Below are 72,089 nucleotides of genomic sequence, written 5' to 3' on the forward strand. Positions count from 1 at the left end.
ATTTCCCCTGAGGTTATTGGTTGGTTCAACTTTTGCCTGTACTCTTCTCTAACTAGGGGTATTTTCTCTTTATCTAAGTATTTGTCTATATCTAAACCCTTGATCTTTCCCCCTTTGTACAATTCTGTAAAAAATTCCCGAAATGCCTTTTGAATCTCCTCCTGTTGAAACACCTCCTTCCCTCTATAACTCAATTTGGTTACATTTCGAATTTTCCTTTTTTTCCTAATCTGATAAGCTAACCATCTACCTGGTTTATTTGCGTTACAAAAAGTGTTGTGTTTTGCATATAATAAACTAGTGGCTACCTGGTCAGAGATCAACATATCAAATTGGAATTTTAATATGGTGATTGCTTCCTTAACCTTTGTATCGCCTGGATTCAATGTTAACTCCAACTCTTTCCCTTTAATTTCCTCTTCCAATTCTTTTCGTTTTTGCCCTTGTTTATGTCTATGTATTTTGTTTATATTCATCAGTATTCCTCTCATATACGCTTTGCTTGCATCCCATACAAATTCCATAGATGTACCCTTATTCATATTCAGAACAAAGTATTCAGATAACAATTTTTTACAATCATTAATGTACTTTTCATATCAGAATAAGTTTTCATTCAGCCTCCAAGACCTTCTTGCCTGCACTACCCTTCCCAATTCCATCCAAACTGGGTTATGATCCGAAAGGACCCTCGCCGCAATCTTTGTCTTCTTCACCCTAGAAAGTAAATCATTAGTGATTAGTATAAAATCAATCCTTGAGAGGGATTGATGTCTATCAGAAAAAAAGGTGAAGTCATATTCCTCTGCGTTTCTTTCTCGTCAAACATCTCTCAATTCGAAGTTGTCCATCATGTCAAAAAAAGGTTTGGATAACTTAGCTCGGATTTTAGTATTTGGGTGAGAGGTCTTCTTATCTCTTTTAGTGTCAATCACGCCGTTCCAGTCACCCAATAGTATACAAGACTTAAAGTCCCACTGTACTAATTTAGCATGAAGATTTCTATAGAATCCGTCTTGCTGTTGATTAGGAGGATAAATTCCCAAAAGTAATGTCTTTTTCCCTTCTAAGATTAAGTCTAGCGCGATATATCTTCCAAAGGGATCTGCTTCAATTAGTTCAGCCTTAATGTCTTTTCTTAAGTATACAACTATACCATTTTTCTTTTCCGTAGCAGAGGTCACAAAATGTTGACCAAGTTTGGGGTTAAACAAATATTTTTGATCAGTTGATTTGATATGAGTTTCTTGCAGACAAATTATATCATTCTTGAACTGTTTGAGATAGTGAAATATTTTCTTTCTCTTCTGTGGAGAGTTCAGTCCATTGACATTCCATGTCAAAATCTTAGTTGTCATTTTTGGTTGCCTGAAGCTTTTTTAGAGCCTCCTGCATGGCCTGTTTAACCTTTGGCCTAGCTCCTCCCATGGCTTCTGAGCTTGTTGCTGTAACTCCTTGATCAATGGCCGGTGATTGTTGAGGTTGTTGCATTGTAGCTTGTTTTCCATTTGTCTGGTAGTCATACGGCTAGGTCTTTGTTCCATGACCCCTTGCCCTTCCGGGAGGAGGAAATGGTGCGTTTTGTCTGGTAGTTGTGTGGTTTGCAGATGGAGCGCAGGAGTTCATGGCTTCCATGACAGCCATGGGCTTGACCCAAGTAATCCGGGGCCCAACTCACTCGGCAGGTCACATGCTCGACCTCGTATTTCTCTCGGAGCAGTGGAGTTGTGACCTTGGTCTGAGGGGTAGTGAGATCTTACCTCTGTCATGGTCGGACCACTACCTACTGAGGCTTGACTTTCAGAGACCAAACCCCCACTGTAGGGAGGAGGAATCGACCAGGTGGTTCTGCCCCAGGCGACTTATGGACCAGTCGGGTTTTCAGACGGAGCTTGGGGTTATTCCTGATACTCTCGCCCGCAGTCTGGCGGAGACTCTGGTTGCTGCTTGGAATTCAGCAGCGACAGAGGCTCTTAACCGGATTGCGCCTTTACGGCCGATCTGAGGCAGTGGATCCAGGAGGGCCCCTTGGTTTACTGAGGAACTCCGGGAGATGAAGCGCCGAAAGAGACGCCTAGAGCACCGATGGAGATCCAGTAAGTCCGAGTCGGACCGAGCACTTTTAACATCTAGCATCAGAGTCTACATCCGGGCAATTAGGACGTCAAAAAGAACACACATTGCCTCTCTGATTGCTTCCGCTGAGTCACGCCCAGCCGCCTTGTTCAGGATAACCCGTTCCCTCCTAAATAGGAGGGATATGAGCGATCCTTTGCAGGGCAGAGCTGAGGACTACGTCCAATTCCTCGCGGATAAAGTTGCTCGGTTTCGGGCGGACCTGGACTCCAATCCCGCAGAACCAGCTGAGGCACCAAGGGATAATCTGGTAGGACATCACTGGATTGATTTTCAAGCTGTTACCCCTGAGGACGTGGACAAGGCCATGAGAGCTGTAAGTGCCTCCACATGTGTACTGGACCCGTGCCCCTCCTGGCTGGTTGTTAACAGCAGGGAGGTGACATGGGGCTGGATCCAGGCGGTTGTTGCCGCCTCCCTTTGGGAGGGGGTCTTTCCCCCCCACATTAAAGGCGGCGGTGGTGAGACCCCTCCTGAAGAAATCATCTTTGGATCCAGCCGTCCTAAACAACTATCGTCCAGTCTCCAACCTCCCCTTTGTGGGGAAGGTTGTTGAGAAGGTGGTGGCCTTTCAGCTCCAGCGGTCCTTGGAGGAAACCAGTTATCTAGATCCCTTCCAGTCGGGCTTCAGGCCTGGCTACAGCACGGAAACCGCTTTGGTCGCATTGATCGATGATCTCTGGAGAGCCAGGGATGGAGGTCATGCCTCCATCCTAGTACTCCTTGACCTCTCTGCGGCTTTCGATACCATTGGCCATGGTATCCTTCTGCGACGACTGCGGAAGGTGGGGGTGGGAGGCACTGTTTTGCAGTGGTTCTCCTCTTACCTCTCGGACAGATCGCAGTCGGTGTTAGTCGGAGGGCAGAGATCGACCCCTAGGCCCCTAACGTATGGGGTGCCGCAGGGTTCGGTCCTGTCCCCCCTCCTCTTTAATATCTACATGAAACCGCTGGGTGAGATCATTCGACGGCACGGGATAAAATACCACCAGTATGCAGACGATACACAGCTGTATCTGTCCGCCCCGTGCCAACTCAATGAAGCGATGGACTTGATGAGCCAGGGCCTCGAGGCTGTTAGTGGCTGCTGTGCTTCCCTCCTACTAATTGGCCAAGTGCTCCATCTCTCAGGCTGGGGGGTCAAATAGTATGCCCCTCAGATAGGGTCCACAACTTGGGAGTCCTCCTGGACCCTCAGCTGACTTTTGAACACCATTTGTCAGCTGTGACCAGGGGGGCATTTGCCCAGGTTTGCCTGGTGCACCAGTTGCGTCCCTACCTGAACCGGGAGGCTCTCACAACAGTCACTCGTGCCCTTGTGACCTCTAGGCTGGAGTACTGCAACGTGCTCTACATGGGGCTGCCCTTGAAGAGTATTCGGCGACTTCAGCTTGTCCAGAATGCAGCCGCGCGAGCGATCGTGGGTGCGCCTCGATTCACCCACGTAACACCTATCCTCCACGAGCTGCACTGGCTGCCTGTTGATCTCCGGGTACGCTTCAAGGTGCTAGTTGTCACCTACAAAGCTCTTCATGGTATTGGATCTGGGTACTTGAGAGACTGCCTACTGCCAATTACCTCCACTAGACCAATAAGATCCCACAGACTAGGCCTCCTCCGAATTCCATCAGCCGGCCAGTGTCGACTGGCGACTACCTGGAGGAGGGCCTTCTCTGTGGCTGCTCCGACCCTCTGGAACGAACTCCCCATGGAGATTCGTACCCTCACCACCCTCCAGGCCTTCCGCATAGCCCTTAAAACCTGGCTGTTCCGACAGGCCTGGGGCTAAAGACTTGCAGCCCCACTTCGAATGGTATGATTGTTGTGCTTTTTAATTGTGTATGGTTTTTATGTTTTGTAACTTGTCTGTTTTTCCCCTCCCTTGAGTTGTGAGCCGCCCTGAGTCCCTTTCAGGGAAAAGGGCGGCATACAAATAAAGCAAAATGAAATGAAATGAAAAAATGTTTGCTGTCTATCTTGTCCTTCTCGTGGTCTTTCTCCAGATCCAGATGATTCAGGGTGTCCCACCTTCACAATCTTGTGATAGAAATCTCGAGCTTTCCATACAGAGTTGAGACGATATCTTTGCTTGTCAAATGTAATTATAATACCAAATGGCACATCCCATCTATACTGTATCTGACAGTTTCTGAGTTCTTCCACTATAAAGGCATAGTCTCTCCTGCCTCTTAGCATTTGAGGTGGTATTTCTTTCAAGACAATCAAATCCTGACCGCCAATTTGAAGCCTGGTGTTATAGGACTCTTGTAATATCATGTTTCTGAGCTCTCTTGTGGTGAAGTATATGACTACATCTCGGGGGAGTTGCTTCTGCTTTGCCACCCAAGAGTTAACACGATAAATTTTATCAATCTGCCAGTCAAAGTTGGACCCCGGTCTTCCCGCCAGACGGTCAAAAGCCTCTGAAAAAATCGGTTTCAAGTCCTCCTGTTTATCCTCACACAACCCCCTGACTCTTAATGCGAGCTCCATCTGCCTGTACTGTATCATAATAATTTGTTTTTCAGCGTTTTCAACTTTTTGTTGCACCACCTCTGTTTTGGATGTCAAATTGGTATTAGCTTCATTAAGAACCTCTAGGTTATCTTCAATTCCAGAAACATGTTCTGTCAATACAGTTACAAGTTCCAGCATATCATCATTTATTTTGGCAATCCTAGTATCAAGTTTATCATATAAGTCCGCCTTAAACTCTTTTATCTCGTTCTTTATCTCCTCTCTGAATTCTCTAAAAGTTTCTAAATTTTGCTCTCTAAATTCTCTAAAAGTTTCCAAAAAAAGTTCTTTCGTTAGCAAATCTCCAGTAGGGGGCATAGAGGGTGGAAGCTGCAACTTTGTGCCAGGTATGGGGGATGTGCTTCTAGGAGGAAGTTTCGGCCCAAGATTTAATTTTGATGCCATTATGTCTTATCTTCAAGCAATTAATCAAACTCTATTGGCCCACGGTGCAGCTTACGAGAAGAAAAGTATTAAGTCACCCCTTTGTTAGTTCTTTAGGATTTTTCAAAAAGTTTCAGAAAAGGGCATTGTAACAAAGCAGCTCAGCATATTCAGCACCATTTTGGACTTCTCTATATCAAAAATATATATTAGCAAAGTTGATAAGAGGAAAGTCTTGTAAACTCTTCAGAGAAGTGAAACTAATTAATAAGATACTGCTAGCTGACTGTTCCTCCCTTTTTGCAGAAAGTTTGCAGAAGGTTTCAAAAGATTAGCATTGTAACGAAACAGTTCAGCATATTCACCTCTGTTTGGAATGTCTCTATATTAGCAAAGAGTCTTTTAAAACTTTTAAAAGTTGATAAGAAAAAAGTCTTGTAAGCTCTTCAGAGAAGTGAAACTAATTAGTAAGAAACTGCTGGCTGGCTGTTCCTTTGATCTTTTTTATCACTGTTCTTTGCAGAAGAATTAGGAACGTGGCATTGTTACGGAGAATGCACAATCGCCATTTTAGGAGTTTATTTTTTAAGAAAAAAAAACCAAGTGCACGAAGGAAGCTCTTGTAAAAAATGAAGCTAGGATTATTTTTTTAAAAAAAAAGCAGATAAGGTTCTCAGATACGGACTCTGCTTGTATTAATTTCAGATAAATAGTTCAAATATTGTCCTAAGTGGAGGTGTTTTACTTTGAGCCGTAATAAAAACAGCTAGGGATTTCCGGCACGGAGATATGATTCAGCCTCGGCTGGCCCCCCTTCTATTCTCAGCAAAAAAAGCTGCAAACTTCAAAGGAAAATCTCTTACCAGCTGGATCTCTCTCTTGCTCTTCTTTGCCTGAAGAATGAGGTATCTACCAGATGTCTAGGCAGATAACGTGACCAGAAACCCGGGGGCAGCTCTATTAAGCTACCACCATCAGCAAGGTCCCGCCCAGGAAGTCCTTACATTATTGATGTTTTCTTTCATACTTTTGGATTTCTAATTTCTGTTTCCATTAGTTAGCAATTGCTAAAACAAATCCCACATGAAAAAGTATTCAAAGCCTTCTTGATTTTAATTGTAAATTTATTTATTCCTGCACATTGTAATATTTATTCATTTTCATATCTCTGTTTTTCCACTGTTGTGCAAACACAATTGCAGCAGCTGCTAACATGTCTAAAATTAAATATATATTGTACTCCCTTTCAAATATTCAATAAAATATTTCTGGTTTTAATTCCATATCTTGCTTTACCATTGCTTCTAACCACTAACTTCTGAATAGCTACTTGGACCAACCTAAGTGGTGTGCAGAAGACCAGCAAACCAGTGATCCTTCCTCTATAAGTAGCTGTCTTTATTGCTGGGTGTGCTCTGTGCTGGGTTCATCCTTGAGATAGTAAAGTCTTGCTTTCTGTGTCTCTCCTTTGTGCAGGTTATTGGAGCAAGGTGGTGAGGTGGTGGTGAAGAAGATGGAAAAAGGACAGTAATTTTCCTTTTCTATTATTTTGTGTGCTTGTTTCATCCTAATGCAGTGCATGCAATTAAAGTCTTGTTTTCTGTCTCTCTAGTTTGTGCAGGTTATTGGAGCAAGGTGGTGAGGTGGTGGTGCAGAAGATCAGCAAAGCAGTAATCTTCCCTCTGTAAGTAGCTGTCTTTATTGTTTTGTGTGCTGGTTTCATCCCAATGATGGCAATGAAAGAGTTCATTTCTGTGTCTCTTCTTTGTGCAGCCCATTCATTGGAGTCAGTGATACTGAAGACTGGCAAGAACAGTCATCTTCCTGCTGTAAGTAGCTCTTTTATTGTTTTTGTACTTACTTTAATGTTATTGTAGTTCATCCATTGGGGCAAAGAATTCAGTGACATCGTCTTGGCCACTCCCACACAGCCACATGGGTGGCAGGCCACTCCCGCAAAGGAATCCACACCCACAGAGTAGGTTCCAAAAATTTTTGAAACCCTGCATGGATGCAGCTAACCAGTTCGGTCTAGCAATGGTTTTAAATGATCCTCAGCTGCTGTTCTCTTGGGTGGACAATTGTATTAGCAAGGCAAATGAGAACAGGAATCCATAGGAAGTCCAAGACTAATTTTATCAAGAATAGCAAAAATAAAAGAATCTTGCAAGTGTGATAGTGCTGTATCTCCTCCCCTTCCTATACTCATATGAATGGGGCCTATTGTGACCTGCCAGCCAACAGTGAGCAGTGAAAAAAAATTGAAATAATATATGTTACTAAGCTTTTTTTTCCAGGAGAAATTTCCACTCCTTTGATCTCAAAGACATCATTAAGTACAGTCCCAATTTCATTGGTCTCCCTTGGGTCTTTAAGAAAGAATGACAAATCTATGTGAATATGGGCACCTGAATCATTTAAAATGCTAAGAATGGATGCACATTAGGACAGAGTTCTCCATCCCAAACCTGAATTTGGTTTATAGTTTCGATACCATGATTATCCTCTTACGATACAATAGCAAAAGGTACAGCAAACTCTAGTCTACTGTTCACCTCCTACCTAGTGCCCAGAGCACTTTCAGTTGGATAGTTGTCAGAATAGCAGTACTGAATACATTCAGCTGGAGAACAAAAGTCTTGAGACTTGAGAAATTTGCCAGAAGCAAATCCTTGTGAGCCTTGCTTGACAGTAATCTTTTCCATGACTCATCCTTTCTCACCATACAAACACTTGTAATTTTCCTTCAAGCAGAGTGTTGTAAATATTACCTTATTCTGAGATAATGAAATGGAATTTTACCAACACTTAGTTCCCGTTCCCATTGAGAGACCTTTAATTTAAGAGATGGGGGATGGATTTCTTGTAACCTTTGAGGTCAGAGATTAGGTTTTGGAGAAAGTTGCGGTCAAGAATTTGCCTAAATAAATAGGGTCAACATTCTAGTTTACAGAGCTTTTTAGTCTGCTTCTGTATCACTTTTATTTCATAAGCAACAAGAAATTATGTTGAGAAAAAAGTCAATCTTCTCAGCAATCCTTTTTTTACTGGTAGTACAAGGTAAGGCAATGTATTATAACACTCAACTTGGGACATTATTGGAATTATTAACTATGCTTTTTACAGATTGTTTCCTAAGTCTTTTTTTTATTTCCATTTCATTCTATACAATCACATGTTTACTGTGCAACCGAGGCATATAACATGTTTAGAATGTTTAGAATGTTTATTATAATTTATAGTTTATAGGCCGCCCTTTTCCCTGAGGGGACTCAGGGCGGCTTACAAAACACGGGGAAGGGGGTAAAAAGACAAAAAAACATAAGACAATACATAATATTAAAAATAGAGCACAACATTCATTCATCATTCGGGAGGGGACAAACTAACATTGGGTGATAAACACAGCCCTCACTTTTATAGAAAATGCCCCCTACAATACAAACCCAATATACCGCCTTAGCCCACCATACACCCTCTTTCATCCCCCTCCAACTTTCATTCTTCCTTCTCTCATACCCCTCTACACCTACTTCCCCTCCCCCTCTATCTAACCCTAACCCTATCACTCCCTCTCCATTCCCTCCCTTCCTTCTCCTCTTCCTCTCTCTCACCCTCTCTACTCTCCTTCTTCTTTCACTCAACTCCTACCTTCGGTATCTATTACCTTCCAATATATTTGGTTTGTTCTGTTTTGACACTAACATTAAAAAACCACAGTATACAAGTGCAATCATGCTTTAAAATTTAACACATATTATATTTCCCCCCTCCCCCTAGATCCCCACCTCCCTTCCCTCCCCCTGACTTCCCAGAGCCCATACATGGTATAACTTTTTGACAATCACAGTCTAAAATATCTCTACATTGAACTCAGCTTCTTGCTGTTACCCAAATTTTTAACAGTTTAAGTTATTACTGATTTTAAGCATAAGCTATCTGGAGTTTCTTAGTCCCGTATTTGCTTTGTATATAATCAATCCATTTTTTCCAGTCTCGTTTATACCTCTCGTTTGAATGTTCTTTAAGATATGCTGAAATTTTTGCCATTTCGGCTAAGTTTGTAACCTTCAAAGTCCATTCTTGAATTGTAGGCAGGTCTTTCTTCTTCCAGTATTGCGCCACCAAGAGTCTTGCTGCCGTTATTAAGTACAGAACCAAATTAATCTCTACTGCTACAAAGTCAATACATATACCTAGTAAAAACAGCTGGGGAGTGAATTTTATCCTTTTTTTGAAGATATTTTGCAGGATCCACCAAATTTTTATCCAAAATGCCTTAACATTACGACATGTCCACCATATATGAAAATACGTAGCATCAAAAGAACCACATCTTCAACATTTAGGCCCTCCAGTGGACATTGTTAGTATTTCTTTTTGGACATATACTTTTCTGGACCATTTACAGCTTTCTATTGGACTCCCACTAGACTTTATTAATTAACTTTGCGCAATTTATAATTTCTTTCTTTTCTTTCATCTTTTTCTTCTCCCTTTGCATGGGTTATATATGAGGTACGCATGAGATGAATGAATGTCCCACTTTTATGACCATATTGTTGTAAATTTTGTGTTTTTTAACTTTCACGTGGGGACTGTTTGGGGGAGTGTTTGAGTATGTATGATTCGGAGGACCTGCCGGGAGTTGCGGGGGCTATGGGGGTGGCTGAGGGGACCAGAGACACGGGAGAGGGTCGGGGTATTGCGGTCGTAACAGGGAGGGGCAGATACGGCGGGGACTTTAGGGCAGGCCATTACCGGGGAAGGAGGGTTCGCTACATTGCAGAGATCCCTCCTTCCGGCCCTAGGAGTCCCACTCCAAGACCAGATGGCGGAAGTAGTCAGGACCCTGGTCTCAGGCTGTTGTCGCTAAATGCCAGGTCTGTTGTTCATAAAGCTCCTCTCGTCCGGGACTTAATTTTAGACGAGAGGGCAGACCTGGCATGTATTACTGAAACCTGGCTGGGCCCAGAGGGAGGAGTCCGCCTTGTAGAGCTGTGCCCAGAAGGATTTCAGGTGCTGCATCAGCCGAGAGCCCAGGGAAGGGGTGGAGGTGTGGCCGCCGTTATCCGGGAGTCGTTAGTTCCTCGTAGGGTCCCTGCTCCGGAGATTGTCGGGTGTGAGTCTTTGCTGTTAAAGTTGGACCTCAAGGGTCAAGTGGGTCTGCTGCTAACGTACCTGCCTCCCAACAGCGTTGCAGCAGCCCTCCCCTCGCTCCTCGAGTCGGTAGCCGAGCTGGCAATTGAGTTCCCTAGGTTGATGGTCCTGGGGGACTTCAATTTGCCGTCGCTCGGTGAAAACTCTGATGGGGCGCAGGAGTTCATGGCCTCCATGACAGCCATGGGCTTGACCCAAGTAATTCGAGGCCCAACCCACTCAGCGGGACACATGCTTGACCTTGTATTTCTCTCGGAGCAGTGGATTTGTGATCTTGGTCTGAGGGGGAGCGACATCATACCCCTGTCGTGGTCAGACCACTGCCTACTGAGGCTCGACTTCCGGAGGCCAAACCCCCACTGTAGGGAGGAGGAACCGACCAGGTGGTTCCGCCCCAGGCGCCTTATGGAGCCGTCAAGGTTCCAGACAGAGCTTGGGGTTATTCCTGACACTCTCGCCCACAGTCCGGTGGAGACTCTGGCTGCTGCGTGGCACTCGGCAGCGTCGGAGGCCCTCGACCGGATTGCGCCACTGCGGCTCCTCCGAGGCAGCGGATCCCGGAGACCCCCTTGGTTTACCGAGGAACTCCGGGAGATGAAGCGCCGGAGGAGATGCCTAGAGCACCGTTGGAGGTCCAATAAGTCCGAATCGAACCGAGCAATGGTAACCACCTGCACCAGGGAATACACCAGAGCACTTAGGGCAGCAAAAAGAGCGCACATAGCCACCCTGGTTGCATCCGCTGAGTCCCGTCCAGCCGCCCTGTTTAGGATAACCCGCTCCCTATTGAACAAAAGGGAGGCGGGGGAACCCTTGCAGGGCAAGGCTGAAGAGTATGCCCAATTCTTAGCGGACAAAATTGCTCGGTTTCGGTCGGACTTGGACTCCACCCCCGCAGTTCCAGCCGAGGCACAAGGGGACCAAGTAGAACAGCTCTGGGTTGAGTTTCAGGACGTTACCCCCGGGGATGTGGACAAGGCCATGAGAGCTGTAAGTACCTCCACCTGTGTTCTGGATCCGTGTCCCTCATGGCTGGTTACGAACTGCAGTGAGGTGACACGAGGCTGGATCCAGGCGGTCGCGACCGCCTCCCTTCGGGAGGGGAACTTCCCCACCGCACTGAAAGCGGCGGTGGTGAGACCCCTCCTGAAGAAACCATCTTTGGATCCAGCTGTTCTTAATAGCTATCGTCCTGTCTCCAACCTTCCCTTCTTGGGGAAGGTTGTTGAGAAGGTGGTGGCCTTTCAGCTCCAACGGTCCTTGGAGGAAGCAAACTACCTAGACCCCTTCCAGTCAGGCTTCAGACCCGGTTACAGCACAGAAACCGCTTTGGTCGCATTGATTGATGATCTCTGGAGAGCCAGAGATGAAGGACATTCCTCCATCCTGGTCCTCCTTGACCTCTCAGCGGCTTTCGATACCATCGACCATGGTATCCTTCTGCGACGACTGCGGGGGGTGGGAGTGGGAGGCACCGTGCTACGGTGGTTCTCCTCCTACCTCTCGGACAGGTCGCAGTCGGTGTTAGTGGGGGGGCAGAGATCGTCCCCTAGGCCCCTAAATTATGGGGTGCCTCAGGGCTCGGTCTTATCCCCCCTACTATTCAACATCTACATGAAACCGCTGGGAGAGATCATCCGCAGGCACGGGATTAGATACCATCAATATGCGGACGATACTCAATTGTATCTGTCCGCCCCGTGCCAACTCAATGAAGCGGCAGATGTGATGAGCCGGGGTCTTGAGGCCGTTATGGACTGGATGAGGGTTAACAAGCTTGTGCTCAACCCAGAAAAGACCGAGTGGCTGTTGTGTTTTCCTCCCAAAGATTTGACTACTATTCCAACACTCAGGCTGGGGGGTCAAATTTTGCACCCCTCAGAGAGGGTTCGCAACTTGGGAGTCCTCCTGGATCCACAGCTGTCATTTGACCACCACCTAACGGCTGTGACCAGGGGGGCATTCGCCCAGGTTCGCCTGGTGCGCCAGTTGCGACCCTACCTGAATCGGGAGGCTCTCACAACAGTCACTCGGGCCCTTGTGATCTCTAGGCTGGAATACTGCAATGTGCTCTACATGGGGCTGCCCTTGAAGAGCATCCGGCGGCTTCAGCTAGTGCAGAACGCAGCCGCGCGAGTGATCGCGGGTGCACCTCGATTCACCCGCATAACACCCATCCTCCGCGAGCTGCGCTGGCTGCCTGTCGATCTCCGGATGCGCTTCAAGGTGCTATTAATCACCCATAAAGCCCTACATGGCAGTGGATCTGGATACTTGAGAGACCGCCTTCTGCCAATTACCTCCCTGCGACCAATAAGATCCCATAGACTAGGCCTCCTCCGTATCCCATCGGCCAGCCAGTGTCGGCTGGCAACCACAAGGAGGAGGGCCTTCTCAGCAGTAGCCCCGGCCCTTTGGAACGAGCTCCCCGTGGAGATTCGTACCCTCTCCACCGTCCAAGCCTTCCGCATAGCCTTGAAGAACTGGCTCGCCCGTCAGGCCTGGGGATAAGGATAGTTACCCCTCCCGAATGATGAATGTATGTTGCCTACTATTTTATTATATGTCTTCTATCTTGATGTTTGTGTTCCCCCCTTCCCAGTTTTATGTGAGCCGCCCTGAGTCCCCTCAGGGAAAAGGGCGGCCTACAAATTCTAATAAAACTATAAACTATAAACTGAACATTTGAATACATAGAAGCAAGCTTTTTGGGATCTAAGTGCCATCTATAAAACATCTTATAAAAATCTTCTCTCAAATTTTGTGCTTGTGTAAATTTTACATTTCTTACCCATATTTTTTCCCATGTGTCCAGCATTATAGGTTCTTCAATATTCTGAGCCCATTTTATCATACAGTCTTTAACCATTTCGGTTTCTGAATCCATCTGTATTAATACATTATATATCCTCTTTATGTGCATTAAACTTTGATCTCTTATTTGTTTAAACAAGTTATCCTCAGCTATTACAAAACCTATTTTTTGGTCTATTTTCCACCTGGCCTGTAATTGGCCATACTGAAACCACGTTTGAACTACCTTCTCTTTTTTAAGTACCTCTAAGGATTTTAATTGCAACACCCCTCTTTCTATAATAAGGAGTTGTCTATAAGTGGTTCTATCATGTTTTTGTTCTATATTCATATTTTCAATTGCATGTCTAGGAATTGCCCACATGGGCAATTTGTCATTTAGTTTATGTTGATATTTTTTCCAAACCCGCAATAAGGCATTTCTTAAAATATGATTTTTGAAATTCTTATCCAGTTTTTTGTTAAATAACAAGTAAACATGCCAACCATATACCAAATCATGTCCCTCAATATTCAATATTCTGTCATTGGTTAAATGGATCCAATCACTAATTGCAGATAATGCCACTGCATCATAATATAATTTTAAATTTGGTAATTTCAATCCTCCTCTTTCACGTACATCTTGCATTATTTTCATCTTTACCCTCGGCTTCTTTCCTGCCCATACAAATTTGTTGATACCCTTCTGCCATTCTAAAAGATTCACATCTCTTTTGAGTATTGGTAACATTTGAAACAAAAATAAAAATTTTGGTAAAATATTCATTTTCACTGCCGCTATCCTTCCCAGCAAAGATAAATGCAGTTTCTCCCACCTTTTCATCTCCGTTTGTATACTATGCCAGAGTGGTTCATAATTATGCTTGTATAATTTCCCATTTGAAGTTAAAATATTAACTCCAAGATATTTAACTTTTTTAACAACCTCACATCCTAACATCACTCCCAATTCTTCCTTCTGTTTGGTATTCATATTCATTGTTAATATTTTGGTTTTTCCTAAATTGATTTTAAATCCAGAGACTTGACCATATTGATTAATCGTATTCATTAAAACCTTACTGGATTCCTGCGGTTGTTTCAATATTATAACCAAGTCGTCCGCAAAGGCGCGGACTCTGTATTCTTGCTGTCTAATCTTGATCCCTTTTAAAGCATCCAAGCCCCGTATCTTATTCAACAATACTTCCAAAGTTATAATAAACAATAGTGGGGACAAAGGACAACCCTGTCTTGTACCTTTTTCTATTTGAAAGGAATCTGTTAAACTTCCATTGACTATAATTTGGGCTTTTTGCTGCTGATATATTGCACCAATTGACCTTAAAAAGCCATCTCCTATCTGCATTTTTTGCAGTATCTTCAACAAGAATTGCCAATTGACTCGATCAAAGGCTTTCTCAACATCCAAAAATATGAATGCGGCAGGGATTTGATTATTCTTTCCCAAGTATTCTAGAGCATTAATAATTAACCTGACATTGCTCTTCATCTGTCTACCCTGTATAAAACCTGTTTGGTCAGTATGTATCAGTTGTTGGATAACCACCATTAACCTATTTGCTAATATTTTAGTAAAAAATTTATAATCTACATTAAGTAATGAAATAGGTCTATAATTTTTCGGCTGAGTAAGATCTTGGTCAACTTTGGGTATCAACGATATGAACGCTGTCTTCCATGAAGGGGGCACTTTACCTTCCGATTGAATTTTATTAAATAATTCTCTAAGAGGTTCTACCATTTCTAACTGTAAGTTTTTATAGTAAACAGCTGTTAAGCCATCTGTACCTGGTGCTTTCCCTAGCTTTAATTGTTTGATTACCTGCAGGATTTCCCCAGAGGTTATTGGTTGGTTCAACCTATACCTATGTTCTTCGCTAACTAGGGGGATTTTCTCTTTAAGTATTTATTTATGTCTAAGTCCCTAATTTTGTCCCCTTTATACAACTCTGTAAAAAATTCTCGAAATGCCTTTTGGATCTCTTCCTGTTGAAACACTTCCTTCCCTCTGTAACACAATTTGGATACATTTCGAATTTTCCTTTTTTTCCTAATCTGATAAGCCAACCACCTACCGGGTTTATTTGCATTGCAGAAAGTATTATGTTTGGCATATAATAAACTGGTGGCTACCTGGTCAGAGATCAGCATATCAAATTGAGATTTTAATATGGAAATTGCTTCTTTAGTCTTTGTATCACCTGGGTTCAGTATTAATTCCTGCTCTTTCCCTTTAATTTCCTCTTCCAATTCTTTACGTTTTTGCCCTTGTTTATGTCTATGTATTTTGTTTATATTTATCAATACTCCTCTCATATAGGCTTTGCTTGCATCCCATACATATTCCATAGGTGTACCCTTATTCATGTTAAAAACAAAGTATTCAGATAACAATTTTTCACAATCATTAACATACTTTTCATATCTGAATAAATTTTCATTCAGCCTCCAGGACCTTCTTGCCTGAACTACCCTTCCCAGCTCCATCCAAACTGGGTTATGATCCGAAAGGACTCTGGCCGTAATCTTTGTCTTCTTCACCCTAGAAAGTAAATCATTAGTAATTAATATAAAGTCGATCCTTGAAAAAGATTGATGTCTGTCGGAAAAGAAGGTAAAGTCATATTCTTCTGCATGCCTTTCATGCCAAACGTCTCGCAGTTCAAAGTCGTCCATCATGTCAAAAAAGGATTTGGGTAACTTAGCTCGGAATTTAGTATTCGGGCGAGATGTCTTCTTATCTCTTTTGGTGTCAATCACGCCATTCCAATCACCCAATAGTATGCACGACTTAAAGTCCCACTGTACTAATTTAGCATGGAGATTTCTATAAAATCCATCTTGTTGTTGATTAGGAGCATAGATTCCCAAAAGCAATGTCTTTTTCCCTTCTAAGATTAAATCTAATGCGATATATCTTCCAAAGGGATCTGCTTCAATTAGCTCGGCTTTAATGTCTTTCCTTAAGTATACTACTATACCATTTTTTTTTTCCTTAGCAGAGGTCACAAAATGTTGACCAAGTTTGGGATTGAACAGATATTTTTGATCAGTTATTTTGATATGAGTTTCCTGCAAACAAATTATGTCGTTCTTAGATTGTTTAAGATAATGAAATATTTTCTTTCTCTTCTGTGGAGAGTTCAGTCCATTAACATTCCATGTCAAAATCTTAGTTGTCATTTTTGGTTGCCTGAAGCTTTTTTAGAGCCTCCCGCATGGCCTGTCTCACCTTGGGTCTAGCTCCTCCCACAGCTTCTGAGCTTGTTGCTGTAGCTCCTTGGTCAATGGCCGATGATTGTAGAGATTGTTGCGTTGTGGCTTGTTTTTCTGTTTGTCTGGTGGTCATATGGTTAGATCTTTGTTCCTTAACCCCTTGCCCTTCCGGAAGGGGGAGATGATACGTTTTGTCTGGTGATTGTGTAGTTTGCTGTTTCTCTTGTCCTGCTCGTGGTTTTTCTCCATATCCCGATGGTTCAGGGTGCCCCACTTTCAAAATCTTATGATAGAAATCTCAAGCTTTCCATACAGAGTTGAGACGATATCTTTGCTTATCAAATGTAACTATAATGCCAAATGGGGCATCCCATCTGTACTGTATCTGGCGCTTTCTGAGCTCTTCCACCAAAAAAGCATAATCTCTTCTGGCTCTTAGCATTTGAGGTGGTATCTCTTTCAAAACCATCAAATCCTGTCCGCCAATTTGAAGCTTGGTATTGTAGGACTCTTGTAATATCTTATTTCTAGATTCTCTTGTAACAAAATATATTACCACGTCTCGGGGGAGTTGCTTTTGTTTTGCCGCCCAGGAATTGACGCGAAAAATTTTATCAATTTGCCAATCAAAATTGGATCCCGGACTTCCCACCAGACAGTCAAAGGCCTCAGAAAACATCTGCTTTAAGTTCTCCTGTCTCTCTTCGCGCAGCCCCCTAACTCTTAATGCAAGTTCCATCTGGTTATACTGTATCATAATCATTTGTTTTTCAGCATTTTCAACTTTTCGTTCCACCTCTTCGGTTTTAGATGTCAAATTAGTTTTAGCTTCATTGATAATTTCTAAGTTCTCTGCCATTCCAGAAATATATTCTGTCAGTACGTTTACAATTCCCATCATATCATCATTCATTTTGGTAATCTTGGTATCAAATTTATCATATGAGACTTTTATCTCATTGCTTATCTCTTTCCTTATTTCATCTCTGAACTCTCTGAGAGCTTCCAAATTCTGTTCCCTTGATTCTCTAAACATTTCCAACAAAAATTCTTTTGTTAATACATCTCCACTAGGGGGCATAGAAGGTGGGGGCTGCGACTTTGTGCCAGGTATGGGAGAGGCAGATTTAGGAAGTAATTTCACAGGGTTCAATTTAGAAGCCATAATATCTTTGCTTCAAGCACAATCAAACCACTATGCCGAGAAGAGAAAAGAAAAAAAAATTCTCCCTTTTTTGCCAAGAATTTTACGGAGGATTTCAAAGGGCTGGCATTACGCCAAAACAGTTCAGCAAAACAAAACAAAAAACAGAGAAAAGCCCTGTTTGGAATGTCTCTATGTCAACAAAGAGCCTTTGAGAACTTTTAATTAGATAAGGGAGAGTCTTCAAAGGGAATGAGGCTAATTAGATCATGAAAGGCTGCCAAAATATACCATCATTGCAAATACAAAAGCTGGAGAATCGCCATCTTGAAAACTTTTTAACACTGAAGCTTGAGTTTTCCTAAAAAAACAGACGTAAAGTTCTCAAATATGAGCTCTGCTTGTATTAATTTCATTAAAAAAAATAATTTCGATAATTTGTCCTAAGAGGGGGTTCTTCGCCTTGTGCCGTTAATACAGCAGAGAAATCTGGCCGGAGATGACTCAGCTTAACCCCCCCCCTCGTTTGCAGCAGAAAAAAAAAAGCTGCAAACTGCAAGGAAAAGTTCTTACCGGCTGGCCGCTCACTGCAATCTTCTTATCTGAAGTTTGAGTTATCTAAAGAATGTTTAATTAGATAACGAGCCAGAAATCTGGGAGCGGCTCAATTAAGCCACTGCTGACAGCCAAGTCCCTCCCCGGAAGTCGCTTTTTACAGATTGTTAATATTGAGTTTAAAAGATTATGCTTTGAATACTTTAAGTTTACTCTGACGCAAACAGATAAAAAGTAAATTGTGATCTGCCAGAGTCTCTTGGCCAAATGCATAAAGATGGCTAGGCTCTACATGCTGTCATACAAAACATTGTGTGCAATAAAGTCAATCGAATCTGACAGCAATAGGAAAATATTATGTTTTAAGTTTGTTCATATAAAAGCAATGTTTACTATTTAGAGCTAGAGTAATTCCTTGATATCCTTCATTGAGATTTTTTTTCTGCTTAAGCAACTTTATAACTTAAAACTGTCATTAAAATATTTTAAAAGTTTTGTTACAAAAGGTGAATGTAATTCGATGGATGGAGAGAGAGTGGACTAGCTAGCATTTATTGGTGGTCAAAATCCTTACAAGAGAAAACAGAATCTTACAAACCTGTGCTTAATTACATTTGTTGAAGTAGAAAAAACATTTAGGTTACAAAAATCTTACAAATTGAATACCATCCTACAGCACTCTATTTATTTCTTAGGCAAGAATGTCTAGATTTTTTGTTAACAATCAATGAACAGTGAAAATGGTTCAATTTTCCTGATAAAAACAGGAATCAGTGGTGGGTTTCAAAAAATTTTGGAACCTCTTCTGTAGGTGTGGCCTGCTTTCTGGGTCCACTGGTGGAACCTCTTCTAACCGGTTCGGTAGATTTGAAGAACTGATTCTACCGAATAGGTGCGAACTGGTAGGAACCCACCTCTGACAGGAATCCACAGATGTTCTTAGCTAGTAATAATTTGAAAATCATGATCTATTTTTGTAGGGCTGAAAAGTCTAAAATAGAGGCTCTGTAATTATTAATTAAAAACACACTGGTTGGTCCCAGGGTTTCTATTGAAACAAAAATCAGACCATTCCACTCCAACATGATTACCTTAATATGTTGCATGACTGCAACCAAGTGTTTAATATTAGTAACAGAATGATCACTTTGCAAAGTGTGTTCACCATTTTTAATATTCCAGAAGGATCTGTTGCACCAATGGCTGAGAAACCAAGCATTGAACCAGGAGAGGTGCCAACAGTTGATTCAAACCCAAAATTAAGCAACACTCAACCAAGTGAGGAACCAAGCTTAGAACCAAGTGAGCAACCCAGCATGCAACCAATGGAAGATCTAAGTGGGGATTCAAGTGGAGAATCCAGTGGGGGAGGAGAAATAACTGTTGAACCAAGCACAGAACCAAGTGAAGGAGCCACAGTAGAGGCAAGTGATGTAGCAGCCAAGGAGTCAAATACAGCACCGTCTGGGGAACCTAGCCTGGAATTCAACCTAGAACCAAGAGATTTTTCCAATATACTTCCAAGTAAAGAATCATATGAGGATAAAATTATACAGACAACCATGGTATCTCTCTTGCAACCAACAACAGGCACTGAGTAAAGAGAAATGCTTTGTAAGTTAATTTGACTATAATCTTTTTGAACTGATCTATAATGTTTACATGACATTTAGAATCCTTTAAAATAATTTTTTACCTTGCAATTATATAACATTTATTCAATAACTATATTACAGTGGTATCTTGGCACTAAATTGCTTTGAAACTCATTTAATTTGGTATTCAATCCATTTTGACCAGTGGTGAGTTGCTAACCAATTTACTACCGGTACCGGTTTGCTCGTGTGTGCACACGTGCTTGCATGCACAACACTTCTGTGCATGCGCAGAAGCATCTGGTTGGGTAGGCGGAGCCTCCCATCGCTGCCACTAGTGGTTCAGCCAAACTGGGGCGAACCAGGACCAGCCCACCTCTGATTTTGACTTGAAAATGTTGACCTGGTACTCATGGTTTGTTTGGTACTCAATACACAAAGTAGAGCATGTCAGTGTCAACTGCCTTGTTACTCACTACATGATTCCCAATGGGAAATGGTACTCATAGTTTTTTATACTCATCATGTCTCCCAGAACCAATTAACCATATTTCATATTAAGGGGTATGAGGAATTTAACATGGGAATGCCATTATATAGTTAATTTAATATATAGACCAGCAAGTCTCTTACTAATCTCCAGCAGCAGGAAAGGTTAATCTTTGGGGGGATATATATATATTTTCTTAAAATATAAACTGATCTGAATGTCACTCCAGAGATGGTATTTGGCAGGTTCTGACAAGTTCTGGAGAACCAGTAGTGGAAATTTTGAGTAGTTAGGAGTACCAGAAAATACCACCCCTGACTGGCCCCACCACCATCTATTCTCTGCCTCCTGAGTCCCAGCTAATCAAGAGGAAATGAGGGTTTTGCAGTAACCTTCCCCTGGAGCGGAGAGGGAATGGAGATTTTACAGTATCCTTCCCTGGAGTGTGGTGGGAATGGAGATTTTACAGAATCCTACTCCTGGAGTGGAGTAGGAATGGAGATTTTTACAGTATCCTTCCTCTGCCACCACCACCCAAGCCATGCCCACCAAGCCACACCCACAGAACTGGTAGTAAAAAAAAATTGAACCACACCCACTATGTCACTGCTATAATTAATCCTTCTTGCTTTCAACATTGTTGATTTGCAAGTATATTTCATGGCTCATTAAGAGAAACTAGAAATTCTTACGTCCTGTGAAGGCCTGTTTACACTGTATACAATGTATAGGAAAGTTTATTTATTTAACTAATCTTAAATTATTTGCCTTGACCATCAAGCTCATCAACACAACACCACAACTAAGCAATACAAATGCCAACCCATGACATGAATGAATTGGTTTTCATACGCTTTATTTAAATGTAGATTATAACAGCATGTAGATTCTATGAAAAACTAGAATCCTAACTACCCGTAGATATAGGATGAAGGCCATCTGGTTATTACTTTTTGACAAATGCTCTGGTTTTGGCCAATACAAGATGGCCTGGTCATTAGCCATATCTCCTGATGGTCAAAATGGAGTAAGACCGGGAAAACACACGTATCTAAAACTTCGTAAATACCTTCTTTTCTTTCAGCTAGACCTATGTGGAATGCTTGATTTTTGCATTGATGTTGTAACTCCTAGCTAGCTAGATTTTTAAAATCTAATGTTTTAAATATTAATGTTTAATCCAGGTGATTAAAATTTTAGCATCCCAGCAATGTGACATCACTTACCCTGGCAGAATTATTGTACCTTTATTAATTTCAGGAAAAGCATAAATTCTGGCAGTCTAATTTTTCCCAAATTACAATGCCTATTGTAAAAAGGTTGTCTGATTTTGATCATCTTATTATACAGATGCTAAAGTCAACTAAATGTATCAGTTAATGTATCATTGCATGCCAAACTGGGAGACCATATGTTCTAGTTGTGTTTTAGGCACAAAGCCAACATAGTTTTTAAAGAGTATGCAAAGTCAAATAAATAGTTTAACATTTCTGTTTTTATTTCTAATATAGTGTATATTGAAAGATATAACTCACACACATCAAACTCTTTGGGATCCTCAATCATTTTTAAGAATGTAAAGGAGTCCCGAGGCCAACCCACTGGCAAAGATGTATAATAGGGACTAGCCAGCATGGAAGAAATGCCAGTTCTGAAATTCAGAAGTTGAATACTATCTGGTCCTAGCTCTAGTTATTTCAGAAGAATTTCCTGGCATTTTTTTCTAATCTGTTAATAGCATTGAATTGTAATTGAGAAGGGTAAATGCTCAAATTTTAAATGGTCATACTTAACCAATATCTATAGCAAATTTTAAAATGTCATTTTCATTGTAAAACTATTATGTAAACTTCTTTTGTGGTTTTCAGTTTTTCTTTCTTTCTTTTCTTTAGAGTAATACAGCAGCAATCTCAGTACAAAAATGTATTGATGGTTTTCTTAAGCAGCTTCTCCATGGATGAAAATAATGGAAAGTTCTAGTTTGGAAAACCACAGAGTTAATTCTTGAGCTTCAATGAAACACAAATCAATTCCTGCTTCTTTTTTCTTTTTGCTATTTATTAAGTGGATGATGTCTCAGAAAATTACAAGTCTCTTGCATCAACTAGACTTGAGGTGGCGCAGTGGTTCAATGCAGCACTGCAGGCTACTTCAGCTGACTGCAGTTCTGTAGTTCGGCTGTTCAAATCTCACCGGCTCAGGGTTGACTCAGTCTTCCATCCTTCCGAGGTGGGCAAAATGAGGACCCGGATTGTTGTTGGGGACAATATGCTGACTCTGTAAACCGCTTAGAAAGGGCTGAAAGCCCTATGAAGCGGTATATAAGTCTAACTGCTATTGCTATTAATCTATTATCCTTTCTGCCTCACTTTCACATTTACATTTGATAGCTCCTTATAAGTTAACTAAAGTGTACAGAATGCATTGCAGTAAACATAAAATAAAAATAATTTTAAGCTATAGTAGCTTCCTGTGTAAATGCTACCAATCCACTGAGTGTCCAAGATAGTATTTTGAATTATGTAGCCCAATATTTTTAATAAGATGCAACTGCTAGCATGTATTCCTCAAGCTGCAGTTTTTTAAATGAGCAGTGATTATGGAGATATAAGATTTGATGGAAATACTGCTTGAAAATTTCTAGAATATAAGATTGAACCTCTTGGAGGTATGTTCCTACTGTGTTAATATTGTGGTCAATTTGTCCTACTCTCATCTAAGTTGAGTAGGATTGCAATGCCACTTACTTAAAGGGATCTTAATTTTGTACAATTCTAAATAAGTCAAAATCTTGACATTGCATAAGAACCATGTGTACCAACTACTATATAAACATGCAATACTAGGCACTTTTCAGTTGGCAAGAAAGCAAAATTGATTTGGAAGACTTTCAAGTTATATATAAATTTAAATTTGGCATACAATTTGTAAATGCCAAAATACAATTATGTGAAAAAAGTATATCACATTGAAATTGTTTACTTTTTCAACATACAGATATTTGCTCTCCATTACAACAACAACAATAATAATGGGAATATAACAAATATTGTACCATTTACACTTTGTAGTTCATTGTTAAAACATAAATGTAAATTATGCATCTTGGCAAAGTAAGTTCGCCCTTACATTTATTATTATTTCAGATACTTAAAGCTAGAATCAGTTGCACCTCACACATTTTAGCTTGTCCCCAAAATTTCACCAGGTAGTTCATGCCAAATTGCATAAGTCTGCCATTAGAAAGAAGCTCCACAAATTAGATTCATGTGGGAGGTGTATCAGGAGGAAATAGTAGCTGTCCAAAAGAGCACCAGTGCAAGAGCAATTTTGCTCTTCAACACCTAAGCAAAAACCAGGACTTCCGGAACAACGTGCTCTTGACACGCAAAGCAAAGATAATTATTTGGCCACAGTATTAGAAAACATGTTTGATGAAATCAAAGATAACATTTCATCAGAAGAACTGATAACAATTCTAAAGCATTGTGATTAAAAAGTTATATAGGTTGCTTTGCTGCATCAGGATATGGCAGTTTAGAATCCCCAACAAGTTTTTCTTTGTCCTATAGAATGCTTGAAGATAATGCGAGATTATCTATTGGAAGATTGAAGCTCGTTAAAATATGGACCTTGCAGCATGACAATGACCCTACCCATTCTAGTAAATCTACAAAATCTACTACTGGTTGAGAGAAAAAGGGAACTCTAGAACAGAGGTATCAAACTCATTGAGGGCCGCATCAGGGTTGTTTAACCTTGGGGTGGCTGTGACCATGGTGGGTGTGGCCAGTTCAACATCATTCATATCAGGGGCACCTGTGGAGGCCAAGTGCTAAGGCAGGACTTCCCTCAGAGTCTCCCTCCCTCTCATTATAATCACCTTCCTTCCTTCCTTCCTTCCTTCCTTCCTTCCCTCCCTCCCTCCCTCCCTCCTTGCTTCCTTCCTCTTTTCCTTCCCTCTTCATTCTTTCCCTCTTTCCTTATTTTTCCTTCCTTGCTATCTTTCCTTCTTTTTCTTTGTCTTTTTTCTTTCCTTTTCTCCTTTCTTGTCCCTTCTTGGATGCTCAAATGCAAAAGAGGAAACATTTCTCCTTTTGTTTTGTTTTGCTTTTAGTTTGTTTTGCTAGCCCTCTGCTAGTGAATATGGAGCCCGGGGAGGAAGCTGTTTTTGGCCGCGACAGCCTCCTGTAGCCCTCTGCCAATGAAAACAGAGCTCCATTTTCACTGGCAAAAGGCTGCAGGAGGCTGTCGTGGCTGAAAATGGGGCCAGGGGGCTATGTGCCCCTAACCCTAGTTTTGTTTTCTCTGGCAAAGGCACCATGGCCGGTCCTTTGCTGTTTCCAGGGTGGTCCTGTGGGCCGGATCTGGCCAGCGGGCCTTGGCCCCTGCTCTAGAAAGCCCATATCTATATCCCACTGTGTTGGTGTGGGATGATTTGAAATAGGTTGTGCAGCAAGAAACTCTCAAACATCACAAAGTTGGGGGGAAAATCTGGGAAGTGGGAAGAAGTCCCTCCCAGAATTTTTTCAGAGGTTTGCAGATAATTCTAAGCAATGCTCACTTGAGTGTTCTTTCCTTCCAGTTGAATAGAAAGAAATTTTTATTGAATAAATGATTGCAAACTCAGTTTTTCCTAGGTTATTTTTGTTTCAATTACATCACCTTTATATACTGTGTAAGTTAAGAAGATAAAATTCAATTACCTACATATTTTTTTTAAAAAAAATATTTTCATGGGTATACTTATTTTTTCATATGACTAACTCAAAAGTGTAAAAACAAGTCATTTTTGTGCACAGTATAATTAATAAAATAGGCCAATCTGAGCAGCATACACAAAAAGGATAGTTTACTATGGTTGTGCAGTGATCTGGCTTCAAAGGAAAAAATGCAAGTAGGTGTGCAAATTGTATCTGTGTAAACCACCTTTGGATCATGTTTTCCCCTTTACAGATCCCAGCTGTATGGAATTCAGTTATTTCAGTAGAATAACCCATCTAATTATATGCAAAGCTGCCATTACAGTGCATTTGTTGTTTTCTCCTCTCTTGTTTGCAAATAGTAAATATTTTCATGAAAACCATGATTTGCAAAACCTTCAAACTGGCATAAACCAAGCAAAATGACACAGGATTTCATCAGCAAAATGCACTAAAATTACATTTGGCATTAAAATACTTAGAGAACCCCCGTATAGTTTATTTAAAACAACACAAATGCCCTCCATTTTTATATCTTGTGGGTACAATAATACTTGCTAACCTGATTTTCAGAAGACTCTTTACAATTCCATAGCTATTTATTTAGATTCCTTCCACATTCATTGAAATTCACTCCTATTAGGGCTATACATGTTTGAAAATAATTTAGAATAACTGTTTCAGATCTCAGGTGAATACCTTTCTGCTGTTCATTAAAATGGCTTGATTTTCTTTGGGCTTTGGGAGGGGGCAGTGACCCAATAATTGTGTGCACAATTATCAGGCAAGTGAGAATTTTGACCATATCATCATTTTTATGCATAGTTCCACCTCCAAGCTGTATAAACTTGAATACTTAATGGATAGAAGTATGTCAGGTGATGTGTATTTGTGTAATGAGAGGGTATGGCCTAATGAGATCAACACCCTATATCAATGTGTGCATAATTATTTGGCAGCTTTTTGGCACATTAATTGCCAAAAATTTGAGAAGAATCAAATGTGAATCTACCAGGAATCCAGTATCCTCCAGTTCTGTCATATTCCAGAACTACAACCTACCTGAAGTGCCCAGAAATTCAAGATGTTCAGTGCTCAGAGACATGGCCAAGGTAAGGAAAGCTGAAACCCAACCACTAGTGAACAAGATACATAAACTGAAATGGCAAGAATGGGCCAAGAAATATCTAAAGACAGATTTTTCAAAGATTTCCTAAATTGATGAGATGGGAGTGACTTTTGATGGACCAGATCAATGGGCCCATGGCTGGATCAGTAACAGGAACAGAGCTCCACTTAAACTCAGAGCCAGCAAGGTGAAGGTGGGATACTGGTGTGGATTGGTATTATTAAAGATGAGCTAGTTGGACCTTTTCAGGTTGAAGATGGACTCAAAATCAATTCCCAAATCTACTGCCAGTTTTAAAAAGATACTTTCTTCAAGGAGTGGTACATCTTTTAAGAAGACCATGGTTTTTATGCAGGACAATGGCACTGAAAAAGCTTATGACCATTTTTCAGACTTTCAATTGTTGCAGCATCCCCAAGGTCACATGATCAAAATACCAATGCAACTAGCATGTATTTATGATAGCTGCAGTGTCCTGCGGTCATGTGATCCTCTTGTGTGACCTCCAACAAGCAAAATCAATAGGGAAGTTAGATGTGTTTAATAACTGTTGCTATTTTAACAACTGCAGTGACTCAATTAGCAACTGTGGCAAGAAAGGTCATAAAATAGGGCACAATCCATTTAATCACTGTCTTGGTTAGCAACAGAAATTTTGGGCTCCATTGTGGTCATGTCAAGAACTATCTATACTAGGGATGTCAAACTCAAGGCCAGCGGGCTGAACCTGGCCCACAATAAGATCCGATCTGGCCCATGCAGCCATCCTGGAAAGTATAAAGGACTGGGCTGCATCTTCGCCCCCCCCCCCCATGCAATCCCAGCAGGTGGGCATGTGCACAGGAGGCATGCACACATGTACACAGCCCCAGTTCTTGGCCACTGCGTGCAGAGCAACTAAAGTAGTCTGTGGGATTATGGTAAAAAAAAAAAAGTTCAGACCTTCCTATTTCGCGAGATCTTTTTTTTTTTTGGCAAAAAGTTGGAAGGTCTGAACTATTTTTTTTTTTTTACCGTAGTCCCACAGACTACTTTAGTTGCCTGCACGCGGTGGAGAATGGAACTAGAAAGCAGGTTAGTGAAGGGATGTGGCTGCCCTGGGGCAGGGTGGGGGTGAGGGTTTGGCATGGATGGTCTGGCTGAAGGGCCCTCAGGTAAGCTGGGGTGGGGAGGGTTGGGCAGCTCCGCACAGCCTGCCTTGCTTTGTCTCCCCCACCTTTTTGTTCTTTGTTTTTCACTTCTTCTTCTCCTTGCTCACCGCCGTAATGGAGCAGGAGGCTGAGCAACGCATTGGTACAGTAGCCACACAGCGAGGTGGTGGGGCTGAGGATGAAGCAAGGCAGGGGGTGCAGAGCTGCCCCTGATGCCCCCCACTGGCTTATATGCGGGCCCCCACTGAAGCGCTGCCACTGCCGCCTCAAAAGAGAGGGAGACTAAGAGAGCATCTGATCAACTTCTGGTGTGTGTAAGAGAGTGGGGGAGGGGGGAAGGGGGGGGAGAGAGAAATCCGATCCAACCTCAGAGAGTTATACCAAGGGTGGTGGCAGTGTACTTCAGCCAGGGGACCAAAGCTTGTGTCAGTGGCGGGGTGGCAGGAGCCACCTGAGCAGTCATGATCCACCCTTCCCAACCAGCCAGCCCTGCCTGACCTACTCCCTGCTTGGCTAGTCAGCTGGCGCAAAGCCTTGCCGCTCTTCTCCTCATCCTCCCCACTCAAGCGGTGGTGGGCTCTGCAGGACAACAGGATCTCTCATTTCTCCCGATGAGTTCTGTCAGGTTGGATATGGGTGCAAGGAACCTGGCCCATGGTGCCTCCTTGCTCAGTTGAAGACTTTGCTCCTGCCTTCAAACAGTAAGGCTGGTGCACACAAGTGAGCAGTGCACCTGGGCCAAGGGCAGCATTGGTTCCTATGCCCAGCTGATTCCATGACCGGCTCTGTTGTTTGAGTGCAAGAATGAAGCCGTCAACTGAGCAAGGCGGCATTGCAGAGCCAGACTCCCCACACCTGCGTCTATCCCACTGAAGCTCACTGCACCAGGGAAGGAATGAGACCTCATTATTCCATGGAGCCCAATGCCACTTGAGCGGGGAGGACGACGAGTAGAAGAGCGACAAGGCTTTGCACCGGCTGGCTAGCAAGGCAGGAAGTAGGTTAGGCAGTGCTGGCTGGCTGGGGAGGGGGATCATGGCTGCTCAGGTGGCTGGCATTGCCAGCAGCTTGGTGCCTCAACTTTGTCCAAGCTGAAGAAAATGGAGGCACAGCAGCAGGCTTGCCTTCAAATATCTCCAATTTGCACGCAGACACCCCATTTACATGCAAGCCTGCTCTGAGGGACAATAGTTTTCCAGTGGGAAAAACAGGACAAAGCAGAATGGGGAAAAATATTTTCCTTTGCTATATTTGCAGTCTCAATTAGACTATGGCAGGGTCCCTACAGGAGAGTCCCTTAAGGATTGTGTGTTACCTCTGTTCTCAAAAACTAAAGCTGTTACACAAAAAAAACACATTTGACAATTTTGGTGTACTGTTGTCTGTGGATGTTCCCATGAAATGCAAGCATGGGATAAATTGAGCCTGGTTTGTTCTCAGTTTTTAAGTGGCCACAAACTATTAGCAAAAGTGGCATTTGATCACAAGACTAGAAGGCATCAATAAATGTTTCCTCTTTTGCATTTGAGCATCCAAGAAGGGACAGGGAAAGAGAAAGGGAAAGAGGGAAGACAAAGAAAAAGAAGGAAAGAGGGGAAGAGAGCAAGGGAGGAAAAAAGAGGGGAAGAAAGAAGAGAGGGGAAAGAGGGAAGGAAGATTATGAGAGGGAGAGGGAGGGAAATCCTGCTTTAGCACTTGGCCTGTTGCCTCTTGCCATCCCCTTGTCCCCTCCTCCTGATTCTCCTGGTGGTCTCCCATCTTATTTCTAAAGACCCTTTGGTTACAAAGCCAGATCTCCTCGGAAGGAGGAGGAATGAGCCTCCAGCTGACCCACAGTCCGACCCCCATACACACACACCATGAGCAATCTGGCCAAGGAGAGTGAGCACAGCAGTAGTGGAAACTGGCATGCTCCCCGCCACAAACCTGAGGCAGTGGAAGCTGGCCATGCCCCCCCCCAACCCTGATACAGCCCTCAATGAAATTGAGCTCAACACCTCCGATCAAGTTGTATAACATTTATACATACTTATACATGAGTAGGTGAAGCACAACAAAGTATATCTGCCCTAAGTTTCTTTCAGTTCAGTTGAGTCAAATGAATAAACTGTGGCTACATAAGATCAATATTTATATGAATTGCACTATTCTATTTCTAAAATTCCTTCAGCTATAAACGGTATAAATATTTGGAATCAGCTTAGTGCTTTAGTAAAGGTGTGGCAGAAGCTTCTTTGCTTTCTGTCAATGCCCTTGGTTGATGAATAAACACACTAAACTTTACCCCCTGATTTGCTGCTGCCCGAACAAAGCCACTGTTTGCTGTCATAGTGATGGCTTTTAAAGTATCTCCTGTCCCAAAGATGATCAGAGAACGGCTATTGATTTTAGAGCTAGGTACTAATCTTGAGGCACATTCAGAGAGTTGGTCTGGGACCACATGGATTCTATCCATAAGCAATGTGGCTCTATATTTTTCTCCAGGACCTCCTATAGTTTCTACAATAATCTGAAAATCTTTGATTGCCGTTTCGCAAGCAAACAATTCTTTGCCCTTCATGAATTCCTCCAATTGTGGGAGAACACTCTCACATCGTTCTTGTAAGGCCTGTTCAGTTAAAACTTTCTCTTTGAATATAAAGTAACAGCCTCCATAGCTTAAGGCTGAGATATATGTAATCATAGTAGTAATATCTAAATTAACCCTATTGCATGTATTTACTTTCAATGTTGTAGGAAATGCAACACTGGCTATTAAGATATCCCGATCTACTTTAGTCACTTGAAAGCATTCATCCCCATTGTCAGATTCATTAGAACTTAAACAGTGATCTTCTTTAAGGCAGTTCGTTGATGAGTTCACAGCAACAATATCTCCCCGCACAGATATACCCATCTCTTTTAGTCTTTCTGCCATTGGGCTGGACAAACCATTGTAGAAAGCAAAAATAATGTGTGGGCTGCAATATTGTACTAGTTGTTGACAGCTTGCTTGTAGGAAATCCTCTGCTTGTTTAATAATACTCTTGTCACCATACTGGCCCATACCCAACCAAATGTTATGCAGAGCTTCAGCTTTTCGACCAACTGCTTTCACCCAAGTATGCCCATTATTTGCAACTACATCTACCACCAAATTTTGTTTTTCACCAAATGAATCCTTATAAGTAAAAACATGGAGAACCCCAACAATACCCTCCAAGTTCTCTGTTGATTCAATGACAGCATGCAGATGAGTGAGATTTGTACTCTGCAGATGAGACTCTTTGATGCATAGTCTACCAGCTTCTACTTTCTGCAAGAATTTTAGTTCTGCCTTTAATTTACTGCAAAGTTTTGCTCCACCTTCTATGCCATGTTTTTGGGATCTGCAAAGAGCTTCTGCTCTTTTAATTAGCTCTTTAGCCAGGATAATTCTCTCAGCCAACAATGAATGTGCAGACATCTTGGTAACATTCCTAAGAATAAAAAAATGTAGTTATTAAAAATAAAAAATCCCTCCAGTCATGCTAATACCTAAGTGAATCCATACCTGTAAGGAAGCATTTTTACTTACTAGTCTAACATAGCCCTGGGATTCCTTCATCTTTTCTCCAAGTACTAGCCAAGCTTAGTATCTGGACTGCTTCTACAACACATATATCAAATATTAGCTTCCATGTGATTTACATTACTTTTCATTATTGTTTATAATTTTTGTTTAAAACTTTGAATCCATATTGATGCCAAAATAGATGGCATCCCTGCAGCAGTACCTCAATTTTTTAAATCATGCTGTCAAGTGGCCAGAGAATGGCAGGTATGAGCATCTGTTCAAGGAAGGCTTTGTTCTATAGATCTCTACATAACAAGACTTCCAAGAGAGTTCAAACTCTAATAGTGTGTTTGTTTGGGAATATTTGTGAATCTCTAAGTGTTCTGCTCTATATATTACATTTTCTATGCTGCAATTGTGTTGCACCAGTATGATCACTTTTTAAATACTCTAGCACAACTGATAGAAGAGAGGAATTCCTCATGCCAGTTCAGTGTTATCTAAAGAACCTAGACTATTTCTTCCTAACACTCAGTGTCCACTCACCCCACCAAAGATCCCCACATAATTTTAAAAGCTCTTTCAATTATATTTTAAGGATGATTGGGAGAGTTGGATACAGGCCACCGTTTATGTGATGCAATAGCAGGCGTCCTTCTCAGCTTCGGGGGCGGGGGTATAACAAAACATCAATTCCTGCTTTCGTGATGCTGTAAATTGTTCAGAAATTTGACTCGTTATTGCGAGATACTTGGCTGTTTCACATTTATGCTCTGACCAAGGCTTCCCTGATCGGTATCCTGGCTTTCTAATATCAGCAGAAAAGAAACATCCCACGGATGACTTTTCATTCCCAATTACAGTAAGACTTCCGCCGTTTGGGTTTCAAAGCCCTCATTCGCATCGCGTCATGTAAGTTTCAAGAGTGGCCAATACTCACGAGTAAGGTAGGAGAATAGGACCTTTACGGCAGGAGCCCGACTGCAGTTTCCTCAGTTTCCTCTCTATTTCACGAAAAACAGCAGCGAGTTATTCCGAAGGACGCTTTCCAGCCAGCCTCGCTTCCGGTTTAGATAAGAAGCCGCCATATGCGGGGATGCGTGGCAACAGTCTGAAAGATCTTTAAGATGGGAACCTCCTTTTTGCTATGGTGATTACTGAGATGGTCACATCCTCAGCCTTAATTATTATGCTGCTTTTTGCTGGGATAGACTCTGGGTTTAGAATAATTCAATGGATCGAGATAATCAGTCTCCCAATAATGCACTTGCACTAGGAGCTATAAATACAGCATATGAGTGAATGTGATTTCACCTTTTTTTCTCCGTTTACAACTTTGTTTTATTTTCATTTTCATTTTCCAGTCACTTGTATACTGTGCGATTAAACACAACTCATCTTATATTCCACCATAGGAAACCAACATAACACTTCATCCTCCATACACCCTTTCTTCTCCCCCTCCAACTTTCATTTCTCCCCTCCAACATTCCCCTCTTCTACTTCCCCTCCCCCTCTAACATGCCTCTCTCCCCTTTCCCCCATCTCACCCTCCTTACATTCCCCTCTCACTCCCTCTCTACTCCTCCCTCTTCTTTCCCTCTACTCCTTACTTCGGTGTATTTCTACTATTCATTAATCTATTCGATTTGTATTTTATACTAACATTAAAAGAAAAAGGAAGAAAATAAAAGGAAAAGAGAAAAAAAAAGAAAAAGGAGCAACAGTATACAGGTGCATTCTTATTGTTTTGAAAATTGAAACTATGTTTCCCCCCTCCCCCCTCCCCCCTGTAATCCCCCCTCCCTACCCCCCTTTGACTTCCCAGATCCCATACCCGGTATAGCTTTTTATCCAACACAATCTAGAATATAATAAAACCAAGTAAGTTAAAAATTAAAAGATTAAAAAAAAGAAGAAAATAAAAAAAACAAAAAAAATGAGAAAAATCAATAAATTCTTTTCATTGAACTCAGCTTCCCATCATTATTAAGACTTAAACAGTGTACATCATTCCTGATCACAATTAATTAATTACTTGCAGGATTTCAAACTCTATTGAAACCAAATAAATTATCCAAATAGAGTTCTACTCTAGCTATAGACCTTATCTCTTTATCTAAATATCTGTCTATTTCCAAACCTTTAATTTGTCCCTTTTATACCTCCTTCTCTATAAAGCAATTTAAACACCTCTCAAATTCTTCTCTCGGTTTCTTTTTCTAACTCTTCGTCCTGCCTCTACCCGTGTCCATATACATACATATACACATATATATGTACATACACACACATATACATACACATAGATATATTTTATCTTCATCCATACTCCTCTCATATTTGCTCCGCCTTCCTGCAAACTCCCCGGGTATATCCTTCCAGTCATTATATTCAAGTAACAGTTTATACAAAAATCAGTTTACTTTCTGTCTCAAAGTAAGCTCTAATTCAACCTTCACTACCCTCCCATCTACACCACACCTCCCAACTCCATTCAACCTGAACCCCAATCCAGGAACACCACAGTTTCTGCCCTCCTCACCCTGGAAGATAAGTCATCAACAGCTTATATAAAAATTCAGAGTTATCCACCAAATCTTTTTTAAGTCCCATACAAAATATCTTCCAAGGAGAACAGCATCAGTTCTTTCAACCTTAATGTCTCTTCATCGATGTACAACTAAACCAATTTTATGCAAAACAAAAGTCACAAAGTATTGTTCAAATTGAAAATAAGGCAAATATTTTAAATCAGTTGATTTGATATAATTTCCTTGCAAAAAAAATTATATCATTTTTATGCTATTTAATATAGCAAGATGTTTACTTTCACTGTTATAATGGTTTCATGAATATCTCCTTATTCAATGGCTGGTGTTCATAAATGTTGCTGCGATCCGCTTTATTTTCAATTCGTCTGGGAACACGACTGAATCCTTGTTTGATCTTCTGCTTTTCCGGAAGGGGAAAGCAATACTTTCTGTCTTGTAATAGTGTATTTTGTTGTTTCTCTTCTCCTTCTCTTTGTTTTTCCTCAAGTCCAGGTGATTCAAGGTGTCCCGCCTTTAGGATCTCATAATAAAAATCTCGGGCTTCCCAAACAGAGCTTAGGTGATATTTTTGGTCATCAAATGTAACTATAATACCAGATGGCACATCCCATCTATACTGTATCTGACGGTTTCTGAGTTCTTTAGTTAGAAAAGTATAGTCTCTCCTAGCTCTCAACATTTGAAGTGGTATTGCTTTAAAAACAGTCAAGTCCTGTCCATCAATTCGCAGCCTGGTATTATAAAACTCTTGTAATATCGCCTTTCTGGATTCTCTTGTAGCAAAATATATAATTATATCTCTCGGAAGCTGTCTCTGTTTTGCTGCCCACGAGTTCTGGCGGTAAATTTTTTGAATCTGCCCATCAAAGTTGAGTCCCGGACTTCCCACCAAACGACTGAAAGCTTCTGAAAAAGTCTGTTTCAAGTTCTCCTGTTGCTTTTCACGTAGTCCCCTAACTCTTAAAGCCAGCTCCATCTTTTTATAATTTGTCATAACCAGTTGTTTTCTGCATTTTCAACTTCCTGTTGTAACACCTCAATTTTAGATATCAGGTTAGAATTAGTTTGCTCCAAGAGTTCCAGCTTATCTTCAATTCCAGCAACATAGTCTGTCATCACAGTCATAACTCCCATGACATCCTCTCTTGTTTGGGCAATCTTAGCATCAAGCTTGCCATATAAATCTGTAACAAATTGCTTCATCTCCTCTCTAAATTCATTGAGAGTTTCAAAAAGAAATTCTTTCGTTAGCACTTCTCCAGTAGTGGGTGTGGAAGATAAGAGCTGCGGCTTTGCAACAAAAGCCTGCGATGTAAAAGAGCGTCTGGGCTGCTTCGATTTCGGTGCCATGATAAAAAGAAAACAAACAGAATCTTTACTCACATTAGTTTGAGATAAGGTAATTTCAGCAAAACCCCTGGCAGTTGATAAAAGGAAATCATCGAAAGAACGGGGCTAATTGATTTGTAAAGAGTTATATCCTTAGTTCTGTCCAGGAAGCTGAAGATATATCGTTATAAAAAATGCGGAAGCTATAAATTCGCCATTTAAAAAAAAAAATTAAACAAAGGAGTCTTTGGTAAAATTGAAGCTGGTATTTTAAATAGAGAAAAAAAAAGTTCACCGGTATGGTCGCTGCTCAGATTGATCTTTAACAAGTTAATTGCAAAATCTTGTACTGAGGAGGGGGGTAACTCGCCTTGAGCTGAAAAAAGACAGCTGAGAAGCTTTGGCCGGAGTAAATGACTCAGCTTTCGTTGAATCACTCTCTTTCGTTCACAGCCAAAAGATAAAAAGGCTGTGAACTTCAAAGAGGACTCTAACTAGCTAGGGGTCCCTCCCTACTTTTTCCTTGCCTGGAAAAAGAGATATCTAAGATCTTAAATAGATATACGAACCAAAACTCTGAGGGCAGCTTCGTTAAGCTACCGTCGGCGGCAAGCACCTCCCCCCGGAATCACCTTTTTTTCTCGAGATACAATGCTACCCAATCCAATAAAATAGACTATTGTTTAACAGTGAGTACAGATGCTCCCAATACAGATTGGATTTTTATTGGCAATTTTTAATCTTTATTTGCCGTTCTATTTTATTGACTACTGTTATTTTCATTCTTTTAACTATCCCTTTTCTTGACTCCCATTTTTCATTAACAGCATCCTCCCTCTAGTGATATCCAATCTCTTTAAGGTATCATTAATAGTTGTGAATTGATTTTTCTCCATCCTGCTTTAGTGAGAATCTCACATTCATTTACAGATGAAACTCGAAAAATTAGAATATCGTGCAAAAGTTCATTTATTTCAGTAAAGCAACTTAATATATGAGAGACTCATTACATGCAAAGCAAGATAGTTCAAGCCATGATTTGTCATAATTGTCATCTCATAAACATGTTGCCAGGCTTCCCAGCAAGCCCGCACCTTTGCTGCTTCCCGAAACGGCCCTGGGAAGCATGAGGCTCGGGACTCGGTTGGCAAACCAGGCACTGTGCAGAAGGCGTAAGGCAGTTGCCGTGATCCAAGAGCCAAGGTGGCGCAGTGGTTAAATGCAGCACTGCAGGCTACTGCTAGATCAGCAGGTCAGCGGTTCAAATCTCACCGGCTCAGGGTTGACTCAGCCTTCCATCCTTCCGAGGTGGGTAAAATGAGGACCCAGATTGTTGGGGGCAATATGCTGACTCTCTGTAAACCGCTTAGAGAGGCCTGAAAGGCCTATGAAGCGGTATATAAGTCTACTGCTATTGCTATATTGCTATCTCCACCAGTTGGAATGCCTTCGTTTCAGATCTACTGCCTTCTGCACGCCCTGTTGAAGATCCACAACCCTCTTCCATACATATTCATACAATAGGACAGCTTTATTATCATGACACCTTTTTGAGTGGACAGTGAACTACCTCTGCTTCTGATTGTGTTCCACCTGGATAGGGAAGCTGCCACCACTGGGCTCCCTGCTCTCCCCTGCCACTGGCTGCTTTGCCTTTGTCCGCACGTGGTGGGGAAGAGCTCTGAGGGGAGCTCGGGTTCAAGGGGGAAAGTGTGTGTTATGGGGGAGATCCATCCCCCCAATCCTTGCTGTCAGGGAAGTGATCCGTGTGGTTCTACTACTAGGAAACTTTGTAATGGGAAGTGTGTGTATGGGGGAGGAACCACCTGGAACTACCCAAAAATGTGATGAGCGGGTCATGCGCATGGGGCTACATTCAGAGTATAAGACACACCCAGATTTTCACCCTCTTTTGGGGGGTAAAAAGGTGCGTCTTATATTCCAAAAAATATGGTAATCAGCCTTCTGATTTGCATATAGGTGGTTGCAAATACAGTATCTGGCCAATTCAAGGTAAAGAATCCATGGAAGAATTACCACCAAAGTAAACCTGGGATACCCAATGTACTCACAAATAGTTGTCTAAATGCTTAGCAGGTTCTTGTCCCTCCCCCCTTTTAATGTTCGAGATTTTAAAAAAATCTTTCCAAAAATCCTTCAGTATAAACATGTCATTGGCTCTTTTTTTTACAAATTCTTCCCAGTATAATTTCTGTTAGGAAAACCTTGCACACTAGTTCTACTCAAGCAGCCCTATCGGTATAAAACTTTACAGAACCTTAACCACTTGTTATCTGAAAAGCTTTGTGGACTCAAAATCTGAATTTTGAAATAATCATAGCAACACTTGAAGTTAGTGTAATGAAGTATTTTGTAAATTTAATCAGAAGTTACACCAATTTTTATTTTTTTTAGATTGTGTAAATATTCTTGTACATTGTTTAATGTTTTAATTAGTTTTATATTTCAGTGGCATATGAATCCATATTACTTTAAAAAAATCTACAGGTTTAATAAAGTAGAAATTAAAATCCAAAGCCACTAATATAAATGAAGTTAAAAAGTGAGCAGATGCGTGTTTTCATCAATCAATCAAGATTAGGCGATTGCAGCCAGATAATCTTTAACTTCAGTTGGAGTGAGTCTTCTAAATCCTGCTTCATTACAGATTCCAACTTCTATGTTATCTTCAGTCATCTGTCCTTCAAAACTTTCCTAATAATGAAAAGATGCACAATTTTGTTAAATAATTAAATATTAAAATAACTTTGAAAATTTTATCAAATTGAAAATGAATATTTTTCACCTTTAATGTTAAGATAGCAGTATGAATAGCATCTTCAAGCTCTAAGTCTTCATTGTATCTGCAAAAGAACATACATTTTCTAAGAAATTTAAAATATCCCCCCATAACTACAAAACTAAAATTGCACATGTGCAAAATTGCCCCCATAAATTTAGGAAGTTTTTTTTTATTTCTTCATGGTCAAGAAACCATTGTTGTGCCAATAAACATATTTGAAATTTTCAAACTATACCAGGGACTGCCATGAAGATATAACTGCAAATGAATTGGAAGAGCTTGCTAATCCATATAATGTGACAAAATGACTTTTCACTAAAATATTACAAAATATCAATTTACCAGAAAACAATCTGATAAATTGCTACATTTTCCTATGACCCCCTCACTGGTTCTGGACCAGCTTCCAAAGTGCAGACCTGCTATCACTATTGTTATTTTCAAAAACACCATGTGCAGTCTAAAGTCATCCTTGTAAAGTAGGAGAGTGCTAGACTCACACTTTGTTACAGCATAGTAGAAAACCTGTTGCATATTTCTCTTAATTTCCATTTATAGACCTCAGTTTCTGCAAAATGGCAAATTCAACCATTTACAACCTTCCCTTTTTATGTATGAATTACTGGATTGAAGAGGCAGAATGGATACATTAAGCCTTACAGTTTTTTCCCTAGGGTTGGGCGAGGATCAAAATGGTGCTGAGATATCATTTTGCTGCTGAACACCCCTTCTATTCCTTCTAAAAATTGACTTTAAGAAATCCAAAAAAATGCTTGGCCTGCTCTAGTAATATCTTACTGTCACCAGCAATGACCACACTGATGTCTAGAAAGCAAACATAAAGGTTTACTCAAGGTTGTTTTAAAATATAGCATAGCTACATTATGCATTGTAAATCACTTCAAGATATTCGAGTAGAGGAAGCATTGTAAATATATTAACAGAATACAAGAAAAATGTGACCCCTGGTTTTCCTTTTAGCATGATAGATTCCTCTCTTAAATAAAAGTACTTAATTTTTGTTGTTGTTTTTTAAGAGTGAAGGGGATGCTTATTCCTATTTTATAGAATAACCAAGATGGTGGACCAAATTCACTATCAAGATGAATTTTGATAAAGTCAATTGAATATGAGTTTATAACACTACTAACATTTAACTATAAACCATCCAAGAACTTAAAAAGAATAATCCAGAAATGGAAAATTCAAATAAGAATACAAGTCTGTAACAATTTACTAGATTACAGAATTTCTATTCTGCATTACCTTTTCTCCAGAAATGTCTTTCCATTTACATAATTTTTCCCCATTGCAGTTGCTTTCCATGCAAAGTATGCTCCCTGGAAGGTGAAAAGTACAGCAAATTAGAAATATTTATATTATAGCTATCTTCTTAATAATAAGATATAAAAATAATGTATAATATACTTATTTACTACTTAGTGAGAATAGAAAAAAATAACCTTATATTACTAGAAATTCCTTGGAAACTTTCTAACTGTGCAAATTCATACACAAAAGTTATAAAAGCGGAATGCATGGAGATGAGAGGCATATGATACTACCAGGCAAATAAAGGTAGTTCTCTTCCTACAATTCATTTAGGGACTATTCAGATTACAATGCACTAAAAAAGTGACAATATTTTTTCATACAAATTATTGTTGTGGCATCCCCATGGTCACATGCTCAAAATTTAGATGCTTGGCACTTGACTCATATTTATGATGGTTGTAGTGTCCTGAGGTCATGTGATTAACTTTTGCAGCCTTTTGCAGCAAAATCAATGGGGAAACCAAATTCACTTAACGACCATGTTACTAATTTAACAATCTCAATAATTCATTTAACAATGTAGCAAGAATTGTAAAATGGAGCAAAACTCACTTAACAATTGTCTTACTTAGCAACAGAAATTTGGGCTCGATTGTGGTTATAGATCAAGGACTATCTGTACTTATTTTTTAAGCTTTTGAGAAATAGTATTCACTGGAGATCCGCAAACATTCTACTCACAGATTAGTCATTCTGAATCCAGATTATGTATATGTTCTGATATAGAGACATATACACCAAGCAGAAGTATTGGCATAATGGAGAGAGAGGAACAGAAAAAGCAACAGTAGCAGATAAAGACAAATACAGAAAAGACATGAAAATCAGAAGTGGCAAGTAAAAGAGGTAAGTAGGTCATTGGATATGCCATGCTTGAAGTCAACCTAGATCCTATCAATGACAACATCCTGTACAAGGCAAGTGTACTAGCCTTGTTCTACCATCTAGAAAGACGCCTTCAGATTTTGTTACAGCAGAATTTCCAAAATACAACAAATTTGATTTAAGTCTGAAATAAAAAACATCTTATGTTTTATGCTAGTATTCACCAGTTGTGAAATGAATGATATAATAATGGGCTAAAGTAATAAACATTCTGACAGTCTAGAAAAGGAATTTTATCTCAGGATTATTCTGACTACTGGTGGAAATCTGCCACTACCTGCTCAGCCACACACACACACACACACACACCCAGGATGGGGGGTTGGGGTTGAAATCCTTGGACAGGCAGTTATTTTGTGCAGAATATGCAGATTGCAAATGACAATCACATAATATGTCACTTAGCAAACATCATATGAACAGGTTCTCAAGCACCCAGATTATAACTATGTGACTGTTGGGGTGTGCAGTGTTTTGCAATGATCAGACATGTTTACAGGCCGTAAAACACTCATCCCAGACCATTATTTTTGAACCATCCTTTATTACCTTAAAGCCCTGTTAGTTGAGGAACCATCTTAACCTACTGGGACTGACTCTTCCCACCTGTGCTGGCAAAGGAGGCATGCTGTGGGCCCCTTCAATCTAGGAAATTTGGCTGACAGGGTCCAGAAGAACCTTTTCTGCTATGGCACCAGCTCTTTGAAATATCGTATCCTGTGGGAAAAATTTGCTCGCACCCTCCTGTCCTTCTGCAAGAGCCTGAAGACATGGCTCTGCCAGATGGCATGGGGCTCTAACAGGGAGGGATCACACTGGAAGTGGTTGATGAATAGAAAGGCAATTCATCCTCCCCTCAGAACAGCCTTCTCCTTCCCTCCCCATTTTCTTTCTATAATTCTGTTTTTCATTGTAGTTTCCATTTTTATTGTTTTAGAAATATTTCTTTTATTTTAATGGTTTTAATGCTGCAAAGTCATCCAGAGTTGCTTCAAAATGAGATAGATAATAAATATTATTAATTAATAATAAATTAAATTAAACTTTAAAAAGTCAAGGACTAGCTGTACTAAGATTCTGAAAATATGGGAAGTACCATACATAGTAACATATAAGCCTATCTGTGGATGATTGTCAAAAATTTTGTATATTTTATTTTTCATAATTAGTTTATCCATTGGTTTATTTTTCATTATGACTAAAGGTCAACTTATCTGCAGATGTGTTTATCCAAGAATACATATTGGATGTATGGGCACTTTTAAAAAGTATTATTGTATATAATAACAGATAAACCTGTCAGTGGATAAGCCAAACCCAATTTTGAGAGGGAATTCTGACACTTAAAAATTCTCGACTTATTTATGGGTATATGTAGCAGCATTCTTATGTCACTATACATATAAATACAGATTACCAAAAACAGGAGATTTAGACAGGACAATCGAATATATTTTATAACAGATTATCATTTGAATCACCTAAATGGCTACAAAGTTACAAATAATCTTGACAAGATAAAAAGAAGTCTGGCTTTTTTATAATCTAGGAACTCAAAACCAAAGGTATCGAACATGCTACCACATTACCCAGATCTAGTAGTCCCCTGATAGGATTTTAAAGCTCACCATCCAAGCTGTGTAACAGCTGTGAACATTCTAGCCTGGAAATTTTAACCATCAATTATACATATATCTTCCTTAAAACTTACTGCAGAAAAACCGTTCATAAGTTCTTCAATCAAATAGCTAGACCAAGTTTTTATACAAAGATATGAAGAAATTCCATTTTAAATACTTACAGATGGATCCGACTGGAATAAATATGGTCGCCCCTCATTCCACCCACATATCAATAGTGACACTCCAAATGGACGTACACCTCTATTAAGACATCAGAAATAAACAAGGGCAGGATTTAATAAGACGTTGAATATTTGTTGTTATTTATTTTTTACAGTTATATCAGTTTATAATTTAAAGCACTATGTGGTTACATTATGTAGTTAATAATTTTAAATTTATCACTGCTGATACTGCTCCTATATTTTTAGCAGTAGCTTTTAAGGCAGAAATTAAGGAAGTGAAAATTTTATTAGCATGAAGACTGATTGAAAACAATGCATATTGCAAATGAAAAATTATTAAAGGAGTGACAGAGGAAGTCATCAGTATTTATTTTCCCTAAAATATTGCTGAAATGTAATAATATTACTTTAAATCTTTTTTTAAATTTCTTACATTAAGAAAACTCATTTATTAAGACATTAGTCATGCTAGTTCCTTGAGATATAGTTATTTTCTGTTATTCATTCTTCATTTAAGAGCATAATGCAACATGGGTTAGGCAGCAAGCAACTGTGGCACTCTTGTTCAGACTATATATTCAAGAATGTCCTAAATGAAGGCTCTTCAAAAGGAAGGAAAAAAAGCAAAATAAAAGAAATCATGAACTTATCTATGCTACAAAATAAGAAGACATTTCAGCATATATACCAGTAAATTGTACGGCTGTATGAAAAAGTCCTGCATGCTTTCAGTTTTAAGCTGTATTCACATGTTTAATCAACTTTTCACTCATAGAAACCACACAAGATTTGTACTTTGATGAAAATTTCTGTAGTCAGATTGAGATGCATAATTTTTATTAACATAACCAAAGTCTTTTTAAGGTTTTGAGTGAGTTTATGTGCAAACACAACAAAAAATTTTCAAGAATGTTAGGATCGAACGTAGCCTATCAGCAGCGAGCTTTGGCTGACCAATCAAAATGCATGGAGGCTAAATCTATGAGCCAATCAATGTTGTCATACTCTGTCTATAAATAGACATGAAAAGCATTGAAAAATTTAATTTAGCTCTGGCTGCGGGTACTGAGTACTAAGCAGCGGCATCGAATCATTGTGCTTCATAGAGGGCTATTCCTGTACAGAAATAGCCAAGTGTATGAAATGCCATCGCATCACAGTGAGCAGAGTGGTTGAAAAATACCAAATAACTGTTCAGTTGATGACAGGCTCCGCTCTGGAAGACCAAGAAAGTCAATAAAACAGCAAGATCGGGCTCTGCAATGCATTTCGATGGCTGACAGGAAGCTCACCTCACCTCAGATTACAAGAATTTGGGGTGAAACATGTGATGCAAAAGTGTGCACAAGTACAGTGTGTCTCAGACTACTTGCCAAAGGGGTCAAAGGCTGCAGAGCTCACAGACAGTCGCTGCTCTTGTCGACATGTGTGGACCAAGAAGTATGCCGATTGGACCAATAAACAGTGGGCCAAAGTCATCTTCAGTGACGAGAGCAATTTTTACTTGAACTGGGAATCAGTGCAATAAGTATGTCAGATTTCCAACTGAAGAATTTAGGCCTTGCTGCCTGAATCTATCTGTGAAGCATCCATTGCATGTGATTATCTGGGGCTGTATCGTTGCTTCTGGTATTGGTCAGATACAAATCGCACAGGGAATCATGAATTCCAAACAGTATGATGAAGTTCTGGAAAAGAGCATGCTTCCTTCAGCTTAGCAACTTGTAGGGAAGGACTTTACTTCCAGGATAACAATACTTCTTGTCATCAAGCCAAGTCTGTCCAGCAGTGGATGAAGAAGAATGGTGTTCGACTCCTGGAATGGCCAGCTCAGAGCCCAGATTTGAACCCAATTGAGAACTTGTGGTCCAAGATGATTATGAAATAAGCAAGAAGCACCCGAAGATCAAGCAGGAGCTGATTGAATCCATTATTGCAGCCTGGCACCACACTGACACCAAAGCTCACATACAAAGGCTTATACAGTCTATGCCGAAGCAATGCCACCTGCTGATAAGCAAAAAGGGCTGGCCAATTTCATATTAGTAACCATGTTTGGCTACCTAAAAGCTCCTTTTCAGGGCCACAAACAATAAAAATGTTAACAAAACACTTAGTAATTGCCACTGGGTATGCATCAGTTAATCTGTTTTCATAGTTATTGTAAGCATGCATTGTAAGCAGGCAAGAAAATTCACAATCCCTATCCAAATAGCATCAAATTACAAAAAGCTTATGCTTTTCACTTACAAACCACCAGTATTTATTTAAATATAACAATATTTGCATACATAGCATAAAATCAATGGCCTATCCAAAAATGTCATAAACCATAAACTGTGCACAACTTTTTCACACAGCTGTAACTACTGTCCAATTCACCAAAATCTCACACCAAGGCAAGGAAAGGCAAGAATAGAATATTTTATTTCAGAAAAATAATTTAAGTTTATGTACATTAGGAACCTTTATATTTTAATACAGTGGTATCCAACCTTCCAGTTCTGCGGACCAGTAGTGGCAGGGGGAAGAGGACAGCTTCATGTGCAAACACCCCATTTCACAAATGGAGCTTCCCGTGCTCATCCATCACTAGTGGGCCAGGGGTGTTAAGGACCTCTTAATACATTTAACAGATATTTACATGCACTAAATTATAAAGGTAGCCCTTGATTTACAATCAGTTACAACTTACCTGAAAAAGGGAGTTATAAGCCGGATTTCCCCCACCCCTTCCGCAATCACATTACTGAACTTTGGGCAATACTGCTGCAATTATGGCCATTTGCAACAATCTTTTATGTCAGTTTTGCAAAAATCCAGCACTCACTGCTTTGTCAGGAAACATATTCTAAGAAAAAATGAGTTTGCTTAACTATAGTGTTCACACTTATGAGCAAAGCAAGTCATAAAACCAGGCTGATCACATGACTGAGTTTTACCACCATTAGTCATGGATTATCTGTAGATACAGCTGAGCAGTCACAATGTAATGTGCCTGGTCATTCCCTATTGATTGCCACCCTCTAAAATGCTCTAAATGAAAAATGTCTTTAAAAAAAATTAAACTTATTATGTGGTCTGCAGATACCCATCAATATTAATAATCAGGCAGCCTCTTTTTGTTTATTTATGAGGGCGTTCTTTTATTAGTAGTACTGTATGTTTCCTTGGGAACTAGAAAAGAGCAAGTGGAAGAGTTTGCATATTCCTATGTATGACAAGGTTATGCTTATTAAATAATCTCTACAAAATTATTCTCTGGTATATCAGAAAAAATGTGTAGTCACCACCTGCATAATTTGAAGAATAAAGAAATGAGTGTATTTTATTTAAAAGCAAGTGACATACCCAGATTGAGTGTACTCTTGCATCACAGAAGCGATCCTCTGCACTAGCTGAGCTGTTGGAATAGGCTCATGATAAACCAAGTAGTACTGCTGAGCCAATTTACGAGCTCTATGAACAAGTACTCTACAAAACAAAGTAAAACACACACACACACAAGCAAAAAAGATTATTAAATTACAGTGGAAATTTGTTTCATGGTTTTGGTATTCACTTATTGTTAGTAGAGAAACTGAAATTACAGGGAGAAAAATAATGAGTAAAATCAATAGGCCCGCCATATCACACAGAAATAACTCTGGCAGAAAGTAAAACAGGCTGTGTGTTTTACCCTGTTTAGCTTGCCTCTGGTACTTACCTTCTTCATCAGTATAACCTACTGAATAATAATAGAACGTAGAATCATAGTGTGGAAAGAATCTAAGAAATGCTTTAGTCCAACCTCCACCTCAAGGCAGATCTTATATTATTCCAGCATAATTTGCAAATAAATTATTTCCAAATCAGACAATGTGATTGTCTGGATTTGTTTTCTCATTTTGTCTCTCATAGTTGAGGTCTACCTATGATGTCAATTACAGGCCTCTCTCATCTTTTTAAGTGGGAGAATTTGCACAATTGGTGGCTGACTAAATACTTTTTTGCCCCACTGTATATGTAGTTCCATTGAGCACCACGCAGAGTGTGGTTGGTCAATCAATTGCAAATCCATCTGGTGATGATACTATTTATCAAGAAATGAGCTGTGATCTACTTTGTCAAATACTTTACTGAAGTCCAAGTATACTATGTCCCCACATGTTGCTGGTCACTAATTTAATCACTTTATTAAAAGAAGATGCAATGTTTATTTGGCATGATTTGTTAACAAACCAAAATAATGCTGGCTTCTAATAATCCCCTTGTTCATTTATAAGTACTTAAAATTTTTCTATAGGAGAGCAATTATTTTTATACTATTCTAAAAAGTAATAGGCCACAAATCTCCAAGAATTATTTTAAAAAAGACATTGACTAATTCATTAGCTTTATGGATTGCGCTACCAGGTCAGTCTCACAATGCTGATACGTGTATGTACACACACATATATGACATGCACTTTTCAGAAAAAGGCTTAGCTGTTATTAATGAAGGGTTTGAATTTTCACATTAAGAAATACATCTGGGATTACAGCCTTGGCAATTAACAACTTATACATTGTTGCAGAGCACAGAAGAATCCAAAATAGTATCATGCACAAAGCCAGGTAGCTAATATATATATATATATTTTAAAGGCTAAAAATGTAGCTTTTAGCAAATATACCTTCTAAACAATATAGTGTATAACACCTGTTGAATTGTAGATAATTTTTAACCAACTTGATTTCACCTATCTCACAATCTGCTCAAAGGCCAAAGGTAATATTTCCATTTAATATTATTTTTAAATATTTTTTCTCATTTACCTGTAATCAGGGCCCATGCCACTATATACCAAACCTATGTGTTTAGTAATAGGTTCCACTTTGTGAACACTCCGTTCCTCATACAGTATAGATTTCTGCTTTTTCTCTGTTGCTAGTACCACACCATTTGCAGCTATATAAAAAAGAATGCACTAAATTAATACTATTAGAAAATCTTCCTACTGCTTCCCTTGTGACACTTCAAATATTCAGTATATAAATCAATAAACTGATCAATTTTTATGTGTCATACTTGAGACATTTTATCAGATATTTTCTATAACTATTCAACTGCCATTTCAATAGATTATATTAAAAAAAGCAATCATTATAAATTCTATTTCATCCTTTTTCTTTTCCCAGTCAAAATACAGTGTATGATCCCTTTAATAAGACTCAGTGTAAAATGACTCCTCAGATTTTCATGAATGTTGTAATTGCTTTTTCTCTGTATTTACTATTTGTTAATTATATGATCTTATAATTCTTAGATCATCCAGTGCCTAAATACTACATTTCCCTTGTTTTAAATTATATATGTTGATTTATTTTATAAATAAATATATTAAATTTATCTAAAATTAAGTAACTTTCCAACTGAAATGTGGAATATAAATATTTAAATAAACCAGAAAATATCCTGGATTAAATGAACTAATAACTGTTTTTTTAATTTCCTTAGAAATGTTTATTTAAATAGAAAATAAATGTTCAGCTAAATAATCAGTCTTTCTGACTTGTTTTAAATACATATTTTAAAACACTGGAAATACCCTTTATATCTACATGATAATACAGACATAATGCCCTTCTAAAATATAGGGTTACTCTCTCATAAACGTGTAATGCACTTTATGTTAGAAACTTTAGTATGCATGAATTATCAAAATTGAAATTGTGTGTGATTAGGCCAAACATTTATTCTAGCAATCTGTTTTCACAGGGCCAAGCAAAAGCTTTTTTTAGGCAGACAACAAAATGTTATCATTTTTTTCTTACTTCATATTTCAACTAAGGGCATGGGAAAAAAGCATTTACACTAAAAAAAAGTTGGTAAATATTAATTAAAAAAACATCTTTAATACCTTTAATTCCAACTGATGGAGCTCCTGCTGCAACAGCTGCCAAAGCATATTCAATTTGAACAAGCTTTCCAGAAGGACTGAAATATATATATATATATAATTCATTCATGGGATATTTGTGAAGAAAATATTTTGTTTGTAAAACAATTTATTTTAAACAAAAACATACTGAGCACATTGCATAGTATATTAGAATATGTACCAGAAGTTAAAACTTACCTTCTGCAAAATACTTGCCTAGAGCTAAAATGTTAGACAATTTTCTCATAGAAATTAATAAATTCAGTATAATTTACTCCGGAACAAATTCACACACAGTAATGTTAGGAAAAGTCACAGATATTTTTAATTCCTAAGTGGAAGCTTTAAATAAAAGATGTTATTTCATTTTTTAATTTTTGGGGGGGAATTCTTTACAAAGTTCTATGCAACTAACAGCTCAAAAAGCCTACATATGCTAAAGGATGTTGAATAAACATAATGTCAGGTATAGTTGCCAAGATCAAATCCTCAGAAAAATAATCTGAATTAAATGTAATCTCCACTGAATCCCTTGCAAAATCTAACAATATATTTTTCCATAAAATCTTCACACGTGAGGTTAATACACACATACATACATACATGTACATACATACATACATATTACACACACACATATTTATTTATCAGCAAAAAAAATTCAATACAAAATGGTTTCGGCCTGGAAGGCTCCTAGGGTGGACAGCTGAAAGGCAAAAGGGAAGCAGTATGGGGCATACCAAGTGCCTTGACAAAACATCATACACACACACACACACACACACACATATATACATACATAAACACACACACACACACACACACACACACAAGTCCCAAAATCAAAAAGTAGTAGAAAAGCTCAACATAAATTAGGAAAAACTGAGAACAAAAAGTGAAACAAAAAGTAATTATAATTAGTGCAAATGGCTGGCCCTTAATGAAACCATATTTAATCTTGTGTATCAACTTTTTTTTTGAAGGACTGAAATCAAAGTTTACTTAATTTAAAAGAATGAGCCCTGAATAGTTCCATTAATTTTCTAAAAAAACAACAACCCTGAGAGGAATATTCTTCAACCAAGTTCCATATATATTTAAAAGTATGGGTTCAATGTTTGCATTATAGTCTATCATAGAAAAAAAATCTATTGAGAAATTAAGTGGCATACAAAACAGAATTATAATATATCCAGTCTTTAATTATATGAAACTAAAATGTGTAGCCCAGCCCAAGATTATTGTCACAAAATAGTGACAAGTTATTCGGACTTCAGTGTAGTCATGTTTCACAATTTTAATACTGTATCATTAATGTAGCATTGTAGCAATGTACCAATGAACTGTGCAATCCTTTTTATTGCCAATCACAAATGAACTTATTTATATCCTGAAAAAATACCATGTCTATAAATGTTAACAGGACAACCAAGGTATCTCAAGTACTTTTAAGTTTTACTTTTGAGTTTTATTTAAGAGAATGCATCCAAAATCTCGGACACATGATCTCTGTGGCATTGAAATTTGGCAATTTTCATAAAGCAATTTATGATATGAAAATTATCGTAAAGCATTTTATGACATAATACAAAATATAGTAAAACATTTCTTGTGATCAGCTGCTGATGTCTGACTGTAGTATACAGTTCAACTTTGGCTACATTTTAGGCAAACACATCTCCGAATATCTCCCTGAAGTTTAAAAAAAAAATCCTGTATATTAGAAACTATTATTGAAGGCACTGACGAATCTGGTAAGGATTATCTCAGAAACAATGACCCAAAGGGTCATACCGTAGATGGCCTAGTTATTACAATAAAGTCATAGAACTGTATCTCAGAGCCATTTTATATCTCGGTTTGCATATCTTAGGAAGAAAAAAAAGCGACAGTACAGTTTATCGCAGTCCTGTTATATTTTCCCTATTAGGTAGCAATGCTACTTAATTTGATATATTACCAAGCACCAATAATCAATCTACCAAAGTCAATGCGGTCTTGCATTACAGGGAAAAAAATATGATCTTATCCCATTCATTATTGTTACCTGCCTGCCACTTCTTTCTACAATGCGCAACAAACAGCAGCAACAGTGACTCCACAAAATCACTTCCCCTTCTATTATTCCAGAAAGAGCAAGCAATCAAGCAAATAGATTTTCTCACTCCTGATACGACCCACATAGGGCGCGCTGGCCGTTCAAACGATTCGCCTCAAAGTTTCCCTTTCAAGAAAAGAAGCTACCTGAAAGTGGTGAGAGAAAAACTGTAGCCACGTTCCGCCATTTTAACTCGCGCCACCGAGCCTCACAGCCGCGTCAGGTTAACTGCGGCTGCGTGCGCTGGGAGCCTTACGCGTGCGCAGAGAAAGAAATCTTTTTGGCACGTGATTTCTGCAGTTTTACGACGAGTTTGCCAGATAATTCCCGAAAGCAGCACGTGGCCCTGAATTTCTAGGAGTGCCGTTAATTATGGTGAATCTGCGAGAAGGGCTACAGGTGCTCTCAGGGGTAGCCTTTGGTGCAGTTTGAAAGTCAAAACTCGAACAACGAGAACGGTAGTTCACCAAAGACGTGTGACAGTGACATGACGATGCGGGTGGTTTGAATCGGTTTCCCAGGATTCCTTGCGGTGGCCACCACCCGGATTTCGTAGAAAACCTGTGGGCGGAGCCACGAGAGGTCCCGGGAAAGGAAGGAGTATGGCGGCTGTGTTGGTGTTCTCATCCCCTTTCCCCAAACTCCGTCGTCTTCTCCAAACCTGTTGGGGACAACTTGGCGGCCACGCGGGACCATGGGGTAAGGTTTCTAAGGTGCTGTCCATCACGATAGCCCTCAGGAGCTCAGTGGGAAATTTCCACTCGTTGAAAGTGCTCAATCCAAGGAGGGAATTGAAGGCTTTTTTAGAAAACCTGGGCAAGTCTCTCAGCCCCAAGAAGCAGGCAAAGACAAGCAGTTCCTGAAATTTTGACAAGAAAACTGCAAGGAATAGTCCAGGCAGTCGCCAGGAGTCAAAAATTGACTTGACGGCAGACAAAAAGATGAGGAACAAGAGACGATTTCTCTCTTTTTTTTAAAATCAATTGAATATGAGATATACACACACTTTAGATACCTAGCCCTGTGCATTTCACTATATACATATTTATTCAGAAGTAATTTCATTTGTTTTCAGGGCTACCTAATTCCTTTTAAGTGTTTAAAATTACTGTCATGGTTAATAAACCTTATGTTAATATATTTTTAATTGTTCAATAAATGTGTTGAAGTTCCCTGCGGATGGGCTCCAGTACCAATCCAGCTTCAGATGTTTTGGTTTAAAATCTAAATGCTAGTCACTTCAGAATGAATCCCATTAAAAAGGTGTTACTATTCCATATTTAATTTAAACTATTTTAAATAGACTAAGATATGGCACTATTTGAATTAATATCTTTTCTTTAAGCTCCTGCTTTAGCAATACCAGCTCCAGATTCTTTATTCAATCCTGTGGAAGAGAAAACCGAGTATTTTGAAAACCCCAGCTTTTTAGACAGCATACTTTGGATGCCAGCTCCAAAGTCCAGGCGGACAATTGAAGTTAATCGTTGCAGACGAAGGAATTCTGGCCATCTTATAAAAATAAAGGTAATTTGTTAAATTTCCCTGTGCAGAATATTGGACTTTGTTTCCCTTGCATTGCTTTTATATGTTTCGTTCTTCCCTATCAATAGGAGTAAGTTGCAAGCAAGTTCAGAAATATAATTGAACATTTGTTTCATAGTGGGTTTACTGTGAATGTCTCTCACCTTAAGACTGTTTTTTCTTTTAGAGAAACATAGATATTTGTCCTGAATGTGGCAACCTGAAAGAGAAGCATGTTCTTTGTGGCTATTGTTATGAAAAGGTTAAACTGGAAACCTATGCCATAAAAAATCAAATTAGATTATCGGAAAATGGACCACATAAGGCTCCCATTGTAGAAAGTGTTGTGCTCTATACAGGAGAAAAACCCAGAAATGAAGATGAAGACAAGCGAATTATCGAAAGAAACAGGAAACGTCCATCTTGGTTCACACTGGACTAAACAGACATTGCAATGGAATGATTGATTCCCTTATACAAATCCTACTTTGGATAATATACATCCAGAAGATTGCACTGTACTTTATACACTGCACTGTACTTTATGGGGAATTGGCTGTTAACTAGTGATGACATAACCTTATAGTAACCTTTGGTAAATAACTTGTCGTTTGCAGAAGTAACGTGTAACTGCATACAAAGATGTATGTTATTTCAATATGAATTTAAAATGCGTTTGCAATTAAAGCATATTCAATTTCATGAGTCCTCTATTGTTTCATTTTGTGGGCAATTTTTCAAGCTGTGGAGAATATTGTGATAAACCTCATTTGCAGCAAGTTTTCCAACTTAAGTAAAACTCCACATCGCTTGGTGTAAGGAGTATGCCTGAGCAGGGCTGGGGGGGTGAGATGGTGCCTTTTCCCCTTTTCTTTTTCTTTCCCTCTTTGTTTTTTTCTTCCCCTCTTTCCTTATTTTTTCCCCTTGCTTTCTTCCCCTTTCCTTATTTTTCTCAAAAAGCCTCCTTTTTGCTAGTAGTTTGTAGCCACTTTGAGAACAAACCAGGTTAAGTTTATCCAATGCTTGCATTTTGTGGGTGCATCCAGGCAACAATACAGCAAAACTGTCAAAATGATAGCTGTGATAGTTGATCAGAGCTCTCTTTTTTATGTGCAACAGGTTTAATATTTAGGAACAGGTAAATTATTTGCTTTTCTATGAATACACAATCCTTAAAAGGGCTCTTCTGTAGAGAACCTGCCATGGTCCAATTTAGACTAGAAATATAATAGCAAAGGAAAATATTTCCCCCCACTATGCTTTGTCCTGTTTCGCTACTGGAACTGGCTGTTTGCAACACACAAGGATGGAATACTTTCCTAAGAGCTCACAATTCAAGAATACCAGTGTACACACATTTGCTAATGCTAATCTAATGCGCCTTTCGTTAAGTGCACATGAGGTATCTCAAGGTGGGGAAAGCCATGGGGCCCTAGTGATAGAACAGGCTCTCAAGGCCTCCCCAGCCCACTAAAATACTTCATGCTTTTCCTTCCCTTCCTGCCACACGACTCAAGTTGCAAAGATCTGTCTCCTCTCTGCCGTAGTTTCTTTGCCTTTGAGAGAGAGGAGAGAGTTGGTTGGAAATGCTTTTTGCTCCAAGAATGTGTGCTCTTCCGTGCCATAATATTGCGCAGGTTCAGGCACCCATTCTGTTCCGACACAGTTCTCAAACACAACAAGCATGCCTTTTTTCAACTAAATGTTGTCCCACAGTGTCTGTCTGCATTAAAATGGGGTGTTTGCGTGCAAATGAGCACATGGAAATGGAGTGATCTTTGAGGGCAATCCCGCTGTTTCTCTGCTTTCTTCAGCTTGGATGGAGCCCGGGCACCTGACATAAGAGCTGTGCACCTCAGCCACAGATGGCATTGTTCCCTGCACCCTCCCTTGGATCAGACCTACGGGGATGCCCTGAGGCCAGTGAGCAACCACCCATCTGCCTTGACCCTGCCCCCTGGGGGTACGCATAGAGGGCAGTGAGCAGGTAGAGGCTGGCATCCTGGGTGAAAGGGAGGCATGCAGAAAGCAGTCAGTCTGTGGGAGAGGACAATTGCCAGGGATACGAGACTCCGCACCAGTCCACACACCCAGTGGGTGGTAGGGCAGCCCCACAGATCTAAGGCTGACCGCTTTCCGGCCTGGATGGCCCCCACCAGGCTATAGATCAGTGCCCAGTTGGGCTGGGCTGGGCCAAGGCACCACAGGCCTGTCCTTCACTGTTTCCAGGGCAGCACCGTGGGCCAGATCTAACATCCCTGATTTAGACTGATCACTGAGCAAGGGGATCCCCTCTCAGAGTGGTGTCCAGCTAACTATTCCAGACTGTCACAGTTCTGACTCAAAATGGTGGTCACATACCAGATCTAATATTCTTATTGAAGCAATGTTGACATAATGGTGATTTGACCTGTCATGGTCAAATCACGCCCTGATAGCTCCAAGACCATTTTATACCTACCCCTTCCAGGGAGGTTGGGAGAGGGCAGCCATTAGCATGATCATCCCTGGTGCCTCACTGAGCCAAATGGATTCCAGGAGAATCTGGGTGATATTCTGCGCATGTGCGGGCTTGGAATGGCGACCAAGCTTTTTCGCTCCGCTCAAATCCGACGAAGAAGCGCTGGGAAGCCTTCCAAACGGACCACAAAATCTTCCGATAGGGTCCCTGGGGATGTCTGAGATCTGGGGGACCCGAAGACACCAGATAGCTGGGGGGATTACCACTCCCGGATGACCCCAGTCCACGCAATATTCAGCAGCTTCTGAACCACCAGGGCTGCTTGATGGTGGCGGCGCGCTGGCGATGGTGGCGTTCTCTGCCGTTTCTTGGCGCCTGCGATGCCTCCTGACGCTGCCCGCCAGACCTGGTGAACCCTTGGGGACTTCTTTGGATGACCACCGCCCCGGAGGGGGGGTAAACGATCTGGGTAGCTGCCGATATGGCGTGAAGTGGGCAGTTGGCTGTGTTCACAGTCGCCATGCTCCTTTTGGATGCCCCCTGCCCCCCTCTCTGTTTGGCTCGGCTTTCTCAGCAGCGTGGCCTCCTCCTTTTTCCATTTTCTGCATGGCTGGATTTTTCCTCTTGGCAAACTTCTTCTTCAGCCCACCATCGCTGTTGTGCACCCCCCCTGCCTGACATCTGGCTCCCTTTTAGCCTGGCTCCTGAATACCTAGCCTCCTCCAACTGCAACCCTAGGGCCCCTGGACTTGCTGTTTCAGCCCCGGTTGCTTCGCTCATAGCCACCCGCCACTGCCCCTGGAATACCATCTCGGATAACACTCGTTTAATTCATTATATTACGGTGCCTTGGACTTTGGAACGAGTGGGGGTATTCACAGCGAGCAGGAGGGCCCTCTGCCACCCCTCAGCCCCCCCGGACTCTTGGACCCTCCCAGGCCTATAGGAGAGGGGGAAAACAAGATACCCCCCTTTATACCATCTATGTTTTCTTTATGGACCGTTGTTGGCCTTCCTTTGAATTACACCTTGATCTGGAGGGTGTGAGACTGCGAAGCTGTCACGTGTTAAAATCCGGCGTTTATGCCCTCCCTCCCTCCATCTATAACCACCTCACCCAACACGGACTTTGGACCTTTGGCCTTGGGTACCTTTTCAGGACTCAGAGGAAGGGAGAGGGGCGGAGCAGCTCTCCCTCCTCTCTCCGCAACACTGACTATCTTGAACTGCACTAGTGCAGTGCTCCGCAAATTTTATGTATGAGGTGTGAATGGTGTGCTTGTGCGATGTCTACCCACTTTTTTTAAAATCCCATTATTGTTGTATTTTTTGTCTTTTAATTGACTTACATGGGGATCGTATGGATGAGTGGTTGTGTATGTATGAGAGGATTGGGAATACAGCCTGGTGCCTCCTCCACTGAGTGCTATTGCAGAAATGGTAGGGGGCCCAGGCCTACCTCCCGTCCTAGAATGACTGATATAAATTGCCTGCCGGAAGGAGTGGAGGCTGTGAGAGGGGAAATGGGGTCTACGGGTATAGGGGTGGGCCGGAGCATTACGGTCACTATGGGGAGAGGCAGGTACGATGGGAACTTCAGGGCTAGCCATTACCGGGGAAGGGGGGTTCGCTACGTCACAGAGATCCCTCCTTCCGGCCCTGTTAGTTCCACTCCAGGGCCAGATGGCGAGAGTTGTCAGGGCCCTGGTCTCAGGCTGTTGTTGCTAAATGCCAGGTCTGTGGTTCACAAAGCTCCCCTCGTCCGGGACCTAATTTTAGACGAGGGGGCAGACCTGGGATTAGATTAGATTAGATTGCTTTTATTTATAGGCCGCCCTTTTCCCTGAGGGGACTCAGGGCGGCTTACAACCTATAGGGAGGGGATACACATAATGACATATACAGACAATACATAATTAAAAATAGAAGCAACATTCATTCATCATTCGGGTGGGGACGGATCACAATCTTTAACCCCAGGCCTGGCGGGATAGCCAGATCTTAAGGGCTGTGCGGAAGGTCTGGAGGGTGGTGAGGGTACGAATCTCCACGGGGAGGTCGTTCCAAAGGGTCGGAGCTACTACTGAAAAGGCTCTCCTCCGCGTAGTTGCCAGTTGGCACTGGCTGGCCGATGAAACTCAGAGGAGGCCTAATCTGTGTGATCTAATCGGTCATGAGGAGGTAATTGGCAGGAGGCGGTCTCTCAAGTACCCAGATCCACTACCATGAAGGGCTTTATGGGTGGTAAGTAGCACCTTGAAGCGCACCCGGAGATCAACAGGTAGCCAGCGCAGCTCGCGGAGGATAGGTGTTATGTGGGCGAATCGAGGAGCACCCACAATCACTCGCGCGGCCGCATTCTGGACTAGCTGAAGTCGCCGGATGCTCTTCAAGGGCAGCCCCATGTAGAGCACGTTGCAGTATTCCAGCCTAGAGGTCACAAGGGCACGGGTGACTGTTGTGAGAGCCTCCCTGTTCAGGTAGGGTCGCAACTGGCGCACCAGGCGAACCTGGGCAAATGCCCCCCTGGTCACAGCCGACAGATGGTGATCGAAGGTCAGCTGTGGGTCCAGGAGGACTCCCAAGTTGCGAACCCTCTCTGAGGGGTATAATATTTGGCCCCCCAGCCTGAGTGATGGAACACTAGCCAAATTGTTGGGAGGGAAACACAACAGCCACTCGGTCTTCTCCGGGTTGAGTACAAGCTTGTTAGTCCTCATCCAGTCCCTAATGGCTTCAAGACCCCGGTTCATCACGTCCACCGCTTCATTGAGTTGGCACGGGGCGGACAAATACAACTGCGTATCGTCCGCGTATTGGTGGTATCTTATCCCGTGCCTCCGAATGATCTCGCCCAGCGGTTTCATGTAGATGTTAAATAGTAGGGGGGACAGGACCGACCCCTGCGGCACCCCATATGTTAGGGGCCTAGGGGTCGATCTCTGCCCCCCAATCGACACCGATTGCGACCTGTCCGAGAGGTAGGAGGAGAACCACTGCAAAACAGTGCCTTCCACCCCCACCTCCTGCAGTCGTCGCAGAAGGATACCATGGTCGATGGTATCGAAAGCCGCCGAGAGGTCAAGGAGAACCAAGATGGAGGCATGGCCTCCATCCCTGGCTCTCCAGAGATCATCGGTCAATGCGACCAAAGCGGTTTCTGTGCTGTAACCAGGCCTGAAGCCGGACTGGAATGGGTCAAGGTAACTTGCTTCCTCCAAGGACCGCTGAAGCTGGGAGGCCACCAGGATGTATTACTGAAACCTGGCTGGGCCCAGAGGGAGGAGTCCCCCTCACTGAAATGTGCCCAGAAGGATTTCAGGTGCTTCATCAGCTGCGACCCCAGAGAAGGGGTGAGGGAGTGGCTGTCATCATCCGAGGGTCATTAGTTCCTCGTAGAATCTCTGCTCCGGAGCTTCTCGGGTGTGAGTCCCTGTTCATGAAGTTGGACCTTGGGGGTCAAGAGGGCTTGCTGTTAATGTACCTACCTCCCAACAGCATTGCAACAGCCCTCCCCTTGCTCCTTGAGTCAGTAGCCGAGCTGGTGGTAGAGTTCCCCAGGCTTATGGTGCTGGGGGATTTCAACCTGCCTACCCTCGGCGAACACTCTGATGAGGCGCAGGAGTTCATGGCTTCCATGACAGCCATGGACTTGACTCAAGTAATTCGGGGCCCGACTCACTCAGCGGGTCACACACTTGACCTCGTATTCCTCTCGGAGCAGTGGAGGCATGATCTAGATTTGAGGCGTATTAAGATCTTGCCCTTGTCATAGTCTGATCACTTCCTACTGAGGTTCCGCCCCAGATGCCTGATGGGATTTCAGACGGCGCTTGGAGAAATACCTGATGCTCTTGTCCACAGTCCGGTGGAGTCCTTAGTCACTGCCTGGAATACAGCGGCGATGGGGGCTCTAAACTGGATTGCGCCTTTGCGACCTCTCCGAGGTAGCGGATCCAGAAGAGCTCCTTGGTTCACCGAGGTACTCCGGGAGATGAAGCGCCAAAAGAGACGCCTAGAGCGTCGCTCGAGGGCCAGTAAATCTGAGTCAGACCAAGCACTGATGGGAGCCTATATCAGAGCCTATCTTGTGGCAATACGGGCAGCGAAATGTTCACATTTCGCCACTCTTATTGCATCCACTGAATCGCGCCCAGCCACCTTGTTTAGGATAACCCGTTCCTTCCTGAAAGGGAGGGACGCGGATGAACCTTTACAAGGTAGAGCTGAGGAATTTGTTCAGTATTTAACGGATAAAGTCGCTAGGATTTGGACAGACCTGGACTCCAGTTGCACGGTACCAGCCGAGGTACCGGGGGAAGGTCTTGAGCGGAGCTTATGGAGCGAATTTCAACTTGTCGCTCCTGAGGAAGTGGACAAGGCCATGGAAGCGGTGAGTGCCTCCACCTGTATACTGGACCCATGCCCCTCCTGGCTGGTCTTGACCAGCAGGGAGGTGACACGTGGCTGGATCCAGATGATAGTTAAGACCTCTCTCCGGGAAGGATCCTTCCCGCTCCTAAAGGATGCGGTGGTGAGACCCCTCCTGAAGAAACCGTCTCTGGACCCAGCCATTTTGAGCAACTATCGTCCAATCTCCAACCTCCCCTTTGTAGGGAAGGTTGTTGAGAAAGTGGTGGTCTCTCAACTCCGACGGTCCTAGGATGAAGCCGATTATCTGGATCCCTTTCAGTCTGGTTTCAGGCCTGGTTACAGCACGGAAACTGCTTTGGTTGCACTGATCGATGATCTCTGGCGAGCCAGGGATAGGGGTTACTCCTCTATCCTAGTGCTCCTTGACCTCTCAGCGGCCTTCAATATCATCGACCATAGTATCCTTCTGCAACGGTTACGGGAGGTGGGAATGGGAGGCACCGTCCTACGGTGGTTCTCCTCCTACCTCTCGGACAGGTCGTAGTCGGTGTTGGTCGGAGGGCAGAGGTCGACCCCTAGGCCCCTCAACTATGGGGTGCCGCAGGGATCGGTCCTGTCCCCCCTCCTATTTAACATCTACATGAAGCCCCTGGGTGAGATCATACGACGGCACGGGATTAAATACCACCAATATGCGGATGACACTCAATTGTATCTGTCCACCCCGGGCCAACTCAGTGAAGCAATAGAAGTGATTGTGCCAGTGCCTGGAGGCTGTTAGGGTCTGGATGGGAGCGAACAAGCTTGCACTCAATCCTGACAAGACCGAGTGGCTATTGATGCTCCCTCCCAAAAATGGTCCAGCTATTCCATCCCTTAGCCTGGGGGGTGAAACCATATGCCCCTTAGAGAGGGTTCGCAACTTGGGAGTCCTCCTGGATCCACAGCTGACGTTAGAACATCATTTGTCAGCTGTGACCAGGGGGACCTTTGCCCAGGTCCGCCTAGTGCACCAATTGCGACCCTACCTGGACTGGGAGGCCCTTCGGATAGTCACTCACGCCCTCGTGACCTCAAGACTGGATTACTGTAACACGCTCTACATGAGGCTGCCCTTGAAGAGTGTCTGAAGACTTCAGTTAGTCCAGAACGCAGCCACGCGATTGTGGGTGCACCTAGGTACACCCACGTTACACCTATCCTCCACAAGCTGCACTGGCTGCCCATTGGTCTCCGGACACGCTTCAAGGTGCTAGTCTTTACTTATAAAGCCCTTCATGGCATCGGACCTGGGTACCTGAGAGATCGCCTCCTGCCAATTACCTCCCAAAGAACGATTCGGTCGCACAGACTAGGCCTTCTCCGGATCCCATCTGCCAGCCAATGTCGACTGGTGACCCTCCGGGGGAGAGCTTCTCTGTTGCAGCTCCGGCCCTCTGGAATGAGCTCCCCGTGAAGATCCAGACCCTTACGACCCTCCAGGCCTTCCGTAAAGCCACTAAGTCCTGGCTGCTCCGGCAGGCCGGGGGCTGTTGAAGTATCCAGCCCCACGGTAACTATGAATGTTGTTGTATTTTAAATTGTTGTTTGTCTTATTTATTCCCTTTCCCCTTTTTATTGTAAGCCGCCTGGAGTCCTCCGGGAGTGGACGGCATACAAGACTAATAAACATACAAACATATCATGAAGGATTTATTACATAGTCCTGCCAAAATCTTAGTGACAGCCTGGAACAAAAGGACAGCTGAGACTTTGGACAGGATTGTGCCTATGTAACTTATCGCAACCCTTCATTCCCAATGAGTTCTGAAATGGATTAAGAGATGTCCAGGGTGCCATTTATGGAAAACAAAGGATGACTGACTAGACACATCTTAGAACTGCTAATCTCATGACTAAAATGATGAAAGAATATTTATTTATTTATATGATTTTTCTGTTCTTATTGCATGCACATGGTGCCACTCACCGACTGTGATGTCTCCTGTGGACGATGAGTCCACCACTTCCTTAGAGGCCTCGAGGGAGCATGTTCCTGGCACTTCAGGAATTACTGACCTGAACCGCCAGCAGAACAGGCCTCGGCTGGGGAGAGTTTGCAGGTTAGTGAGGAAGAGGGAGAGGAGATGCCTGACAGAGTGAATGCCAGAGTATGGAGGGCAGAGAGGCAGAGGTCTGCCAGATTGCTGAGAAAAAGTCCCTGCCTATCTTGATGGGCTGCACAGGGAGCTATTTAGCATGGCAGGCAGAGGGAGGAATTGCTGGAGGCAATGTGTGTGGGTCGTGGCCAGATGTTTGTTTGTGAGACACTGTAATAATTTAGTTTAAGTTGCCGAGAGAGGGTTCACGTTTTCGACCATTTGAACAGTTGTTATCTATTTGATGAAATAATTGGCCATTGCCTTGAAGTTTAGTTTCATCTAAGCTTGTTTGTGGCTGGCTTTGCTTGGAAATGACCCTCTGAACTCCTGTCTTCTGCTGTTCCTGTGAATTTTACTTGTAAAACTTAAACTCTGATCATTGGAATGGCTGACAAACCTAATGTATTTTGCCTTTGTCCTTGCTGTACTTGCCCCTCCCCTACTCACCCACCAGCCCTGGATCATATTGCTGTGAAAAATATCCTGAAAGGCTGTTTTTAATGTGTTTTAAAGTGTTTCTAAAGACTTTTAAACCACTACTTTACAAGCCGGCAGCAGCCCCTCCTCTACTCACCCACTGATCCTGAATCATGTGCACTGGTGAGATCACCCCTGAGTCAGCTGGTCCTCCCCAGCACCCTTCGGCCTTACCTTTGGCAGCAGCAGTGTGATCAGAAGTGCAGTTCAACTGGTGAAATAACTAACACTGCAGCTGGAGTGGATGCTCGCTGCAAGGTAAGGCCGACAATGAGGGGTGGGGCAAGGAGTGGGGCTGAATCCCACCACTCCACAGACTGTATACTTTGCATTGGAGGGCCGTATCCAGTGCCCAGGACCCATAGTTTCAGAATTGGTGAATTAGACATACCCAGTTCCTGCAACTGTTCTTCATATGTTTTAGCCTCCAGTCTCCTAATCATCTTTGTTGCTCTTCTCTGTACTTTCTTTTTTTAAAAAAAGTCTTTATTGGTTATACATTTTTTTAATAAGACATACAAATACAGCTTTAAACATACAAACCCTCCCCTCCCCCCCGACAGTTGTTCACAGCCCAACATTTTTTTTCTTCCTCATTGTTTAGTTTCTAACCAGCATCTTCTTGTTACAAAATTCAGGGATCTATTACAATACCCACGTTCATTTTTAGTTCCCATTGTTAACAACTGCTATTTAACTTTCCCAGTTTTAAGTCCCTGCTGTTCTCTTTGTCGCCCATATATACCATAGGTTCCAGCTAAGATAATGTTCCGTTTCTCCTTTGTCCCTCAACCAACCCATCATTCTGTCTATTTCTGCACACTCATAAATCTTAATTATGGCATCTTCTGATGGTATGGTAGTAGATTTCCAAAATTGTGCATAGGTTATTCTTGCGGCCACAATTATATGTAGGCTCAAATGACATTCAGATTTACTCATGTTTTCTGGTTTTATGCTTAGTAAAGTCTCGGGTTTCCATTCCATACTTGCCCCAGTAACCTCTCTTAGCCAGTTTTGAATCCTTCTCCAGTATTTCGTGGTCTCAATACAGGACCACCAAATATGGTAGAATGTGCCATTCCTTTTTCCACATTTCCAACACAGTGGAAATAACCCAGGAAACATTTTGCCTAACCTCGTTGGGGGAAAGTGCCATCTATAAACCATCTTGTATATATTTTCTTTAAACGCTGTAGATATCGTAAGTTTAATAGTCTTACTCCATAGATCCCACCATTTACCCATTTCAATCTCATAGCCAAAATTTCTCTCCCATGCTATTAGAAGGCTTTTATCCATCTCTTCTTTAACATCTTGACAGGCCAAAAACTGATAGATCTTCGACAACATTTTCTTATCTCTGCCAAACAAAATCTTATCCAACTCCTGAAGGTTTGGGTAGATCCCAAACCATTCCTTATCGCTTTTAAACCTATTTCTAATCTGTTCCCACCATTCCAGATTCCTGCCCTGCTGCTCTAATTCCATCTTTGTTTTCATGTTGCCATCTTCTGTCATAATGTCTTTATATATTATGTTTCTTGCCCAATTAAATACACTGGGATGTGTTAAGGCCTCCAATGGTGCCAACCAACACGGAACCCTAAGATAGTACTTTTTCCTCATCTTTTCCCACACCCCCATCAAAATCTTCCGAATATAATGTCCCATGAAGTACCTATGGGGCAGGGACGTGCAGTTACTAGAGGCAGGGGAGGCGGGGCCTCACCAGTCTCCTGAGGGAAAGGAATAATTTTAAATAATTTTTTTTAAATAATTAAAGCCAGGGTAGTTGCTACCAGATTCAAAGTCACAGTGGCTTGGTGTCTGCTCTCAGTGTTAACTATGGGAGGAGGCCAGAGAAGTCGGAGCCTCTTTTGCCTAAGGAATTGTTCGCCTTTTAAAACTTAAGGCGGAGTTAACAAGCGAACACTTTCATATGCAAAAGAGGCACTGATTCTCCCGCCTCCTGATCAGGAAGCAGTGAATCATGCCTTAGGAGCTTACGTTGATCACGCTTACGTTGGCCAGACAAGAGGAGAGTTGAGAGAGTTTCCACAGCTGGAAAAGGTGGATCAGACGGAGGGAGGGGGGGTTCAAATTTATTGTAATTTAATTTGTAATTTGTAATTTAATAAAAAATTTAATTTTTTATTGTGAGGTTTGTGTGTGTGTTTTTTTTTTCTTTCTTCACAGCGGTGGGGTCGGAGGAGGCAGGGGGGCGAGGCAGCGGAGCACAGAAGCGGCAGGGACGTTCTCGCCACTGTGTTTCAACAGGCCTGGCGTCTCACATTTATGTCCGCCATAAACGCGAGACACCTGGCCTGTTGGACACAGTGGTGGTGGGGGGAGGAATTGGCTGGGTGGGCTGGCTGGCTGGGGAGGGGAGACCCCTTTAAAGCCCAGCACCGAGCGGGGAGGAGGTGGAGAGCGGTGAGTCCAGGCAGGGAGCAGGTCGGGTGGGGGTGGGTGGGCTGGCTGCAGGCTGGGGCAGCAGGATTGTTCGTATGAGGAGGTGGCGGGGGCAAGGCGGTGGAACGCGACGGCGGCGAGAAGCATCTCAGATGGAGCCGGGACACCCGAAAGGCAAGCCGGAACTTAAAGGCATGCCGAAGTTCCAGCTTGCCTTCCGGGTGTCCCGGCTCCATCTGAAATGCTTCTCACCGCCGTCGCGCTCCACCGCCTTGCCCCCCCCCCTGCCTCCTCATACATACAATCTTGATGCCCCGGCCTGCAGCCAGCCCAGCACCGAGCAGGGACGAGGAGGAGGAGGAGGAGGAGGAGGAGGAGGAGGAGGAGGAGGAGGAGGAGACCGGTGAGTCCAGGCAGGGAGCAGGTCGGGTGAGGGGTGGGTGGGCTGGCTGCAGGATTGTTCATCGGAGGAGGCGGGGGGCAAGGCAGTGGAGCGCAACGGTGGCGAGAAGCAACACCCCCGCCACTGTGTCCGACAGGCGTCTCGCATTTATGTCCGCCATAAATGCGAGACGCCTGTCGGACACAGTGCCGGGGACGTTGCTTCTTGCCGCTGCTGCAGTCTTGCCTCACCAACGGTAACCGTCACTGCACGTCACTGCTATGGGGGTATCTCTTTCTTGCCAGAGGGAGGCATGCCATTCCTGTGGGAGGTCATGTCCCTCTATAGCAAATAAGCGCCTTCTACCCAATCCTTCACCCATGTCATAATTGCTGCACTATAATACGCTTCCCAGTTGGGTACTCCGAAGCCTCCCAGTTCTTCATGTTTTTGCAACATTTGGGCTTTAATTCGCTCTGCACTCTTTCTATAGAATTTATAAACCCCCAAAAGTTCAAACATTTGTTTATTTGTTTGTTTTAAAAGCTTTGTACGATATATTTTTGGAGAAGATCAGGGCTCCCATTCAAGTTGTATTGCACCACATCAAAGAGAGATAATTGTTATGATCTCTGCAAATAAGATCTTAATAAACATAAAGAATGCTTCTTAAGAATTAACAAAGGACTAGTTTCTTGGTTTGTTTGCTTCATATATCACATGTTTGAGAGAATTTTTTACAAGGGTATAATGGAGAAAGATACCTGATTATAGTATAGTGTAGTGTTGGGATGAATGACAATGACAGAAAAAACCTGAAAACCTGAAAAGAGTATCAAGAGACAAGGAGGAATAAGCTAGCTGAAGTATAAGAAACCAACAAGTAGTCCTCGACATACAACAATTCATTTATTGGCCATTAAAAGTTACAAAGGGCATTGAAAAAGTGACCTAAGACAGCTTTTTAAATTTACAACTATTGCAGCAACTCCATGGTCATGTGATCAAGAGGCTTGGCAATAGATTTATATTTATGACAGTTGCAATGTACTGAGTCATGTGATCCCCTTTAGCAACCTTCTGACAAGCAAAGTCAATAGGAAAGCCAGATTCACTTAACAACCATATTATTAACTTAATAAATGCAATGATTCACTTAACAACTATGGCAGGGAAGGTAGTAAAATGGAGCTAAACTCAACATTTCTCTTAGCAACAGAAATTTTGGGCTGAATTGGATTGTACCTTGAGCTACCTGTACCCCAAATCTGTGGATACTTTATTAAACATGAAAAAACTCTCTAAAGCAGAGGTTGTCTTCCCAGTTGGTTCCTGTTCAGTGACTCCTGTTGCTGTCTGGAAAATCCCAGGAGAGCGCCCAAGTTGTGGATTCATTGTCTAGTTTGGAAATAAACAATCACCAGCCAAGACTTCCAAGAGAAAACAATGGTAATTTTATTCTTCACTTCACTTTGTAAAGTGGGTGGACCACTCACACGCAGGTACAGTGGACACATCCTAAATCAGTGATTCTTAACCTGGGTTTGATCGAACACCAGGGGTTCGGTGAGTCAGTCTCGTGGGTTTGGCGGAGGTCAAGACACACACCCGACTCATATGATTCGTGATGACATGCCCCGCTTGTCCATCATTGGCTGCAGGTGATAATGCCACATCGCTTGGTCTATCTGTGCTGCAGGGAATTTGGTGCGCCTAGTAGTTGAATTGTAACTGTCGCGATGGTACGTCGTGTGATTTCTTTCTTAATATTTTAATCCCTTCATACTAACTATGTCGAGCAAAAAAAGAAAGTGGTCGGCCGAATATGTACAATATGGATTCACATGTATAACGGAACGTGATGGGAGTCAGCGTCCTAACTGCATGATTTGCAATGCCAAGTTGAGCAATTCTAGTCTAGCACCGGCAAAACTAAGAGAACACTTCCTTAAGCTGCATGGAAAATACAAGAACACAACGCTTGCTGAATTCAAGGTGAAGAGAGCTAGAGTCGATGAAAAGGCTACTCTGCCTGTTCTCAGCTTTGTACCCACCAACAAACCGATCCTCACAGCATCGTACGAAACCGCTTTGGTCGCGTTGACCGATGATCTCTGGAGAGCCAGGGATGGAGGCCACGCCTCCATCCTGGTGCTCCTTGACCACTCGGCGGCTTTCGATACCATCGACCATGGTATCCTTCTGCGACGACTGCGGGAGGTGGGAGCGGAAGGCGCTGTTTTACAGTGGTTCTCCTCTTACCTCTCGGACAGGTCGCAGTCGGTGTTAGTTGGGGAGCAGAGATCGACCCCTAGGCCCCTAACGTGTGGGGTGCCCCAGGGTTCGGTCCTGTCCCCCCTTCTTTTCAACATCTACATGAAACCGCTGGGTGAGATCATTCGATGGCACGGGATAAAGTACCATCAATATGCGGACGATACTCAGTTGTATCTGTCCGCCCCGTGCCAACTCAATGAAGCGATGGATGTGATGAGCCAGGGGCTGGATGCTGTTAAAGACTGGATGGGGGTCAACAAGCTTGTGCTCAATCCAGAAAAGACCGAGTGGCTGTTGTGCTTCCCTCCCATGAATTGGCCAAGTATTCCATCTCTCAGGCTGGGGGGTCAAATTATACGCCCCTCAGACAGGGTTCGCAACTTGGGAGTCCTCCTGGACCCACAGCTGACCTTCGAACATCATTTGTCAGCTGTGACCAGGGGGGCATTTGCCCAGGTTCGCCTGGTACACCAGTTGCGTCCCTACCTGAACCGGGAGGCCCTCACAATAGTCACTCGTGCCCTTGTGACCTCTAGGCTGGAATATTGCAATGTGCTCTACATGGGGCTGCCCTTGAAGAGCATTCGGCGACTCCAGCTAGTCCAGAATGCTGCCGCGTGAGCGATTGTGGGTGCACCTCGGTTCACCCACGTAACACCTATCCTCCGCGAGCTGCACTGGCTACCTGTTGATCTCCGGGTGCGCTTCAAGGTGCTACTTATCACCTATAAAGCCCTTCATGGTAGTGGGCCTGGGTACTTGAGAGACCGCCTACTGCCAATTACCTCCACTAGACCGATTCGATCGCATCGATTAGGCCTCCTCCGAATCCCATCTTCTAGCCAGTGCAAACTGGCAACTACCCGGAGGAGAGCCTTCTCGGTGGCTGCTCCGTCCCTTTGGAACAAACTCCCCGTGGAGATTCGGACCCTCACCACCCTCCAGTCCTTCCGCGCCGCTTTAAAGATCTGGCTGTCCCGGCTGGCCTGGGGTTATTGTAGCCCCACTCGAATTGTGCGATTGTTGTGTTTTCTTTTTAACATGCTTTATTGTCTATTGTTTGTCTTCTCCCCCTCCCTCTTTTGAATTGTGAGCCGCCCTGAGTCCCCCCAGGGAAAAGGGCGGCATACAAATAAAGGCAAAAAAAAAAAAGTTGCTTACCTGATTGCAAAGCAGGGCAAACCACACACCATTGCTGAAACACTCATAAAACCAGCTGTGTTGAAGATGGCGAATATCATGCTGGGAAAAGCGGCTGAAGTTAAGTTATCCCAAATTCCTCTTTCAAATGACACCATTAGCGACAGAATAGAGGATCTTAATGAAGCCACTATTAATTTGACATCGAAAACAGAGGTGGTGCAACAAAAAGTTGAAAATGCTGAAAAAGAAATTATTATGATACAGTACAGACAAATGGAGCTGGCATTGAGAGTAATGGGGTTGCATGAAGATAAGCAGGAAAACCTGAAACAGATATTTTCAGAAGCCTTTGATAGTCTGTTGGGAAGACCGGGGGCTAAGTTTGACTGGCAAATTGATAAAGTTTATCGCGTTAATTCTTGGGTGGCAAAGCAGAAGCAGCTCCCTCGAGACATCGTTATATATTTTACCACAAGAGAGCTCAGAAACACGATACTACAAGAGTTTTATAAAACTAAGCTCCAAATTGGGGGTCAAGACCTGACTGTTTTGAAAGAGATACCACCTCAAATGTTAAGAGCCAGGAGAGATTATGCTTTCTTAGTTGAAGAGCTTAGAAATCGTCAGATACAGTACAGATGGGACACACCATTCGGCATTATACTCACATTTGATAGGCAAAGATACCGTCTCAACTCAGTATGGAAAGCTCGAGATTTTTACCACAATATTTTGAAGGCTGGACATCCTGCACCATCTGGACCCAGAGAAAGATCAAAAGAAGGACAAGATAAACAGCAAATCACACAATTACCAGATAAGATGGATCATCCCTCTCTCTCCTAGAAGCGCAAGGTGTTATGGAACAAAGACCAAGCCGTATGATTACCAGACGAATGGAGCAACAAGCCAAAACGCAACAACTCCAACAATTACCTGCCATTGGTCAAAAAGCTACAGCAACCAGTCCAGAAGCAGTGGGAGGAGCCAGGCCAAAGGTTAAACAGGCTATGCAGGAGGCTCTAAAAAGCTTCAAGTAACCAAAGATGACAATTAAGATTGTAACATGGCATGTCAATGGATTGAACTCTCCACAGAAGAGAAAGAAAATATTTCACTATCTTAAACAGTTCAAGAATGATATAATTTGTTTGCAAGAAACTCATATTAAATCAACCGATCAAAAATATTTGATTAATCCAAGATTTGGTCAACATTTTGTAGCTTCTGCTATGGAAAAGAAAAATGGTATAGTTATATACTTAAGAAAAGATATGAAAGCTGAATTAATTGAAGCAGATCCCTATGGAAGATACATTGCGTTAGATTTGATCCTAGAAGGGAAAAAGACATTGATTTTGGGAATTTATGCTCCTAATCAACAACAAGATGGATTCTATAGAAATCTTCATGCTAAATTAGTACAGTGGGATTATAGGTCTTGCATACTATTGGGTGACTGGAATGGTGTTATAGATACTAAGAGAGATAAGAAAGTTTCTCGCCCAAATACTCAGATGCGAGCAAAGTTACCTAAATCCTTTTTTGATAAGATGGATGACTGAAAGATATCTGGCGAGAAAGAAATGCAGAAGAATATGACTTTACCTTCTTTTCTGATAGGCATCAATCCTTTTCTAGGATTGATTTTATATTAATCACTAATGATTTGCTTTCCAGGGTGAAGAAGACAAAGATTGCGGCTAGAGTTCTTTCGGATCATAATCCAGTTTGGATGGAGTTGGGAGGGGTGGTACAGGCAAGAAGGTCTTGGAGATTGAATGAAAATCTATTTAGATATGAAAAGTATATCAATGATTGTAAAAAATTGCTAACAGAATACTTTGTTTTTAATATGAACAAGGGTACACCTATGGAATTCGTATGGGATGCAAGCAAAGCGTATATGAGAGGAGTGTTGATAAATATAAATAAACCACATAGACATAAACAAGGGATAAAACGAACAGAATTGGAAGAGGAAATTAGGAGGAAAGAGCTGGAGTTAACACTGAACCCAGGCGATACAAAGGTTAAGGAAGCAATTACTATATTAAAGGCTCAGTTTGATATGTTGATTTCTGATCAGGTAGCTACTAGTTTGTAATATGCAAAACACAATACTTTCTGCAACGCAAATAAACCTGGCAGATGGTTAGCTTATCAGATTAGGGGGAAAAAGGAACTCTCAAAACATATCTAAATTGATCTACCGATGAGATCTAACAGGATGAGATTCAAAAGGCATTCCGGGAATTTTTTACAGAGTGGTATAAGGGGGATAAAATTAATGGTCTAGATATAGAGAAATATTTAGATAAAGAGAAAATACCCTTAGTTAAAGAAGAGCACAGGCAAAAATTGAATCAACCAATAACCTCGGGGGAAATTTTACAGGTAATTAAGCAGTTAAAGTCAGGGAAGGCACCAGGCACAGATGGCTTGACAGCGGCTTACTATAAAAATCTACAGTTAGAAATGGTAGAACCTCTTAGAGAATTATTTAACAAGATTCAAACGGAAGGTAAGGTGCCTCCATCTTGGAAGACAGCCTTTATATCTCTGATATCCAAAGAAGATCAAGATACTACTCAACCAAAAAACTATAGACCTATCTCATTACTTAATGTAGATTATAAAATTTTTACTAAAATACTAGCAAACAGGTTAATGTTGGTTATTCAACAATTGATACACACTGACCAAACAGGTTTTATTCAAGGGAGACAAATGAAAAGTAATGTTAGATTAATTATTAATGCATTAGAATACTTGGGAAAGAACAATCAAATTCCTGCTGCGTTCATATTTTTGGATGCTGAGAAAGCCTTTGATCGAGTTAATTGGCAATTTTTGTTGAAGATATTGCAAAAAATGCAAATAGGAGAAAATTTCTTACAATCAATCAAAGCAATATATCAACAGCAAACGGCTCAAATCATAGTCTTTTCAAATTGGAAAAGGTACAAAACAGGGCTGTCCCTTGTCTCCACTATTGTTTATTATAACTTTGGAAGTATTGTTGAATAAAATACGGGGCTTGGATGGTCTAAAAGGAATTAAGATTAGGCAGCAAGAATACAGAGTGCGTGCTTTTGCGGATGATTTGGTTATAATATTGGAACAACCGCAGGAATCCAGTATGATCCTAATGAATACGATTAATCAATATGGTTAAGTGTCTGGTTTTAAAATAAATTTAGGGAAAACAAAAATATTAGCCATAAATATGAATACTAAACCAAAGGAAGAACTAGGAGGAATGTTAGGATGTGAGATAGTCAAAAAGGTCAAATATCTCGGAGTTAATATTTCAATCTCAAATGGGAAATTATATAAGTATAATTATGAACCACTCTGGCATAGTATACAGATAGAGATGAAAAAATGGGATAAGTTGCACTTATCTTTGTTGGGGAGAATAGCGGCAGTGAAAATGATTATCTTACCAAAATTTTTATTTCTTTTCCAAATGTTACCTATACTTAAAAAAGATGCAAATCTTTTAGAATGGCAGAAGGGTATCAATAAATTTGTATGGGCAGGAAAGAAGCCGAGAGTAAAGCTGAAAATAATGCAAGATGTACATGAGAGGGGAGGTTTGAAACTACCCAATCTAAAACTATATTATGATGCAGTGGTATTATCTGTAATTAGCGATTGGATCCATTTAACCAATGATAGGATACTGAATATTGAGGGATATGATTTGGTATATGGTTGGCATGCTTACCTGTTATTTAACAAAAAAATGGACAAAAATTTTAAAAGTCATATTTTAAGAAATGCTTTACTGCGGGTCTGGAAAAAATATCAACATAAATTAAATGACAAGATACCCATGTGGGCAATTCCTAGACATGCAATTGAAAATATGAATATAGTACAAAAACAGGATAGAATTACTTACAGACAGCTTCTCATTTTGGAAAGGGGGGTACTACAACTAAAATCCTTAGAGGTATTAAAAGAGGAGAAGGCACTTCAAACATGGTTCCAGTATGGGCAATTACAGGCTAGGTAGAAAATAGATCAAAAAATTGGTTTTATCCAAGTTGAGGATAATCTATTTAAACAAATAAGAGACCAAAGTTTAATGCATATAAAGAGGATATATAATGTATTAATACAGATGGATTCGGAAACAGAATTAGTTAAAGATTGCATGATAATATTTTGTTCTTCAAAATATTGAAGAACCAATAATGTTGGATACATGGGAAAGAATTTGGGTAAGGAATGTGAAATTCACACAAGCCCAAAACCTGAGAGAAAATTTCTACAAGATGTTCTATAGATGGCATTTAGATCCAAAAAAATTGGCCTCGATGTACTCGAATTTACAACCCAAATGTTGGAGATGTGGTTCTCTTGATGGTGGACTTGCCAAAAGGTTAAGGCATTTTGGATAAAAATATGGTGGATTATACAAAATATTCTTTAAAAAAGGATAAAATTTACTCCTCAGTTATTTTTATTAGGTATAATTACTGATTGTACAGTGGTAGAGGTTAATCTGATCTTGCATTTAATAACGGCAGCGAGACTGTTGGTTGCGCAATACTGGAAGAAGGAAGATTTGCCTACAATCCAAGAATGGACATTGAAAGTCACAAATTTAGCCGAGATGGTGAAAATATCTGCATATCTTAAAGACCATTCAAATGAGAGATACAAACGAGATTGGAAAAAATGGATCGATTATATACAAAATAAATATGGAACTAAGAAATTCCAGATAGCCTATGCTTAAGATTAGGAATGATTTGAACTGTTTAAAGTTAATTTAGTAAGGAGGAGCTAAGTTCAATGTAAAGAGGTTATTAATTTCTTACTTTTATTTTTTATCAATATATCTTAGACTGTGGTTGTTAAATACCCATACCGTGTACGGGTTCTGGGAAGTCGGGGGGGGGTGTAGGTTTTGGGGGTTCGGGGGGGAGGGAATTATTCCAGGTTTGATTTTAAAGTAGTATGAATGCACATGTATATTGTCTTCTTTTATAACATGATATTGTCAATGTAATGACATACATGTGATTATATGTCATGGAAATGAAAATAAAATATTCTAACCCCCCCCCCCAAAAAAAAAGGTTATGTGACCATTTTCAAAGAAGTACTGAGTATGTATACTTTATTTTCATAAGAAATTAATTTACTTCTTTTTCAATCATAGGAGTGAGGGCTATGATAATCTCCCATTCCCAAAACAAGGTTTATAATGGCAAAGAAAAGAGCAAATGCCTCTTTTATATAATACTGTTTCCGGGAGAAATCAATCAAACAACTAAGTAACAAATTTTAACAAGTAAAAGTTTACTTGCCAAATAAGATATGTTCCAAGTGGATTGCCAATATCAACTGTTTCCAGCAGCAAGTTTTGTTTTCCAATGCAGGATGGCCAGTTCTGTCCCTTCCATTGTTTGGGAAAAGATTGCTTACTACCTACATTCAAATGTATTCTAAAATTTGAAACTTGGAAAGCACAAGGCACAGAATGGTACAGAAATAAGCTGCAACTAGTTACAGAATCACAACTGTGAGTGCATCCTTTAGTTAGAACAGAAGCACATAAAACCACCTTGTATATTTTCAGACCAAAAAATGAAGATGGATCAGATTTTTTGCATCCTCAGTTCCAT

The 72,089-nt window shown here is 41.4% G+C and overlaps 3 protein-coding genes across 3 annotated transcripts; 1 reads left to right on the plus strand and 2 right to left on the minus strand.

Annotated features, from left to right (window-relative positions):
* Positions 1-28,934: 28,934 nt before the first annotated feature.
* On the minus strand, positions 28,935-31,548 carry CUNH7orf25 (chromosome unknown C7orf25 homolog). The gene is made up of 2 exons (XM_014058810.2): positions 31,476-31,548; positions 28,935-30,458 (listed from the first exon to the last, which is right to left on the minus strand). Exon 2 carries the CDS (start codon positions 30,443-30,445, stop codon positions 29,201-29,203), a length of 1,245 nt encoding a protein of 414 aa, XP_013914285.1. The 5' UTR covers positions 30,446-30,458; positions 31,476-31,548; the 3' UTR covers positions 28,935-29,200.
* Positions 31,549-36,772: 5,224 nt separating this feature from the next.
* PSMA2 (proteasome 20S subunit alpha 2) lies at positions 36,773-49,556 on the minus strand. Its single transcript, XM_014073184.2, has 8 exons — positions 49,397-49,556; positions 47,132-47,208; positions 46,047-46,179; positions 44,601-44,723; positions 41,244-41,325; positions 38,489-38,562; positions 37,226-37,283; positions 36,773-37,134 (listed from the first exon to the last, which is right to left on the minus strand). Exons 1-8 carry the CDS (start codon positions 49,435-49,437, stop codon positions 37,018-37,020), a joined length of 705 nt encoding a protein of 234 aa, XP_013928659.1. The 5' UTR covers positions 49,438-49,556; the 3' UTR covers positions 36,773-37,017.
* Positions 49,557-49,809: 253 nt separating this feature from the next.
* MRPL32 (mitochondrial ribosomal protein L32) lies at positions 49,810-51,476 on the plus strand. Its single transcript, XM_087713120.1, has 3 exons — positions 49,810-49,949; positions 50,596-50,777; positions 50,962-51,476. Exons 1-3 carry the CDS (start codon positions 49,853-49,855, stop codon positions 51,214-51,216), a joined length of 534 nt encoding a protein of 177 aa, XP_087569246.1. The 5' UTR covers positions 49,810-49,852; the 3' UTR covers positions 51,217-51,476.
* The last annotated feature ends 20,613 nt before the right edge of the window (positions 51,477-72,089 follow it).

This window comes from Thamnophis sirtalis, unplaced genomic scaffold (assembly GCF_051295495.1).
Source record: "Thamnophis sirtalis isolate CommonGarterSnake01/CBP01778 unplaced genomic scaffold, rThaSir2_p1.2 scaffold_4, whole genome shotgun sequence".
NCBI lineage: Eukaryota > Metazoa > Chordata > Lepidosauria > Squamata > Natricidae > Thamnophis > Thamnophis sirtalis.

Coding starts and splice junctions, on each gene's coding strand:
- MRPL32 (XM_087713120.1), top strand. CDS start 49,853: ATGGCGGCTGTGTTGGTGTTCTCATCCCCTTTCCCCAAACTCCGTCGT. Junction 49,950..50,595: donor CGGCCACGCGGGACCATGGG/GTAAGGTTTCTA, acceptor CTTTTCTTTAAG/CTCCTGCTTTAGCAATACCA. Junction 50,778..50,961: donor GCCATCTTATAAAAATAAAG/GTAATTTGTTAA, acceptor TTTTTCTTTTAG/AGAAACATAGATATTTGTCC.
- PSMA2 (XM_014073184.2), bottom strand. CDS start 49,437: ATGGCGGAACGTGGCTACAGTTTTTCTCTCACCACTTTCAG. Junction 47,209..49,396: donor TTTTCTCTCACCACTTTCAG/GTAGCTTCTTTT, acceptor TATATATTTCAG/TCCTTCTGGAAAGCTTGTTC. Junction 37,135..37,225: donor CTGCTATCTTAACATTAAAG/GTGAAAAATATT, acceptor TTTCATTATTAG/GAAAGTTTTGAAGGACAGAT.
- CUNH7orf25 (XM_014058810.2), bottom strand. CDS start 30,445: ATGTCTGCACATTCATTGTTGGCTGAGAGAATTATCCTGGCTAAAGAG.